The sequence below is a fragment of the Schistocerca gregaria genome, chromosome 7, assembly GCF_023897955.1.
Source record: "Schistocerca gregaria isolate iqSchGreg1 chromosome 7, iqSchGreg1.2, whole genome shotgun sequence".
NCBI lineage: Eukaryota > Metazoa > Arthropoda > Insecta > Orthoptera > Acrididae > Schistocerca > Schistocerca gregaria.
In genome coordinates, this window is record NC_064926.1 from 343542667 (window position 1) to 343614755 (window position 72089).

At 40.3% G+C, this 72089-nt stretch overlaps 1 protein-coding gene across 1 annotated transcript; it reads left to right on the forward strand.

Moving 5' to 3' along the window:
* Positions 1–19424: 19424 nt before the first annotated feature.
* Positions 19425–56106, forward strand: LOC126281357 (cytochrome P450 4C1-like). The gene is made up of 12 exons (XM_049980266.1): positions 19425–19646; positions 29681–29787; positions 30949–31039; positions 35439–35624; positions 40268–40337; positions 40611–40737; positions 41987–42059; positions 42135–42244; positions 43617–43685; positions 48884–49055; positions 51220–51399; positions 55832–56106. Exons 1-12 carry the CDS (start codon positions 19484–19486, stop codon positions 55987–55989), a joined length of 1506 nt encoding a protein of 501 aa, XP_049836223.1. The 5' UTR covers positions 19425–19483; the 3' UTR covers positions 55990–56106.
* The last annotated feature ends 15983 nt before the right edge of the window (positions 56107–72089 follow it).

Consider the following 72089-nt stretch of genomic DNA (forward strand, 5'->3'; position numbering starts at 1 on the left):
CATGTGTAACTTCTTTTACACCAAACAATTTAGTTACAACACTAGGGCCAAATGTGTTTTGGTGAAAAATCCGAGACCTATAATTAGACCTGAGTGTTATACGTAACTAGTGTGTGTTTTGTAATTGAAATCTTATCTATTTTGATAATTTAATTTGATGCATGGGTCTTATTTTAAAGATAACGAATTTTCTCTGCGATTACATCTTATATACTTAGCACTGTGAAGTTACATTTGTGTTTTACGAAAATATGTAGTCCAGCCTATGTAAGAAATAAATATCTCATCAAAAACGCCGTCTTCCCCTCCTCCTCTCACCTTCCCAAAAAATTTGTTCTTTGTCATTTTTTTGTCTTTCGCTATGTTTATCTACATATATATTCCGCTAGCCACCAAGTGGTGTGTGGCGGAGGGCACAATTCACGCCAAAGTCATTTCCTCCTCCCCCTCTGTTCCACTCGTGGATCGCGCGAGGGAAAAACGACTGTCTGGACGACTCAGTACGAGCTGTTATTTCCCTTACCTCTGAATGGTGATCATTTTGCGATTTGAAAGTTGATGGTAATAACATATGCTCTACGTCCTCGGTGAAGATCGGATTTCGGAATTTAGTGAGCAGCCTCTTCTGTTTAGCGCATCGTCTATCTGCAAGAGTGTTTCACTTCAAACTTTCTATGAGTTTTGTAACGCTCCCGCGATGGCTAAATGTACCAGTCACGATTCTTGCTGCTCTTCTTTGGACCTTCTCAATCTCTTGAACCAGACCCACCTGGAAAGGGTCCCACACAGACGAACAACACTCCAAGACTGGACGAACTAATGTAATGTAAGCTAATTCCTTTGTTGAAGGACTGTATCGCTTCAGGATTCTACCAGTAAACCGCAATCTAGATTTCACCTTACCCGTTACTTGTGTAATCTGATAATTCCATTTAAGATCATTTCGAATAGTCACACCTACGTACTTGGCGGACGTTACCGCTTCCAAAGAATGAGCATTTATTTTGTACTCTTACATTAATGGGGATTTTCATCTTGTTATACACACTAGGTTACACTTACTAATATTGAGAGATAACTGTAAGTCACGTAGCACAATTCAGGCGTTGTCTTAGGTTTTTTGCCTAGAAGCTTAACCTGAAGTAACAACGGACCTCAGTTCACATCAGATGAATATGAAACTGGACTGTTGTGTGTTCTTACATCTTGTGTTTTAGAGCGTTACTGGTAGATTTTGATATTGCTTGGTACTTGATTATAGAAAGGAAAGATAATTCAGTCTATGATTTAAGAGAGCCGTGCACTTTTTGGTAAATGTCACAGCCCTCCTCAAAAGTTTGTTTTGTATGCAACCTCAGGTGGGCCCAGATTACATGTATTAAATAGCATCATTGATTTTATTTTTATAACACAAAAAAATTTATGGATTATCTGTATCCACAAAACGCAGCCTCCCTAAATTGGTCCTTGGTGAAGTGGTGTATAATTAAAAGTTATATAAATAATAAAGTGACTCATTTTTTAACCAGGAGTAACCATGGTCTCAAGGAAGCACACAATTTATGCACCAGTACTAAATATCTCGTCAAAATGTATCTTTTTTTGTACTGTTTGTTGAGTTACAGTGTTGGAAAAGGTACTGTTGATGTTTAGAGCACCAGTGGAACGTAACCACGTGTAGATCCCAAATGAAATTATTATTAATTAGGGCCATACTTGCAAGCCTGCCACTTTCTTGTTGAAGATTGTGATGCATTGTCTTCTTCGCTTTTAAAAGGGTACTTGTTCTGCTCCCTTTTCGTTTATACTCCCTTTTAGGCATAGGGTGACACTTCAGTTGCCTTCGTAGCAAGCTACCTATGTCTTTTACAGTTGTAGGACTATTTGGACGTGAAATTAACATTTTTGCTGTTAATCTGAGGTTCAGTCGCGCTTTAGGTGCCTAATGTACTATAAATTATACATTAATTGCATTATTCCAGTTACTGATAGTTATTCAGACAGCCTGTTTGTCTGTGTGCTTGACTGATGATCATAGCATCTCCGTCAAACTGTGTCTTGTGCATTTATACGGTTGGTCAAGTGCGTTTCTGTACCCAGCCTCATTTATGTCTAAAAATGAAATGTCAGAAGGGTAGTTCTTTTGTTATCTTCTAGTCACATGTGGTTTTACAACAATTTAGTCGTGTAAGTGGTACAGGGGTGCTTAATTTGAGACTCCGCAGTTATGTTTTGGAGGATATACTCGCGCGTGCGTGCGTGTGTTTGTGTGTGTGTGTGTGTGTGTGTGTGTGTGTGTGTGTGTGTGTGTGTGTCTGTATCTGTGAGTAATATTGTGACACTAGACAAAAATATCGCTTTTTTGTGATTATGACATATTTTTGCAGACATTTTAGAGTAGAAATAAGGCAATAACAGTTGACAAACATCGTATGTTTCACCGAACGTTAAGGTGAGGAATTATTTAATTTGAGTGCGTATACCGCGTTACACCAAGTGTAATACAGATATCAGTAACTTCGCAGCATAAACATTGGGTATATATATGTGTGTGTGAATTTACTTTATGGCGCCAGTATATGAAATTCAATTGAATTTTAATAACTTTCAGATGTCATGACCACACTTTTTATTATTTCCAAATTCGCCTTACGTGTTTAGACAATCCGTCATTTTTTAAGGCTGTAAGACACAACACAAAACTGGTTTCAAAAGGTATGAAAGTACGTTACGTTTCACCATTCATTAGAAAATTTATAATTAGTAGAATATGGCTCTCTAGCTTACAAATTCCGCCAATGGGGACGCATGGGCCTCACCTGTTCTTCGTTAGAGTATGCTATATGCCCTAGCTGCTATTTCTATACTTTGTAAATTCTTATAAAATGATAATTATGAACTTTTACTGATGGTAGTAATTTATATTCAGTAAGTTGTCAAATACTGTTAACAGAGAGTTGGCCTCATGTGCCCTAGCGCTACTCAGCGGCCTACTCCAGTTTATTATTCTCGACCATGGAAAAGACCTGTTACGTACTGTTTTGTAAAGAAATTGCCTTTATTAAAAAAACGCCGTGAAGTTTGCTAATAAATTGTTTACCGATGAAATTGCTTTATGCTATTGAAAGTTGAAAATTTAGTTTTAAACAAACAAATGCTTTGTGTACCATGTATCCAGTGCCGCCTAGTGGTTTCGTTCACTTGGTTTCCCCCTTTTCCCTTTGTAACAGATTACACTTGTCTCGTAGTTGACGATGTAGACGAGATACAATGTATGTACTGGACAATTTTGTCTGACTGACACAACAATGGTAAGTTAGAAAGCCATATTCCATTTATACTAAGTCTCTAATCAATGATAAAATATAACATATCTTCATATCTTCTGGCACCATTTTTGTGTTGTATTTTATACCCTTCGAAAATGACGATGTCGAAAGGGGTAAGGCGATTTTGGAAACAACATAAAAGTGTGGTCAAGACATCTGAGAGCTATTAAAATGCGTCCAAATGTTTGCTTCACTTCATAGCATTTCATGCAAATTGCAATTCAGGGTAATCTTTCAGTTTTTTTTCTAATGGTGTGTGCGGTTATGTGAAATAATATTTAATGACTATCAGGAATTTTAGGAACAACATATGACATAAAGATTTTTGGAAGGTAATACAGAAGTGAAAAAAGAGTATTGTCACATTTTTTGACATAGCACAAAACATCCAGGAACCTTTCGCCATGGAAGCTATATAGTGATTGACTTTTTCCTCTGAATGGTCAGTAAATATTGGTCTGTTATTAGCTGTTTCGCTTTAATGACAGGTAAATGATAGAATCTGGCAGGAGGAGAGGGGCAGCGGTGAGAGCTGCGGGGAGGAGAGTTTGGCGGGAGGGGGGAGGAGGGGCTTAGGGAGTTCAGCGACATGATTATGTCATAGAAACGGACCGTCCTTTGAAATGAAATGGCACTATAAGAGGACAACCTCCATCTTCGGTACCTTTTGTGACTGATTCAAATAACTGTGTGGCAGATAATACGCGGTGCTAATGTGTAACTGCTGATATATTTATAATCTCTCTCTCGAGATAACTTGTCGGTGGAATATTACATGATGAAGCTCCGTTTTGTATCTCACTGTGCGTAAGAGGAAGGCAAAGGTCAGGTGCGCAGACTGTTGACAGACTGACCAGTACAAGCAATTCTGGCAGGCAGTGGCTGGAGTTTCACTTGGGACGCCCGAGACGAGCCTCAAAGGTAATCCATCAGATGTGGCTTACTTTGCTACAGGCGGTGGCCGTCGTGGTCACCCTTACTCTGGCACTCAACCTGAATAACCGGCGTCTGTTGCGTGCTACAGAGAAGTAGCCGCGTCCCTTCTTTCTTCCATTCATAGGGATCACCTATTTATATCACTTGCGATCGCTAGAAGCTAAAATACTGTTATCGATAGAGTATTTACTTTACATAAATGACGCAAGCCACACAGCTGCAAAGTTAAAACGAGTCTCACACCATTCGATGACTTTCCTCAGTTGTTCTTATGCAAAGAGTCAACTTTCTAGTTGTTTAACCGCAATCCTGACACCTCATAGTACCAACATCCCGACGATGACCTACATCCCATATACCTAAATCTGTATCTACATCACTACTCTGCATTCACTCTAAAGTGTTTGGCATTGGTTTCATCTAATCACCTTCAGATTATTCCTGTAACTCAATACTGGAAAACGAAGGCAGAAATTTTTCCGTGCGAGCGTTGATTTCTCCTATTTTATTAGGCTAATCGTTCCTCTCTTTTTGTAACTGGGCATCAGAAAAATATTTGCACAATCGTAGAAGAAAAATTACGATTGAAATTTCTAGTAAAGTTCTCATTGCATCTAGAAACGCCTTCGTTTTCATGGTTGCTACCCCCAACATCCATTAAGTCCTCTCCCCTATTTTCTGATAATACAAAATGGACTGCCTTTCTCTGAACTTCGTCGATGCAATCTGTCAGTCATACCTGGTAAGGATCCAATACTGTGCAACAGTATTCCAGGAGAGGGCGGGCGAACATAGTGTAGGTAGTGTCTTTAGTAGATCTGTTGTACCTTCTAAGCGTTCTGCCAATAAAACTCAGTCTCTGGCTCGCCTTCCGCAGATCTTCTATGAAATAGTTTCCGATTACCTTGTACGTGAAATCATTGCTTATTTAGGTGAACTGATATCCTATACAATCGTGTGATTTATCGCGCAACCGAAATTTAACGGATACCTTGTCTAGAGTAAATTACCACTTATCGCACCATACATGTATCTTGTCCACATTATTTTGTATTCTCAGAAGGCAATAGAAACCACGGCATTAAAGACACGTTAAGTGTATCCACGGGATATGGGGCCTGTAACTGAAGAAGTGTCATGATGATCTCTCCATTGGCAAGAGATTCCGGAATAGTCCCCCTTTCGGATCTCCGGGAGGGGATTGCTAAGGGGGAGATGACCATGAGAAGAAGATTGAAAACACCATGAAAGAAAAACGAATCGGAGGGGTGGAAAGTAAGAAGCTTGAACGTAGTAGGGAGGCTAGGAAATCTGAATACGGAATTGCAAGAGCTTAATATAGACAAAGCAGGGGACAGTGAAGTGAAATCGAAATTAGGTAAGGATTCCTGGTCAGATGAGTATAGGGTAATGTCAGCAGCAGCAGAAAATAGTATAAAGGGAGTAGGATTGGTTATGAAAAGGAAGGTAAGGCACAGAGTGTGTTACTGTGAACAGTGAACTGATAGGGTTTTTGTTATCAGAATTAACAGCAAACCAACACCGACAACGATAGTTCAGGTGTACATTCCGGCGTCGCAAACTGGAGACCAAGAGATAGACAGAGTATATGACGATATTGAAAGAGGAATATAGTACGTAAAATGAGATGAAAATCTAATAGTCACGGTGGACTGAAATGCCGTTGAAGGCTAAGGAGTAGAAGAAAAGGTTACAGGATAACATGGGATTGTGACAAGGAATGAGAGAGGAAGAAGGCTAACTGAGTTCTGTAATAAGTTTCCACTAGAAACAGCAAATACTCAGTTCCAGAATCACAAGAGGAGGAGGTACGCTTGAAAAAAGCCGGGTGATGCGGGAAGATTTCACGTAGGTTACATCATAGACAGAGATTCCGAAATCAGATACTGGATTATAAGGTGTGCCCAAGAGCAGACATTGACTCAGATCACAATATTGTAGTGATGACGATAAGCTGGAAGAGATTACTCAGGAAGAATCAATACACAAACAAAAGGCATCCGGAAGTACTAAGAAATGACGAGATACCCTTGAAGTTCTCTAACACTATAGACACAGCAATAAGGAATAGCCCTCTAGGCAGTATAGCTGATTCGTCTGATGTGATAGTAGAAGAAACAGGAGTCGATTTAGAAGAGATAGTGGATCCAGTATTAGAATTTAAGAGAGGTTTGGAGGACTTAAGAACAAATAAGACTGAAAAGGTAGACAATATTCCATTGTAATTTCTAAAATCATTAGGGAGGAGTGGCAAGGAAACTACTATCCACGTTAATGTGTAGAATGTATGAGTCTGGCGACATACCATCTGACTTTCGGAAAAATATCATTCACACGTTTCCGAAGACTGCATGAGCTGACAAATGCGACAACTATCGCCCAATCAGCTTAACAGCTCATGCTTCAAAGTTGCTGACAAGAATAATATACAGCAGAAAATTGAGGATTTATTAGATGATCATTTTGGCTTTAGGAAGGGTAAAGGTAATGCAAAGATAATTTTGACGTTGCGGTAGATAATAGAAGCAAGACCAAAGAAAAACCAAGACACGTTCATAGGATTTGTCGATTTGGAAAAAGGCTTCTGGAGTTAAAATGGTGAAAGATGTTCGAAAATCTAAGAAAAATTTGGAGTAAGCTATAGGGAGAGACCGGTACTATACAATACGTACAAGAGTCAAGAGGGGACAATAAGAGTGGACGACCAAGAACGTAGTGCTCGGATTAAAAAGGGTGTAAGACAGGTGTGTAGTCTTTCGCCTTTTATTGTTCAATCTGTGCAACGAAGAAGCAATGATGGAAATAAAACAAAGGTTCGGGAGTGCAATTAAAATGCAAGGTGAAAGGATATCAATGATACGATTCGCTGATGACATTGCTACCCTGCGTGAGTGTGTAGAAGAATTGCATGATTTGTTGAATCAAATGAACAATCTAACCATTAAAGAATACGGACTGATAGTAAATCGAAGAAAGACAAAAGTAATGAGAAGTAGCAAAAATGAGAGGAACGAGAAACTTAACGCCAGAATTGATGGCCACGAAGTAGATGAAGTTAATTAATTCTGCTACCTAGGCAGCAAAATAACCAAGGACGGAGCAAGGAGGATCAAAAGCCGACTAGCAATGGCGAAAAGGACACATCTGGTCAAGAGAAGTCTATTTCATGTTTCTGAGATACAGCACCAGGCTTAGAGATTTCAAGTCCTTTTTAATATAGCATGCTTTTTCGTTGCTTCTGCAACAGTGTTCAGAACTGTTTTGTGTGCTGTTATGGATTTCTTATGTCTCTTATTAATTTAGTCTGTGTTACTCTCTCAACTGCCATCATACTGTTTCTTTGTTGCATTTAAGCCACATATCATCTACGCTTATATAGTTTGGAAGGAACAAAGACTGTCTTAGGAAGGCGAAAAGGAAATTTTTATCTGCCATTTTAAATAGAGGTGTACTTCGTTTAATTTTGGTTGATTTGGATGTTTCGGTATTTAGTCTCAACAGGACGACTTTATGATAACTAACCACTGTATCAGTCATAACACTCTGTATCTGCGCAGAATTATTTGTTGCTAAGAGGTCGAGTATGGTATCGCAACTGTTTACACTTCGAGGGGACTCCTGAAACAATTGCTCAGAACAATTTTTGGAGAAAGCCTTTAGTACAGTTTAAGACGATGTTTTATGTCTACGGCCGTCTTTCAACACGTGTATTGGACAACATATCAAGGGTAAATCGAAATCACCAGCAATCATAATTTAATGAGGAGGGTAAAAGGAACCAATTATTAATTTATTCCAGTAGTCAAGTATAACCTCTACCCACTCTAACTAATTAATTATCTTCTTCAGCTTCACTACCACATAAACTACTTCAGACAACACGAACACGAAACTACCAACTATACTCGAGCCTTTCTGTACACCGTTTGGTTCTTTGTAGAAGCTCAGGCTGTCTTACCTCCAGCTTTAGCTATATTTCAGTACCTATAACGATTTGACTGCAAGTGATTTTTACTAGCGGTTGGAGCTATAGTTCTTTCCCAACACGTCTATGGTAGACTAAACTATAATACTTATAGTTTCTATGTGTACTATCCTCCTATTTCTGACCTGCAGCATTTGGTGTTGAAGCCCCTTTTGTAATTTCCCAGGAACGTCTAGCCTACAAAATCTACAAGTCCACCCACAGAGCCCCTGCTAACCGTACAGCAGTCTGCTGTGTGTAATGGTCCCATGACCTATCAAGTGGAACGTGATACCTCTTCTCCCTAAAGCGGCAGTGAAGGATCTGCAGATTACATGGTCCAGAAGCGTCTGACCCTCCAATTGGTTCTGTAACCATGGCCCTGTCAAACATGCCATGTATGGTGAGTTCCGCCTTTAAGTTTCAAGCATGGCCCTTACTCTACCATTTCAGATACCCACCGGACACCAGAGAGAATCTCGTCCAATCTGAAGTGACACACCACCATGTCCTACCATTGGTGGACTGAGTACTTTGAGGTGGGGAAAGGGACCTCGGGGCACAAGCACAAGCCACCATCTGGCAACATCCATCTTGTTGTTGCAGAAAAACAGCAGAAACCCCAGGATTCGAGTCGTCGATTTGATCCACGAAGGAGACTCAAAAGCTGGAATGACCAAACTGGTGGATTACTAAGGGCTGCCTTAATGGATTCAAAGGCAGTCTGCTAACTCTCTCCCCACTCAAAATTTCTCCCTTCTTCGGCACGTTAATCAGTGAGGCGGCAAACTGGGCAAAATTAGGCCCAAATTTCCTAACGAAGTTTGCCATCCCCGTGACTCCCTTCTTATTCTTGTTGGGGTAATTTTCTTTCTTGGTCTATTCGAATACCCTCAGCTGAAATCATACGCCACAAAAAGGAAATTTGTTCTGTTGCAATAAATCTTGGATGGTTTAACCGTCAAGTCGGCCTCACGGAAGCGGATCAGGACCTGTTCAAGATGTTTGATATGCTCTTGGAAGTTATACACAGTTACATCAGCCGAGTAATTGTACAGGGTTTGAACTTTATGTCACCCAGTACCACGTCTAAGAATCGCTACAATATTGTCGCCCCGTTGGATAGCCCAAAAGGAACTTCCAGCGTACCTTAAACCACAGAAGGGGAAAAAAATACGGTACTAACATGACTATAGCAGATGTTGAAAGTGACCACCAATTACCTCTCGCCACTTTTGGGCTATAGTATGCAAGTTGCTAAGGGCTGATCGAAGCTGCACTGCTGGATTTGCCGCAGTCTCATCCGAAATGTTCTGTTGTAGTTCTTGAAGACTATGAAGGTTCTTTCGATACACCTTATACTTGAGGCCTCCCCAAATAAGGTAATCACACATTGACAGATCAGATAACCAGGGTCACACTGACAGCTTAGGTGACCTAGGTGGCCAGCTAGGACCGCGACCAGACTGCTGGTCCAGGTGGAGCATTCGCCCGCATGATCAACTTGTCAGTCAGTTGCGACAGGCATCGGTATGATTTGGTAGAATTCTGAAGCATTTTCTGCTGAGCTGCAATCCTATTTTCTGGTGCGCGGGCACGTTTCGGAATGTTTTTCGTCTTGTTCAAAACAGGTCTGAAACCATTTTCGGACCAAGCGCTGCATGGTACTCTTTGTTGGCACTTTGGCACCATTAGACTACTGAGCAAAACAACTGACCATAACGTTTCCACTACTTTGTTGTCAAATAACTTTCCGCAACGAATGCCTGCAACTCCACTGTGAGTACCATCGTCCATTTTGCACTACTCCACTCATGCTGACACAGCCTGCACTATGCTTTGAACCGGTGTGCGACACTTGGCGGGCGTACACGTGGTGAGTGGGCACATGGTGTGGTTATGTGCATACATTCACGTCCACCCGCATCCCTTTGCCCCGCCTATACAATGATTTCCCAAATAAATATAAATGTACCCATCTTTCATAAACAGTATCGAATGGTAATTTATAAGAAGCTATTGTCGAGAGCCTTTTTGGTCCATTTTTATTTTCTTAGTATTGCCGAAATAGAACCTGACATATTTTGTGAAAGAAGTCTTATTGCCTTTCAAATTAAATTACATTTCATAGATTATTAATTTGGAATCACTGTGTCTGCAATTTAAAAACGATTCGATACCAAACAAATGATGAGCCTTGCTATGAATATGAATATGAATATTCATTAACAAGAATTTACAGTAACTAGAACCTTTATGAAAATAATTAAAAGCATTTAAAAGTCATTGCACATCGGCTTGTAGCAAAAGCAGAGGGGAACATTATTTTTTTTATCTGTTGTTGGCTAACCACCTCAACTTTCCAATTAGAAAAGGGTGGAAACTGTTACACAGATTTTGTAGTATACCATCCCAACAGTAGAGTGGCAACCATGACAGGACTTATTACGTCTTATACAAAACGTAACTTACTGCTTTTTAGTATTGTGTACCTGTAATTTGTGTTTTCTTTTCCATTTACAACTGTCACAAGAGAGAGAGTGTAAGTACAGATAAAGAACGAAAATGGAGGCAAAATCGGAGAAACCAATTAAAAAGAAAGGAACATTTCCATAAGATTTGAAGACAATGAATGACTTGCTGCTGTGATGCCGTAAGTAACGAAAGGTAAGGATATCAAGGTTTTCACTTACCTGTGCGTGTGTTGTTAGGATAGGGAGTGATGAATCGTGTCCCTTATCAGCGTCGATTAATTCTTCTGAATGTTTGGAACAGATTAAATCAAGATACATCATAAATAGTACTTTAACAGGACCGATAAAGCATCACTAAATATTCGATTTCAGTAAAAGCTATTTGTTTAACTAAAACTCGGAAACATAGGAGAACGAAAAGAAACAGCTACCACCCACAGTACGAGGTGGAATCGGAAATTGATGAGCCAGAAATAATTGGCACATCAATCGAAAATTCAGATTCTGTCGTAGCGGAAAAGAGAAGCCGGCAGGATCTCAGCAAACCACTCATTCGGCATCCGGATCGTTCACTGACTTTCGTAAACTTTTTGAAGAGACCCCTATAAACCAAGCAAAGCAACTGAACCGAAACTTTGAAGGTATGGCATGTGAATTATATACTAAAGTAAATGCACAGCTAAGTTCAGATATAAATACGAACTTTGAACGTGTGGCATCTGAATTATATATTAAAGAAGTTTCACAGTTAAGTTCAGATATGAAGAGGAATTTTGAACTAGAAACTAGAATTAATTCTCAGTTATAACAAAACTTTCAGAGTATTCGGATGGACTTTATCGAACTAAATTATACAAAGATTTTCCGGCGACTGTGCACAATTTGTCTCGGCAGGTCGAAAAAGACCAACGCTGCACAGGGAACGATAGAAGACACTCTTCAGTAGCTTGTTGGAAAAGTACCAAAAAGAAAAAAAAAACAAAAGAAACTGATACAACAAAAATTTGAAAAAAAAAATAAAGACTATTATCCCTGACTTTTCCCCCTCGTTGAACCAGAAGGACGATCAGTTGAGGAAGTGCTTGCAAAAGGAGGTACCGGTGATAGTACAAAAAGTACAACAAACTACTAAAGAGGCTTTGTTGTTTGTTAGCACGTAATGGGTATAAGTATATAAGTATATAACAGAATGTCGCAATGGCACGATCAAGTAATTAAAGAAGTGGAGAAAATCGAAAAGGAACTTTCAGCATGTGATGTGGGTAAAGGTACCAGGCCTGTTACGAACAGCACTGGCGAAACACACACTGTTTCGCTGCGCACACCGGAGGCAAGCAGCTGTGAGTGCTAGTCCATCTACCAGTAACGTAGCCTGTGAAGTGGTGTCAGCAAACAGTCTACCATCCATACTTGTTGAGGGGAATCCACTAAAGTATAGACAGCTCTAGACATTAACTCCTGGCAGAAAAGAGCAGCAGTCAGTTATTTTTATAAAATGTTTTCCGAATGTAATGCTATAAACGTTGGCCGACATGGAAAAAATTAAAATTAAATTCCTGTTCACACGTGTCTTATGAGATGGTGCACTATGGGCAAATGACACAGCAAACATACGCACGGTTCTAAAGAGCATTTCCGTATAAATATGGGTCAAATAAAGTTGAAGAACGACTTAGACGGGTGGTGTACGACTCTGAACCGTACAATAGGAAACGAAATCCACCGGGATATTTTGAAAAATATATTAATAATAGCCGGCATTGGGCTGAGCCCGTGTCGCAACAAGAAGTAATATTGCTGTTAAAATCCATATTGCCAATACATCGTAAACAGACATTAATTCATATATTTGACTCAGACGTAGATCTCTTTATGTCACCTCTTAACTAACCAATTACACTGTATGATCAAAAGTATCTGGAAACCTGGCTGAAAATCACTTACAAGTTCATGGAGCCTTCCATCGCTAATGCTGGAATTCAATATGGTGTTGGCCTTGATGACAGCTTCTGCTCTCGCAGGCATACATTCAGTCTCGTGCTGGAAGGTTTCTTGCGGAGTGACATCCCATTCTTCACGGAGTGCTGCTGTGAGGAGAGGTATCGATGTCGGATGGTGAGGCCTGGCACGAAGTCAGCTTTCCAAAACATCCCAAAGGTGTTCTATAGGATTCAGGTCAGGACTCCGTGCAGGCCAGTCCATTACAGGGATGTTATTGTCGTATAACCACTCCGTCACAGGCCATGCATTATGAACAGGTGCTCGATCGTGTTGAAAGATTCAATCGCCACATGCTCTTCAACAGTGGGAAGCAAGAAGGTGCTTAAAACATCATTGTAGGCCTGCGCTGTGATAATTCCATGCCCTCTCCATGAAAAACACGACCACACCATAACACCACCGCCTCCGAATTTTACTGTTGGCACTACACCCGCTGGCAGATGGTGTTCACCGGGCATTCGCCATACCCACACTCTGCCATCGGATCTCCACATAGTGTACCGTGATTCGTCACTTTGCACAACGATTTCCCCCTGTTCCGGCGTCCAGAGTTTACGCTCCTTACGCGAAGCGAGGCGTTGTTTGGCATTTACCGGCGTTATATGTGGCTTACGAGCAACCGCTCGACCATGAAATCCAAGTTTTCTCACCTCCCGCCTAACTGTCATAGTACTTGCAGTGGATCCTGATGCAGTTTGGAGTTCCTGTGTCTTGGATTGTTTAGATGTCTACCTATTACACATTACGACCCTCGCCAATTATTGGCGATCTCTGTCAGTCAATAGACGAGGTCTGCCTGTACGCTTTTGTGCTGTAGTGTTCTTTCACGTTTCCACTTCACTATCACATCGGAAACAGTGGAGCTAGAAATGTTTAGGGATGCGGAAATCTCGCGTAGAGACGTATGACACACCTGACAGTCAATCACCTGACCACGTTCGAAGTCTGTGATTTCCGCCGAGCGTCACATTCTCCTCTGTCACGATGTCGAATGAATACTAGGGTCGCTGATATGGAGTACTTGGGAGTAGGTGGTAGTACAAGTCACCTATATGAGAAACGTATGTGTTTGGGGGTGTCCGGATACATTTGATCACATAGTGTACATGAAGAAAGTAAACTGTATACTAGTAATAGCAGTGGTGAGCAGTTTAAAACTATGGAAAATGGAAATGTGCGTCTGGCGTCATTGACCGCGAGGCCCCTTACAGGGCAGGTCCGGCAGCCGTGCTGCAGGTCTTATTACATTCGACGCCACATTGGGCCACCTGCTCTTCGAATGAGGATGAAATGATGAACACATCACAACACTCGGTCCCTGAGCGGAGAAAATTTCCGAACCAGCCGGGAATCAAACTCGGGGCCGTAGGACGGCAATCCGTCACGCTGACCAGTCAGCTATCGGGGCGGACAACAACCACTATAATACTTACAGTCGTAATGGCAATGGAAGAATCAATAATGCATCACCACAGCATCATAATGGTCCAGGTAACAGACTAGGAGATGGTGCAAATTCGTCACCTTTTAGTAAACGCAAGCAACAGGATATTAGATACAATCTTTGCTATTTCCAGTACGGAAATATTCATGGAAACCAACGCAAAATAGTCAGTGTAAGTAACTGGTGTATGGAATACACTCACGTCAGATGGCAACGACAACGCGCAGCAAAACGCGCCTGCATACAATGATACATGGGAGCAGAACTGGTGACAACACGTGTCCACCATAGTGATCGAAGGATAACAGACACCGTCCCTCAGGTGCGACGAACTTAACTGCCATCACATTGTACCCCGAATTACTGTCACGGGAGGAGTTTGGGGACGAGCCCGTGAGCCAGTAATCTTAATGAAAAAAGATGACCCACTTTATCACATCTTAATCTATGTAAGGGCTTTTAAAATCATTAGTATGGAAACTGGATTATTACTACCAAGTACACAATATTTATAAAAGAACATAGTTCATTACATCTCTCATGTGTGTATGCTCTAAACGAACATCAATATTTTAATATTCTTTGCAAAGTATTACTTTACATAAATACTTCCAATTGCTTTAAATTACATCAGGGGAGTACTGTATTCAGGAAAAACTGTTTGAAATATTGACGTGGAAAGTACGGTTGCTTTACTAAGTACTAAAGGAAATTAATTTCTTTCAACATCAGTCTTTGGCTAAAAGATGTAACACATTTTCTTTCATACCGCATTAGTCATACCACAAATACAGGCACGAAAACAAACAAATACTAAACATACAAACAAAAATGTTTTTCAGAATAACCAACATATTTGTCACCGAATATATATATTTTTTTTGTATCCTGATGAGGATATAAATCTTTAATACGGTTCGACTCGGGATATCCATGTAGATAACTACATTCATAAGGGATTCTTATAATCTTGTAGGATCCAGTAAATACTATCTGCCATCTCAAATTTTTCTTTTTCATCAAGGAAGGTTTTGGGTGCATTCGAAGTAGGACATTTTCGCTAAACTTGTAGCTTTGCGTCGTATGGAATTTTATGTCATAATGTTTCTTTCTTAGTTGGTCAAGATGTGTAAGCGACACAATAGTTTGCTTAATTTTTTCTGATAATCGACTATCAATTGGACCTGTCAATCGGCCGTGTAGTTCATCGATGCAGCTAAAGTGAGGACGACGTACTCGTTCCGAGCATAGAAAAGCCCAATGTCCGTGCGCTTTACCTGTGATGTGCGGGCCCGACGGGAAGGGGGTCCCTGTAAGGAAGCTTTGACGGAATCACGTCCAGTGGACGTGGCCGCGCCTCGGCAGTCGATATTGGGCGGTTGTTTTGATGTACCGACGAGCGGCGAAAGCGGGTCAATCAGGTGCCAGTGTTCGACTGAGCGTGCTCCACGAGTGTTTCAGTTGTTACTGCCGTATACTTCGATCCACCACATTAACTCCATGCTGAAAATTTTGTTTACTCATCTTCTGAGAAGTATGGGAAATCCTGTCTTTCATGCTGCGGTGTGGATTAACGTTCCTTTCGAAATGTCTTGTACAAGCAGGAAGGCTTGCATGGAAGCAACTTAACTTCCTGAGTGTGGTGCTTCCTTAACGTTATCAGCAGATGGCTTGTGTATACCGTTGGCCCGTTTCTATACTGACAGCAAAACGCGCTGCTAAAAAGTGTGCAACGGAATCGGTATTGTAATTTCGATTCCCGAGTGCTAAAAAGGTGGCTGTCACCCCATTGTAGTGTAAGTTATCACGTTTTCTTGTTTCATCAGTTCCGTGAGTTACAGTTTTGGTTGTTCTCTTGGATGTCAAGTACAACCATAATCACGCCGCAGGAAGGAGCAAAAACGGAAAGCTGAAAAAGCATAAACACCGTTCGCTGCTTAGATTCACGTTCACCATTTTGCACGGTCCCCGGTTGTTTCACTATTTATGCAAGAGCAAATATTGCTGTCGTACTGCACTTCGAAGCGATGAGATCACGTTTAGTGGTGTTGCAGCCACACTGCATCCTTACAGAAGTTGCGAATATTCCGTTGGGTGTAGGAAATGTCAAAGGTTGTCCACAACACAAAAAAATATTGTTCAAATGGTTCTTAGTACTATGGGACTTAACATCTGAGGTCATCAGTCCCTTAGAACCTAGAACTACTTAAACCTAACTAACCCAAGGACATCACACACATCCATGTCCGAGGCAGGATTGGAACCTGCGACCGTAGCGGGCGCGCAGTTCCAGACTAAAGCGCCTAGAACCTCTCGGCCACACCGGCCGGCTCCACAACAGCGTTCTGATGCATATAGCAGAGCAAACTGTCGTTTTTGACCTTGAAACATGTGTAAATGAATGCCCCAAAGAAAGGAGTAGTTTCGTTGATGCCCTTCATGCCACTTCCAGACAGTTTTTTATGTTGATTCTGAGCGTCAGTGCGTCTGAAAGTGTTCTCACCAGCCATACGTAAGACAACCGTTTGATTACCACGCTGGATATCGTGGTTCCGACACACAGCCCAAAGAGATGTTGTTAAGGGGAGTTGTATCAACGTTCCCATCGTGTGACACGTCTACCGTAGATTTGGGAAGAAATGTGGTGAAATTTGGTGCCAGCGTTCCATCATTAACCTATCTTATACGTCACATGAACTAATGAGATCCGGTCATTTCCTCGCATGTTTTGACACATTGCTGTTTGACGTGTCGCCGAGCCTGAGCGCGACGTTTCAGGGCGCCACGCTTTTGCACCGCTACAGAAGAAGGTTGTAGGCACGTTTGCGCCAAATTCGCACTTGTGCTTTGCAGTGGGGGAAATGACATGGCTTCAAGAACGACACGGTTTAATTTCTTTTTCACAGTGTATTTTACTAACTACATGTCTCGCCCATCTCCATTTCATGTCCGCTACATTCCTACCAACGACTTCCACCTCATTTGCTAGTTTTCCCGTTTCTCTGAGTCTCACTTAACAAGTATCTCTCATTGTCCCACTGAATATCCGTCCATTTATGAGCAGTATTCGCTTCACATTCTATGTCTGACTACCGTAAACTGAAACTGATTCTATGCCTTTTTTTTCAGAAACATCGAAATACTATTTAGAAGTCACCAAAAGTAATCATCGACTGGTTCTATGACTTTATTTTTAAATTTTAGTTTCGTTTCAGTATGTCTACTGTAAATTATTATAATCCTATTGTAATTGACTTACAAACCTGCTTTCGAAGACTGATTAATACTAAGATCTACCAGAATTGGTTAGGGTCGTTTTCCATAGGATGCATGAGAGTGAATTCAAACCATTGCTGCTAGATAATGGCGTAAGCTTCCAAATATGCTTCACTTTCACGATTTTGTAATGTAGTAGGAGAATCTAATTATCATACTATACGGATTTTCGGAGAGCGCATAGCCCATGATGAGGGTTGGACATGAAGTCCAGTAGTGACTGTATGATCAAAGTCATTCTCATGTCACAGAAGTAACTGAAATTGAGCATAACTGAAATTGAGTAGAGTTCTTAAAGTAAGCTGTTCTATCGATGTATCAGAGACAACAAGTAATGTGCAGAAACATCGTGTGAACCTGTTACTATTAATAACGATGAAAAACGCGTTTAAAACTCGACTTTTTAAGGAGAGTTCAATATTAAAATTCCTTTTACAGAAGGCTTACTACTGTACATTACTACTATGAATGAAAGTATAAATCAAAGTAATCGATGATAAAAAAAGAAAGAAAAAGAATAACATTTTTGATAGCTGTGAGGATTTACGCACACTAATTAACCGAGTGTTTATGGCATGTGTTTCTTGATTTACTCTGTAGAAGACAAATCTGCTTCATGACGAATTTATGAACAATAATGTAGGATACTAGTGATTATTAATGGAATGGAATATCAGAGTAAATGTGCAGATATAGCGTTGTGTCCAGCTAATGAGCACGCCGTCGATGTGAGTTATACTCTAAATTTTCCAGGTTTTTGAGTACACGATCATGGTGATATTGGACAGTGTGGTGACTGTTGGAAAAAGTAAACTGAAATTGTGAGTGGATACAGACTGTGGAAAAAAGGATGTAACACTGTTCTACGTTTATACTGGGTGTAATGGATGTAAGTCCACATATTTCTATAAGTAACTGAGGACAGTTTATTCAACAATATTACATCAGTAGCTATCTCATATGCAGACTAATAACTACTATTAGGAGAAGTATCTTTTAGATTGGTTAGTACCTCTGAGTACATTGCAAAGAGCAAGCCATTACTCCTTATTTTTTCCTGGGCAGCAGGTCAGGTGTTAAAGTGTGAACACATGGACGCAAAATGATGAGTTTATACTGCAGGCGTAATCCAGTTACCGTTGCAGTTACGACTGTGCAGAAAACATGAGGCAGTATATTACGCTATGTGTTTGTGGAAAGGCTGTTAGAGGCGGAAAAAACACCACACACCGATGTGTTTACTTATTAAGGGATCACATATAAAAATAACTATCTTATTCCCGTTACACCTTGCATAAGTCTTTGAAGGGATTAATATCAGCTGTAACGAAGGTAAACAGCCAACTACCAAACTCCTAATAAATAAAACAGCACTACAACGATAACAACGATTTCCTCTACCTTCGGTATATTGTATTTGTTGTGTGAAGTATGAGTGAAGAAATTTACTTTCTGTATAAGCAGTGGAAGCACATTTATTGCGACCGCTACGGTCGCAGGTTCGAATCCTGCCTCGGGCATGGGTGTGTGATGTCCTTAGGTTAGTTAGGTTTAAGTAGTTCAAAGTTCTAGGGGAATGATGACCTCAGCTGTTAAGTCCCATAGTGCTCAGAGTCATTTGAACCATTTTTTACATTTATTGCAAAACTAAAACTAAAGGTTTTAGTAAATTTAATGAAGAGGGAAACGCGGATTCTTCTTCAGACTAAGTTGCCTTTTATTGAAAGAGAGGCCTCAGTATCATTTCCCATCTGCAAGTTTCGAACTACTCACTCTGGATGAACTGTCGACGTTGTCATGCAATCGATTAACTACGCAGTAGATTATAATCGACGCTCATATTTATATATCTGGAGATAACTCATAGGTAAAAGATTACATGAGGCCCCTCTGTTTTTTATCTCTCTGTGCGTAAGAGGGAGGCAAAGGTCGGCGGCGCAAACTATTGATAAACCGACAAGCAAACGTTTTACTGGCAGACAGTCGACGGAGCTCTTACTTGTGAATACCGAACTCGTCGCTCCGGACACATCACCAGATGGCTTTGGCCGTGCTCGTACTGGTGGCCTTCGTGGTCGCCGTTTCTGTGGCCTTCGTCCTCAAGAACTGGCGTCTAGTACGCTCCATAGAGAAGCTGCCGGGACCGTTGTTTCTTCCATTCGTGGGAACAACCTACTTAATGGCGTTTCGACCGCGAGAAGGTAAGATTTCGCTATAGGCAACGTAAGTACTGTATTTACATTATCTCTGTGGTACAGTTCGCACAGTTGAAAAGGTAGGAGTGAATCGTCTTGAGTCCTTTATCCCACAATCACTTATTTCTCCCATGTACACTCTGTCTCCTTTTAATATCACATATTCTCCACTACACAAGCGTTATTTATTTTATGCCCTAATTTTTCGTTTTGGCCAATCAACCAGTCTGGCACGCTGCCTGTCGTACCAACAAAAACTTAGAATTAACACAGTTCGTAACTCTTAAGCACAGCTGAAGTAATTGACGAAATTAAAACTGAAATGACAGCAACAATTAAAGCCAATCACTGAGGTACATACGTAACTGGAAACACAGTAAAAGACTTCTTTCTCGCTCTCTTAGGTTTCACATGTCATTTGCACCTGTATTTGACTTTCTCATTTAATTATATCTAAAATTTAATCATCTATGAAAAAAGCTGAGTCATGTAAACAGATACTGATATGTGCACTGCCACGATAGCACTGCAGCGATTTCAAGCATTAATGGAAACTCCAAAGAAAAAGAGTATCCTGCTGTCCTCTAGAATTCAGTCCTGGTTTACCACAAAGCACTAAGGGCACTTCATTATAAAATTTGGTAATTTTAATACAAAAATTGGAACATAAAATAAATAACTGCACTCTAATGGGGAAGATTAGAAGTATTAACAGAAGTGGCAGCTGTTTACGTTGGAAGAGTCTGCCGAAAACAACAACAAATTTTTCATTGACACAATTTTTAGAGCACTATATACATACAGAGGACTAATGTTCATATAATGGACTTCGCAAAAACCAAATGGAACTAAAATTGAATAGGGTTTTTTCATCTAAAGCTAAATATATTTTAATTGTCCTAAATCACTTTTGAATGATAGGTTATTATAGACTCATGACACATGGCGTGAATACGAATACAAAACTGGAATGAAACAGAACCGTCGAATAGGACACCACAGATGCGGGCTATGTAGGTATACCCGTGAACAGGAAACGATTCCGTTTAAATTCTGCGATATGTTAAGCATTCTACAAAGTCAAGGCTACGAAAGAGCGATTTCTTAACAAAGATACTTACTGTAAAGAAACAACGTAATGTAGAAAGTGAAAGAAAACAACCATTCAAATGTACAAAATAGCTATGAAATCGAATTGTAAGTCGGTAATGATAGACGTTGGTGAATAAAATGAAACTGTTTAGAATTGTCTTCTAATTGAAGTGAGAAGTTACAAGAAAACTTTGGTGAGAGCAAGTACTGAAAACAGTGAGTCTTCGTTTACTGCTTTGGCACATTTCAGCGAGAGAATTCTTGTAGTATACACGATGACAGATGTGTTTACCCATTTTCTGCAAAGATGGTAACGGTTCAGATATCATTACACTCGCATGTACCATTAATAACTTCACACTCGTCAGTGGAGGCGCTGTATTTGTTGACTCACGTATCATGACACCTCTGCAGAAGAGGACTGCAGGTACAATCTGTTTCAAAATATTGACTCTGTAGAAATATAGGCGGTCATGCCCCACCTCATTAACCAAAGAAACGTAAATGTGTGAACTAACTATTTGTTTATTTATTTTGCCTCCGGCAGCTAACGCCTGTTTAGCCAGCTAAACGTTGAATAACAGACATTTAGTACAATCCATACGCTGATGACAAAACAATGATACAAATACCACAACATACATTATTATTGTGGAACCGCATAACTGTGATGGAAACTAACAAGCAAAAACGTAATAATTAAAATCTATACGTTCGCTTCTGTATATTATTAACATTTGTTGAGATTTGAGTACCTAGATCCCTATTCTCAGTTTTGTGCATTTGTTTATAACATTCTTTGTCTCAGACATGAGAAATAGAGGCTACAGTGTCATATTTTTTAAGAAATTTGGGGTCGAATGAAAAGAACCATAAAATAACTTGCAAAGCAAAGAAAGATCGGAGACACTTTACTACTTATTTCAGATAATAAATCATAATTCCACTTTATGATAAGTGAGCCCGTTGTTAATTTTTCAGTGTTTCAAGTTTTCACGTATTTTAACGCCTTCCTCTCTCGCTTTTCAACATTACCATGTTTTTTGTTACTGCTTATCACAGAATATTTCTTTCTGAAATTAGGTTTAATTTCAACTTGTAACCTTTCTGTGATTTTCTTTGAAAGTTACACATCGTCTTTATTCATTTCTATGCCAGTTCTCAAACTAGATTTCTATCATGTTGTCCTAGATAGAGGCACGGAAAATACTACTGCATATTATCTAATTTCATTCATTCATCTTCCTATATATATGCTTGCGGCAGTATTTTTTTGTCTCTTGGAATTCGGCATGTAACTTCATTCATCACCTTCTATCTGTAAGCCTCGCTACACGTCCATCACATCTCCAATTGCACTTTCATTGGAATACTGTTAGTAATTTCTAATACATATCTCTCCATTCCGTGTCAAATTATCCTCAGATTTTGATCTGTTTACTGTTTTAGTGCCCGTATTCATTGTCATAAATTAATGCTGGTGGTACACACAGATGTACGCCTTTATTTTCACACACATCTGAAGCTCCTCATGAAAATTTCTCTTAGCTCACCAATAGTGCTCTACTTCTCTGTTCATTTCAGTTCTATGAATTCAGTCACTTTGTGCAACTAACATATATTCAGATGTTCGTTAACTGGATCTATGACTTCATTTAGCGTTATTTTAACTGTGTTTCATAAACATTTTAAAACTTGTTGTATTAATTTTCTCTGTTCGTCGTTCTATCTATATTAAAAACAAATGCTACAAACTCATGACCACGCATTACCCATATATTAAATTGTGAGATCTTCCCAAATTGTCTGTTTCGTTGGTTCCTAGGACGGAAGAAGTTAACGTGAGATCGGGCTACGCAATGCAAATGTTCAAAATAGCCTTTACTTTCCTGAACATTTTACTGTAATAAGAAAACGTAAGAATGGTTGTTTATTGTGTATCGATGGGCATCTAGCCGCACAATCAATTCCAGTGCTGACTTAGTAATTGGAATCGTGTAGTAGAGAGGTCTCACAGAAAGCTCTTCTCCTGCTGAAGATAACAGAATACATCACCGAACAGTTTGAAGAACCTGTTACTATAGAAATGCTTCAGTATTTTACAGAGGGATTTGCGGTTCTAATACCTTTTTAAGACGACTTACAGCTGTTTCATAAGCAATAAATATCATGAATCAAAGTGTGAAACACCGGCTGCCGAAGACTAGGAAAATGTTGAAGGGTAAAGGAAGATAAGGAATACTGGTTTCATTGTGATTGTCTACCTAAGCAAATTATACGAAGGTGTTTACTCTCTGCATCCCTTGATTTCTATAGTAAAGAGAAGACTGAGTCGTGACGATTTTCTAAAGGATGACCCAGAATTATGATGATTACTTTCCAAAGAGAAAAGCCTGTAACAATGACCAGATACAAAGTTATGCCAACTTAGGAACACACCTTAGTCGTGTATTAGACTCTTACTCATTTGAGTTCACAACCATGAAATTAAATACGTCTGACGAATCTTGGATAAAGAAGACTGAATTTGCCTCTTTTCGTTGCATAAAAGTAGATAAAGACTGTGAGAATGATGTGGTACTATGTGGGTTTACATAACACTCTGGCAATATTAATGCCAGCTGTATGAACAATAAACAGCAGACCAGGCAATTCATCAATGAAAATTCATTACGAGGGAACTACAATTATCTCCATTGTCCGTTCATTACACCGTAACATTAATATATTGTACCGATTGATGTAACCAACTTACAGTACAGATTGAAAATAATTCACATTTAGACACCAAGAAATGTGTTTATCGTAGGGCAGAAAAGAAAACAGAAGTAAACTTATAGAAGAGGAAAGCATAGTTAACTCATCAATCTCGATCATCGCTTAGGCTTAAGTCTCATAAATTAACTCATAGGATTTTCTCCGCCAACCATCTTCGAACAATTCACTGCAGCTGAACCTTCGTTTTTGCCAAGTAACCCGTTAACTACGCGGAAGATTACACGTTATGATGTTACTAAAGCGCTTCCCAATCTGAAGAGTTGAGACGTTCTTCAGATAACTCGTCAGTGAAAATGACATATTGAAGCTTATTTTTTATCTCCCTAAGCGTAAGATGAAGGCGAAGGTCAGCAACCCGAACTGTATATAATGTGACCAGCACACGATTTGCTGGCAGACACTGACCGGAGCCCCACTTTCGAGGGCCGAACTGAGCGTGACTGAGAAATCACCAAACATTGGTCATGTTGCTGGTGGTGGTGGTGACGTACATTGTTGCCGTTTATGTGGCCAGCACCCTGAGGGCCCGGTACCTGACAAGGGCCATCGAAAAGTTGCTTAGACCCTTCCCTCTTCCATTCATTCGTAGCAACCACCAATGTTTTTAACTTGCGACCACGGCAAGGTAAGATGCCGCTATTAATAACACTATGCCTTCCTGACGCATGCTGCTACGCTGCCACAAAATCAAATTGCTCTGAGCGCTATGGGACTTAACATCTGAGGTCATCAGTCCCCTAGAACTTTTAACTACTTAAACATAACTAACCTACGGACATCACACACACCATGCCCGAGGCAGGATTAAAACCTGCGACCGTAGCAGGCGCGTGGTTCCGGGCTGGAGCACCTAGAACCGCACGGCCAGCGCGGCCGGCACGCTGACACAGTGGGACTCCTAGAATGTAATTTAATTTAATTTAAAAATGCTTTTTATTCCAGTCTTTGATCACGGTATCAATTCTTTTGACGATGGCCGGTTTCAGTCCCTAATGACCATCCTCCGATCTTTTCTACACCATGTCCAAAGGTGATAAGGCCACAATGGAATCTTCAAAACATATAATCAGTACAACATCAGACTGGAATAAAAACATTTGACAGTATTGGATCACTGTTCGTATACGCGACTATGTCACAGATGGTGAATTTAATTCATATACACTTGATAGATTTTAATAAAGTGACGTTAGAGCAAAAGAGAAACAACTCTAATAACACTATGATCATTGTAATGTAATTTAATTTAACCCGAAGCTGATCAGCAATCAGCAAACTAACTCAGTACTCAGGGTGGTTACAGGATTATATAATTAATTGTCACTCTCTTGAATTATCACAGATATTGCACTTTCGTTAAAACTCATGTACTCATAGCATTAGATAATGCTTCGTAGATCCGTTCAATGTGAAATAATAAAACCCGGAACTCCAGATCGTGGTTTCGTCTTGAATACCAATGTAAGATAAGAAGCATAATCTTCTGCAGATGAAATCTTATACTAGAACTTTGTGACCAGGCCTTACTGCCTGGGATGTTATCTCACAACCGTCAGAAAATCTGAAAGTGAAATATATTAAATTACATCTTCCTTAACACTGAACTTGGTATGTTTCGTGTTTAACATGGACTTACGTGTGCTGTGCTATGGTATTAATAAAGGCAAATTATCAGACACATTCATACAGTTTCAGTTAACTCTATGTCCGCCCCCGGCTGGGTCGGAGATTTTCTCCGGTCAGGGACTGGGTGTTGTGTTGTCCTAATCATCATCATTTTATCCCCATTGACGCGCAAGTTGCGGAAGTGGAGTCAAATCGAAAGACTTGCACCGGGCGAACGGTCTACCCGAGGGGAGGCCCTAGTCACACGACATTGTTATTTTTAGTTAACGTTATTACCATCAGTTTTCCAAAATTAAAAATTTTACGAAATTACACCTTTCGTTCTCTCGACGTTCTGGAAAAGTACTGCAGATACACGCCTGGAACATGTTTTACAAGATTCACCAGACCAATAGCAACGAAATAAACGGAAATCGTGCTATACTTTAACCTCGTGCTGTTTTGCGATGGCTTCGTATTAGGAAGTTGCTAAATTTTAGGCAAAATCATTTATTAGCCTAACTCCGTAACTAAAAATTTGCAGACCTATGGTTATATAAACTTTTTTTTTTTTTAGTTTTACTCGTAGAAGCCGGCCGCGGTGGTCTCGCGGTTCTAGGCGCGCAGTCCGGAACCGTGCGACTGCTACAGTCGCAGGTTCGAATCCTGCCTCGGGCATGGATGTGTGTGATGTCCTTAGGTTAGTTAGGTTTAAGTAGTTCTAAGTTCTAGGGGACTGATGACCACAGCAGTTGAGTCCCATAGTGCTCAGAGCCATTTGAACCATTTTTTACTCGTAGAATAATACATCAAAATATTTGCATATCTTCTTGAATCACCCTGTATATTGGTACATCACGCAATTATTGTGGTAGTACTGAATATAACAATGGAGACAGGAAATTTTATGGTAGAGCTTAACTAAAAGGAGGGATCGGTTCACAGGACACATTCTGAGACGTCAAGGGATCACGAATTTAGTCCTGGTGAAAAGGGTGCGTGATAAAAATTGTAGAGGGGACCAAGAGATGGATACAATTAGCAGATGCAGAAAGATGTAGGTTCTTCGGAGTTGAAGAGGCTTGCAGAAGCTTGCACAGGGTGGAATAGCACTGAGAGCTGCAGAAAACCAGTCTTTGGACTGAATACCTTAACTCCAATATTGCGCAGAAAAAAATCACAGCTCCACCATCACCTTTTGCATTTTATCAGTGTATTGTTATCACAAGATGTAGATTTGTATTCATTTTAATGTCCGCCTCCATAGCCGAGATGTCAGTGCCGCTGAGTGCCTGGCGGGGAATCCGGATTCGATTCCCGGTACTGCCACGTAGGCCTGCTTTTGTTTTGGTTGGAGGACTGGGACAGAGTGCACTCAGTCTTGTGAGGCCAGCTGAGGAGCGACTGAGCCATGTTGAAGCGTTTCAAATGTCAAGGACTGGGAGGGCCATGTGCTGACCACATGCCCGGCCATACTGCACCCAACGACGTTATTGGTTGGGAGTGACTCGGCGGTCGATCGGGTCAGGTTGGCTCGTCCAGGACCCGAGCGACAACTTTGTCTTACTTTTAATTCATTTAACTGGCAAGGGATGCCTAAAGAACCGTATTTTGGCCTCTCCATTTGATAGAAGAAATTTATTTAACGAATAAGTGGGGAAGAGGTATTACCCGTTGGTTTTCGTCTTGGGATCTTGGGCCGACGTTTATTTAGTAAATTTCTCACATTTATCCAGCGCAAGAGATAGATATTGTTGAAGATGAACACTCTTTTGCTGGTGGTAGACTAAATGGAATGGATTGTGAACCCTTGACATTGCCGCCATTGATGTTGGCGAAACATCGCGAAGATCAAGTAGAATAGGCTGGACGAAGATTCCGATTCAAAAACAAAGAGGAGAAACGTCAAATAGTGACCATGGAAACCTGAACAAATCTGTAATTAGAAAGAGATGGGTGACCGTTAGTTGCATTGCTACAAGCACTGGTCAAGGTGGTGCCTTTTTCAAACTTCATTTAAAGCTCTAGAAATGGATTGACATCACATCGTGGACTTACATCAGTCCTTGTAAACTATAGTGTTTTGTACAGTGGTTTTGATAGCATTCAGTGAAATGAACAGAAAGAAACTCATGTAAGCAAACAGACTGCTTGCCTACAATCACCGAGGGCGGTCGAGGGTAAAATCCTTATCAGATCTACTGATCACCATCAACACTGGGAGGTATTACTAGGAAGTTATCAACTTACCCTAAGTTATTGCCACTAGTGACGAGTGTTCACGAATTTTATGTCACAACTATTCCTGCCTGTCTCAGCCAAATATGAAGCTAATTTAATTTCTCCCGTCATTGGACTTGTAATCATTCAGCTCTGTGTCACCACTAACTCACCACAGTAAAGGATGGTCGACAACATGGACGAGCTATGAAATCTTGTATAGCTGTGCAGGAAGGTGACGTAAAACTAGCCGAAATTCGACCTAATTTTGGCTGTTTGTATGTCTGGGGAAAAACCATTATAATTTAAGCCTTACTGAAAGCCGTTTTTTTAAGTAATCACTCTTCTGACTGCTTTGATACGGCCCACCACGATTCCTCTCCTGTCCAAACATCTACATCTCAGAGTATCACTTGCGACCTACTTTCGCAGTTACTCGCTGGACGTATACGCATCTTTGTTTTCTTCTACCCTCTACTGATCTCTCTAATACCGTGTAAGTTATTCGTGGATGTCATAACAGATCTCCTACCATATTGTCCCTTCTTCTGACAGTATTTCCCATACACTCCTTTTCTAGCCAATTCTCCACAGACTCTCCTCATTCCTTACCTTGCCAGTCCACCAAATTTTCAACAATGTATTGCAGGACCACATCTCAAATGATTCGATTTGCCTCTTTTCCAGTTTTCCTAAGTCCTTGTTTTACTACAATGCAATGCTATGCTCAAAACATACATTCTCAAAAATTTCTTCCACAGATTAAGATCCATATTTTATACCAGTGGACTTCTCTTTGCCAGACATGACTTTATTGCCAGTGCAGTGGCAGACACATGCTCTAGGGGTACTGTCTTTGATTAGTAACCAAACGTTCTCGGTACCACATTCGATGGCAAACCGCCCTGGAGGCGGACGAATCAGCAATCATAAACGGCATGAGGATGCAGAAGGCAATGGAAGCCACTGCATTACAGACACATAATGTGTGAGAACAGGACATGGAGACAGTATTTGAAAAAAGTGAAATGATGATCTCTCCAATGGCGAAAGATTCCGAACTAGTCCCCGTTTCGGGTCTACAGGAGAAGACTGCGAAGGGGGAGGTGATCAACACAAAAAGAATGAATAGCCAAGGAAAGGATAACGTTCTACGATTCGGGGCATGGAGTGCCAGCAGTCTGAATGCGATAGGGAAGGAAGAAAATATAAGAAAGCCAATACTGAGGCTCAATCTAGGTGTATGGGGATCAGTGAAGTGTCCTAAATAAAAGAACCTTACGTATGTACCGTTATTTTCAACCTCTGCCGTTATGAATGGTTCTGAATACGTAGTGTAATGTTTTCTAGATGCTTTTACAGTTGTAAAATAAAAACAGTAAGAGCTGAAAGCTAGGGTGACCTCATTTAAGTAATCGTATGTTAATTAATTATATCTGCACTGCCGTAACAGTACTGCAACACAGCCATATATTAATGAGATAAGAAAAATATTTTCATGACTTTATGCAATGCACTTAGACGAATTTTTTTCCAGTGCTTTTCCGTAAAAACGTACTTCCTGTACTGATCTTAAGATTTCATTATCAGGTGACAAATAGCAAATTTTAACACAAAATTAAGACTTAAAGTAAGGAGCAGTACTTTAGTTTGCATCTTTGGGAGTGATAATAAAATTAGCAACAACTTACATTAATAGAATTGGTCGTAAGCGTCAGTAGGTCTGCCCTTCACACGTCATTATATCAGAAGAAACCAAGCATAGAATGGACTTGGCAAGGAGTAAAGACACCGAAAATTTAATTACATAATTTTTATCAAAAAATAGGGAGACTGTACTAAGGTTAACGGCGTTGAGCAACTTTTGAATTGGTGGCGACCATAGACTCATAAGATAAACATGAAAACAGACACACGTTTGGAAAGACTCATAGAACGGTAAGGTATGCTGATTACTACAATACATTTGAGAACAGGAGGGAATAACAGATCAAATAAAGCAATACGTTTATGGCCTTAAAAAATAAAAACGTTTCAGCTACCGATGAGAACAGTAATTAGTTAACAAAGGAACTTCTGAAAACAGCAAAATGAACGAAAACAGTCAAACAGTGGAATTCGTCAAGTACAACAAATCAGTTAGTAAAGCACTATTGTAACACGAAGACTTCTAGGACCAGCTTATTGACAGTGGACCATTTCCAAATAATAACTGACATTATAGGCCGAAGAAATGAGAGTGCATTATCATTTAACCTGGGATTCACTGATTTTGAGAACAACTTACTCAGCTCCTGCATTATCTTAAATGATGCTGTGCAACGTAACTGTCTTGTCTGTTGCAGAACTGATGAACGTGTTCGACCGCATGAGTAAACAGTACTGGCCGATGTTTCGTACTTGGCTTGGCCACACCCCCGAAGTTCACCTCATGAAGGCAGAATATGTTGAGGTAGGTACTTTAGCAATCCCGCCATTATTGTGAACATGGAATTCCAACATGTTGTTGTTGTTTTTGTGGACTTCATCTCAGAGACGGGTTTAATACAGATCTCCATGGTACTCTATCCTGTGCAAGCCTCTTCATCGCCAAATAACTACTGCAACCTGTATCCTTCTGAATGTGCTTAGCGTATTCCTCTCTTGCTCTCCCTCTACGATTTTTACTCTTCACGCTTCCCTCCAGTACTAAATTGGTGACCTCTTGATGCCTCAGAAAATATCCTGCCAACCGATCCCTTCTTCTAGTCAAGTTTTACCACAAATTCCTCTTCTCCCCAATTCTATTCGGAACCTCCTCATTAGTTACGTGATCTACCCATCTAATCTTCAGCATTCCTCTGTAGCACCCCATTTCGAAAGATTCTATTCTCTTCTTGTCTAAACTGTTTAGCGCCCATGTTTCACTTTCATACATGGCTACACTCCACACAAATACTTTCAGAAACGACCTCCTGACTCTTCAGTCTATACTCGATGTTAACAAATTTGTTTTCTTCAGAGAGGCTTTCCTTGCTATAGCCAGTCTACATTTTATATTCTCTCTACCTCGACCATCATCAGTCATTGTGCTCCCCAAATAGCAAAATTAATTTACTACTTTAAGAATTTCATTTCCTAGTCTAATACACTCATCATCACTTGATTTAATTAGACTACATTCCATTATCCTCGTTTTGCTTTTGATGTTCACCTTATATCCTCCTTTCAAGAGGCTGTCAATCCCTTTCAGCTGCTCTTCAAGGCACTTTGCTCCTGCTTATATTGACCAAATGGGATTAATACACTGGATTCATATCTGAAAAGGCCAAATGCTGAATGGATTAGACAAATCCAGAGTATTGTATTATATGTATGACGAGTATCCCGCTCACTTCAGATAATGCATCTATACGACGTGCATGTCAAAGACGGCAAAAAACAGAAGGTCCGTCCAGCAAAGCTTGAGCAGCAACAGACTTGACTGGTATACGGTTTTTCTTGTCTCCAGATGTTGTAGCAAATCATCATCAGCGGTTTTGTAGACTGTCTGCCTGGAACGACGACGTGGGATGCACCGTCGGGCTTGGTTAGCATTGTGCTGAGATTTACATTTATTGTATTCCTGTTTCAGAAAATAATGACGAGCAGCGAACTGATCACGAAGGCCCCTATTTACACGTTTCTGCAGCCCTGGCTTGGCGACGGGCTACTCACGAGCACTGGTAAGTAGCGCTGGCAGTTAAATGAACGACTACCTACCAGTTTTTTAGATTTTGTTATTAATATTAGTTACTATTAACTAACACATCTGGTTGGGGAGATAACTCCAAAAGAAAATCCTTGGCGTGCTAGGAAGGGTAGTGAGCACATGGCTGGTAACAAACATTCGGAAAACACGCACTACTCCTAATACCCCAAGGAGCTTCGAAAAAAGGACAGTTTCAAAGGTAAATGACAAAACTATGAAAAGAGGCAAACGAAAATGGACCACCGGGTATATCAAAGTAGTAATCTAGAACGTTAGAGGTAGAAATTAAAATGTACTAAAAGACTTAACAATCGATGATGTAGCAATCACAGAAATAAAAATGAAAATGGGATGTAATAAACAGGTAGAAGATTACGTTATGTTGAACCTAATGAAAGAGCAAGCAAGCGTGTAGCATTACTAGCCGGCCGCAGTGGTCTCGCGGTTCTAGGCGCTTTCCGAAACCGTGAGACTGCTACGGTCGCAGGTTCCAATCCTGCCTCGGGCATGGATGTGTGTGATGTCCTTAGGTTAGTTAGGTTTAAGTAGTTCTAAGTTCTAGGGGACTGATGACCTCATCTGTTAAGTCCCATAGTGCTCAGAGCCATTTAAACCATTTTTTGTTGCATTACTCCTGCAGAAGATATGGGCAACATAGATCAAAGATGACACATACATAAACGAATGAATACAAACTGAAAAGAGGCAACGTCACCGTTAGAAGCACATATCCACCAGAAGAAGCAAAAAGAATGAGACTATAATATTTTACGAAGAACTACAAAAGACTATGAATATTTACGATACTACTGATCGAATAGCAATGATGAGTGATTTCAATGTCAGAACAGAAAGTATTTCAGTAACGAATATTATGGCGCCTTTTGCCACTTTCAGTAACATAAAAATAATTAGAAATAATATAAAAATAATAATCTCCCTTTTTATGGAAAGATAAGTATAGCATATGTATAGCTGAGCGAATAGAGAACACAGATCAATAATTCGCTACATTTTGGTAAATTGTGAGCTTGTAAAAGAGAAGATGTAGATTAATATACTTTTTTAGTAATTTCTAGAATATTGCGCAATGGAAGAAAATGACAAAACAAATGAGTAGCCAATAAGATCGAAGTATTTATGAAGTGGGTTTGTTTGAAGGGGCGAGCAAGAAACAACTTCTTGAAAGCAGATAAAATAAAGAGCTAGGAAACTTGCAAACTAAAGAAAATATAGAACAAAAATGGCAAAATCTAAGTAATGTGGTTTGTAGAGTATCAGGAGAAGCTCTCAGCGAAAAGAAAACAATAAGGCAGAGAAAGGGCTTATAAACTGGGAATCATGATAAAATGAAAGCTGTTAAGGAAAAACAGGATGCATGCCAAAGTACTTACACAATCCCACAGCTGAGAAGAAGCAATACGATAAGGGTAGAAGAAATATCGTAAAATGCAGTAAAAATAACACACAAACACACACACGAGCAACAATGGAACAGATTTATTTCTAATATCGACAGTTATGTTCACGGGAGACAGCAAATCGCCCATAAGTTTTTAAAAACTTGAAACACAATAGAAAATGACAAGGTACAAATAATCAATATTGACGAAAAACAATGAGTAAATGATTACATAGGATTATGATACAGTGGTACAACACAAGAAACTGAAACTGAACATTAGTTGCGAAGGGATTAGATGAAATAGAGGCTGACATAATAACATCTACCCCGACGTCATTTATGAACAGAAAACCAACAATGAGAATTCTTATTACGGTGAATTGTTAAAACACGAAGGAATGCTACGTATAAGACTGCCACATCTGTTAAACGGATGTTGGAAGAACGATAGTATCCCCAAAGACTAGAAGACTGCTAAAGTGCTGTAAGTTAAAAAAATAGGTATAAGCCTATGCGACAACTGCATAGGTATAAAAGTTTACTGGACTCAGCACACACGATATATGCCAAGATTTTAAACACAAGCCTTAAAAACAGAACGGAAGTAGCACTGCATGAGGAACAAATGGGCTTTAGTTAAGGATGCTTAATGATTGACGCAGTTTTTATTTTACAGCTGTACAAACACATAAAAGTCTAAAATGCGTTAAAGAAACACACACTGCTTTTATCGAGTTTTAAAAACGCTTTTGAATACGTCAGTACACAGAAGCTTTGGAAGATAAAGACAAATCGCGAATAACTGGAACATTTAATAAACATAACTTTATATCAGATCACGACTATCATTCTAGATCTCGACAGAAAAACGAGTAATGAGGTACCAACAAACAAAGGAGTACAACAAGGCTGCTGTATCTCTCAACCTTGTTCAACATCTACGTACATGAATCACAGAAAACAGAATTTCCAAAAGATATATACCTAAACAAAAGAACTCGTTTAAATAACTTGCTATATGTTGACGATACAGTGATCCTAGCAGATCAAGAAGATTACGTTCTGCACAGAATTTACTTACTGAAACGGATAACTGTTTAATGTAACATGTAGATCTCAACAGAAAACACTAAGATAATAACTTTGACTGACGAAGGACACATTAGAACAGAAGTAGTGAGGAATCAGAAAATCTTAGGATGAGTAAACCATTCCAATTAGCTTGGATGTGAGGAGACAAGTAGCTACAGCAAAGTTTTGACAATTAAGCTTATTACACTCATTTACCAGAAACCTAAAAGACGTTGTAATTTAATTCTTCTGGGTGATAAGCAAAAATCAATAAAGCACAAGAAATGAAATTTCTATGAAGCGATAAAGGCTGCACAATGAAAGATTGACTAAAAAATAAAGATAATAGAGAAAATAGTCTAATTTAGAAAAAAATTAGGTTGTAGAAGAAAATCGAACGGACACATACAAAGAATGGAGATTGAAAGACTCCCTTAAAGGCTAGAAATTACATGCGCAAAGAAAGAAGAGGTGGAGGAAGAACGTAGCAAAGATGGGTACATAACAGGCTAATTTGCTTAATACCTGAAGGGAAGGAGAATAGGAATAAGAAGAAAATTAACTGTACTGTATAATAACTGCTTCAGAGGCATGATTTTTGTGTATTCATATTTATAATATCCATTTTTTGCAGTCTTTAATATTGGTGTCATATGTTCAGTCTTTGTGTAAGACACCTGAATTTTTTTTTCTGCAGTTATTTTTGAAACTCTGATGTTCCACTGCCTTATCTCCAGACTATGTTGCAAGGATGTCAACTAAACCCGAATACCGAATACTAGTAATCTACTGTTTTCAGCCCAGTTCCATTTCGTTATTCAGTTCACTATTTCGTAGCTCTTGTGCAACCTCTTGGATGACTTTCTCAAGGACATAATCGAATAAGATGGGGAATTATCATGTGCCTGATTGACACCCGTTGGCACGTGAGTGCTTCTGTAAAACTTCAGTAATTGCGTAATTACTCACAGCAAACTATTCCAGTTTTATAAGTTCAGAAGTAATTTCAGCACAGTCCACGTCTTTTTCAAGTAGACAGACACTTAAGCGCGGAATAAAATAATTAGTATTACGTCTTGGATTGTGAGCTTGACACTTAGGATGTGCTCCTGACAAGACTTTTAGTTCCAAAATTCCTCTTAATACTCCCTATTCCTGCCATCTACGCTTTTCTATAGTTTACTAAGTAGTCCTTTAGAAAGTGTCTTATATATAAATGCTAAAGCCGAGACCTCATTGTAGTATTCGGCGTCACTTTCATCACCTCCCTAATGTAGACAATGAGTTAATGTGTACTTAGAATCTTCTGAAATCTCTTCCGTCATTCACATGTTTTGGAGCATTGGCCATAATGTACGGAACAGATTTTCATCAATGAATTTATGCGCCTCCGTGACAATTCCGTTCTCACCCCTTCTTCGTTGTTTTTCATATTTTAAATCGTTAATACAACTTTGATTATGGATAGTTCTCTTCAATAATTGAGGCGAAAGGATACTCTATAGGTTCGTGAGTGTTTAATAATGTCTAATGTAGCAGCAGCAGTTGGCTGAGGATTAGAAGTGACTGGAGGTTGTGCGGACGCAAATACATTTTAGTAGTCACACAATTTTATTATCAAACTATTTTGTACTACATCATAATACATCAGGTAAAGGATTGTCAAACAAAAATTATGTCAAAATAATCAGTTAGTTTTTTGAAAATTATTTCCAGTTTGATAAAGCTGGTGACCACAATTTTAATTAACATAATTACTACTGTTAAAACAGACTCGTTGATGACCAATATTGAATGCCATTCACGAATTTTACTAATGTTTCCGTTTTTTTTTGTTTTACTTGTATATATCAGTTGTGGCTGTACCAAAACTAACGAATTTACTTTTGTGTGACAGGAGCAAAATGGCACTCACGGCGGAAGATGATCACGCCTGCTTTCCATTTCAAAATTCTCGACAACTTCATTGATGTCTTTGCAGAGAAGTCGGAAATACTGATAGACATACTGAAGACCAAAGCCGATGGAAAGCCATTCGATATCTATCCATATATCACCCGTTGTGCTCTGGATATAATCTGTGGTAAGTTATGATCCGTTGAAAGACTGTAAACGTTCCACAATAAACCGATAGCAAAAATATGCCATTAGTAATACACATAAGAGATGACTAAATCATGTACCCTTAACTACAGGAAATAATTTTATAAACTTAGATATATAATATCGATAATAATAATAATAATAATAATAATAATAATAATTGTCACCATGCAGCTCAAAAAATTTTTTTATTTCTTTCAATCGCAAGTCGTGAGAGCAGGGAGGGCTGTTTTAGAACTTCGTTCTTTTCAGCCAAATATCATGTAAGGGTGGGAGAGAACAGAGAAAAGCCCAATTGGGAATATGTGGGAGGCTATCAGCAGTTCCAATATTCGCCTGGTGACCAAGAGGAACTTACCGAATATCTTGGTCAGACTGTGGGATCAGAATTATTTTACTTTATTTCTGGAACAATGTAGTCCTTTGCCCCAGACAAAAATGAAAATTTTATATATATAGGGTGAGTCACTAACTATTGCCCCCTAGAATAACTCCGAAAGTATGACAGTAGCAGAAACGTTTGTGGGACAAATGTTGAATGGGATAACGGGGGTCGTTTTATGACGTTGTTGTTAGGTGGAATCCCGTCAGTGATAGAAATGTCAACTTCTTCATTTTTTTTAATGTGTTGCTATATTTTGGTACTTATTTTTTGACAGCGGCTATTGAGACGAATCTAATTATGTATAACAGTAAAGTCTTTGTAGGTCCAATAAGGTCAAAAAGGTGGCATGAACGTCCATTTTCAGAATATGTTCGAAGTGATGACCATTGGTATCAATGCAGTGCTGTGTAAAACAGTGCGAAACGGGAGGGACATAAAGAAGTGGTTCTGTAGGTAGTAATTTCATCTGGAACAGTTCAAAGAATCGTTCCCCTCAACGCTGATGATGATGATTTCAATGGAATGAAATTCTCGTTGAGATATCTTCAAACATCTGTTTGGACTTAAAAATTTAGGTAATGGATATTTTCCGTAAATCACTCAATAAGTGTATTGTGCCTCACTTTCTTTTCACACCAGAAATCGGGACGTTACACTTCTTGGACAACCGCTTTCAACCAGGCGAAAAGTTACAGTAGTTTGTAGAAGACTGACCTGAATGTACTCGTAAACTTCGTAACAACTATACTAATAAGACTATTTAGTAACATCTGACAGTAAACTGCAGAGGGAGATGGCTTTCCCCACAAAACGTGTGGCGAGTTGAATCGCTAGCCAAATGGATGATTTATATGAAAGAGTCGAGTGGAACACCTCGTAAACACTGATCGAGTCCTTAGCTTGAAGTGTTCCTGCTGTTTAGAGATACAGCTCGAGAGCACAAGTATGACAAGACAGTCTTAAAATGAAACTGCGAACAACCTTTTTGTACTTGTATGTGGGAGACGGACCATGTGTTTTTCATACATGACTGTCTGCAGCAATTTGTGAGCAAACTGCCAAAGGGCTGACTTCATCAGAGAGTTCTCACAGAAAACCCATCAAGCAAATGTGCTGAATAGCACGACCGGCCTTATGAGATATAACCATAGGTTTGTTTCAACTAGTCCCACCCCCCTCCCCGTACGAGAGGGTTCAGTTACCGGCACTGCCAGGGCTTTGCCCTTGATAGGAGGACTCGAAAGGTGTGAGGAGTTAGCTGAATGAGAAGTAACGGCTCCAACTGAAAAGCCGACAAGGGCTGACCCCACGCATCATCCAAATGTAGCCATTGGCTGAGAAAGACACAGCGCTCTGTGAGTGCCGAATGACCGTCTCTGGTCAGAGCAGCGGAGATTAACTTAACGTTTCACCTTTCGTCTACGGTCAGCGTCCCTAAACTCTGACGTTGTCCAGTATGAAAGAAAACTACATCGACAACCTCTGATGGGTTGTAGCGAGATGACATGGGTTGAAACTGTACGTCATGTGTTATCCGGTGTCGACGTTATAGGATTCAGTGCCTGCCTCTAGACCGTCCTTCTGTAGTAAACGTGAAACACAATGTTGACGTAACAACTGCAGTTAGTGCTCTCTACAGCACTGCTGTGGCGGGCATGAACGCTTTCGAAGTTGTCTTAGGTTCTGAATACTGTCGGTCTCATTGTAAAATTACTCTTGCAGTCCGACAGTGGAGAAACGCAATTTTACTAACGAAATGTTGGAATAGCGGCAAGCGTTCGCCTCTGTATCATCGACGCCATGTGGAGTTGTCGGATGACATTGTCGGCCATTGGTTCCTATTTCCAATTTGTTTCTGAAGGCATTGTCTATAACCTCTCGAAGTTAATCGTTATTCTTTTGTTCAAAACTATACATAAAGCAACCTTCAATTCTAATTGAAGTAACAATTTACGTCCATATTTACAGATATTTTAGTAACACTTTTTCTCGCCTGTATATGTTTGTTTTGCCTTACCACCGAAGAGGAACAACATGGATGAGAATATTTGCAGGTAAAAGGTGTCCGGGATAGAGATATACAGAAACAGATCCTTATAACGAAAGAACTGGATCTTTTATGTTATTGCGTAGATACGGATTGGTACGGAGACTCTTCAAGATTTGGTCCTGACCGTTCCATGAACATCACTGAGTTGCATGGCGAATGGGCACGAATGACAGGGCACATTTATCTCAACATGCCAGTGAACTATGCAGATCCACAGATGCATCCCGAGTCATTTCCAAGTAGTATGGTGCCCTCCGACACACTATTATTCGATGTCACCATATTTCTCCATGAGACGTTTCCAGTGCTAGCGCGGAAAGGGGGATCCCATTTCCTGGTCCCCTCTGTCATCCGATCTCACTCCACTGGATTTCAGTGCATGGGAGCTTATTAAGGATATTGTTTTTAGCAAAACTGTTCGAGATCTGGCAGAGACAACGGATCTACGATGCAGTAGAGGCAATAACACCTGTCACGCTTATGAACATGTGCTCGAAATGGAGTACCGTTTCGATACCTGTCGAGCTCCAGACGGTGGCCACGCTGAAGTGTACATACATGCGTAAAAATGTTTGAGGTCCTGCGTGCAATGTTAGAGAAATATAGTTACAAACCTCAACAGGTTCTGAAATATAGACAGAAGTTTTTTAATGATGCCACTGCCATTTGACTGTAATAATTTTTATTTTATTATTATACGATCCCGTTTTCAGTCTTAGGCAAGTACAAAAACAATAGAAGTACAAATCACAAAAATAAGAAACAGGGTAACCATGAAAAATTCTATAAAAATACCATTATTCTTTATCTCATTTATATTTCGAAATACGTCAGACAGATATGAATCACAAGTTCTTGTAGATAAAGCGTACCTGCTCATAGGCTCGATCTATAATTAGTAAAAGTGAGAACAAGCCTAAAATGCCTGAATGCATTGCAGATCTTCATTTCTGGACCATGAAGAGTAGCTGTTACATGAACTGCTAACCAGTGAACAAGTATGCGCCACAGTATTCTGGGTGGAAAATAAGTGACATGGGCATAGATGAAGTGATGTTCCAAAGATCGTCTGAGAGATATCGCAGTGTGCCCAATGTGATATGTGGTGTGCTAGGGATCAAGGCAGCTGAACTTTTTATTTCGCGTGATGGTTACGTTATCTCTGTATTTATCGGTACTTAACAGTGTTTACATGGAGGTCAATTATTAGAGTTCACATGTTAACATCGTCAAGAGTCGTGTCATGATATATGTGTAACAAACATGGAATTTCAACCTTATAATACAGTTAATTGTGTAAATCATGATGCGCTGTATGGGCGGGTAGTAATATGTATCGATGCAAACAGCTACACAGTACGCAGACGCCCCCAAATGTCCCTCTCAGTAGCACCAGTCCACCAAGAGAACCACAACACAGTGGTGACGGAATGGTGGGAAGGGGGAAGGAATATGTATGCAGCTGTGGAGTCAACAGAAAGTGAGAAGTAATTCAAACCAGATAGACGTGACACTGGAAGGGAGGGACAGGGAATAGAGGGGGAAGGGGTAGTCTGAAGAAGTGGGTCCCCAAAGGATGGGAACCAAAATTCACGAGATTATTGGACTCAGATCCATACTATCTGACGAAGAAATAAAACTTCTGTAGAGTCCATGTTATAAAACTTATTGAAGTACTAATAAAATTAGTGTACTCTCATCCATAACACGCATTGTGAAATAGCTTGAGAAAGTTCTTCGTCAACATCTGCGCTGCAATTAGCATGCGGTTAATAAAATTGTAAGATTTCGTAATAAAATAAATGCACACTATAAAGTATTTTCTCAAGTATAAAACAATAGTTGTTCGGTCACTCTGATAATAGTATCTAAAAATTCAGTGGTTAAATCAGTAGGTTATTCATTCAACTTTCAACGTATGAGACAAGCTAAATGATCGAGTAATACCAGGCAATTTCTACCGATGGTATAATAATAAAACAAAAATTATTATAGCCAAACGGCGGAAGCATCATTCAAAAAATTTACGATTACTATGGCTCCAGCCGAAATAAAAATTATCAAATGTTTTTGTATACCTCTGTATAATGACTACCACTATAAGCTACCCATTCAGCTGTTCCCATTTTTTTTAAGATCTTGGAGTGGTAATGTTAACTGTACAGCTGATTCGTCTTTTTTTTTCTAGAAACGGCGATGGGAACTTCTGTAGACGCCCAGAGAGGCTCTCAGTCTGCGTACGTGTCTGCCGTCTACAGGTAAGCTTTCGCAGCTTTCTGCTTGCGTCTAGGAATTAATTTATACTTTCCTCTTAACACCCCATGCACCTTGCAAATCGGTAAGAGATGGAACTTGGACGTAACTTGCATCTAATCATACGTCAAGATTCAGCACCCGGAAACTTCATTTATAAGACTAAGCAAGTCCTTTAATGATCTGATTCTAGATATGCCAGTAGTATCAGAAATATTTACCGGAGCAACCATAAACTGATCATAGTTTTAAAAGAGGGAAATTTTGCTTCTTTTCAGTGCCAGTGAGATGACTATTAAGCGAGGTCTGTCGCCGTGGCTACACAGCGATTTTATCTACAAGAAGACTGCTACGGGAAAACAGTTCTTTAAGAATGTGGAAATCCTACAAGGGTTCACTAAAAAGGTAGTTTCATACTATAACGCCACAAGTAAGAAGAGCATGTCCGAATGTACAGCTTAATGTAAATACTCAGAATTCATACAGCAAGCTGAATTAATGCGACGTGTTTAAAGAACGCAAGAAACCATGGACTGTGTTTATAATGATAACAAAAATCATGTGTGGGTAGCAAAAACTTCTCAAACCCTGCAGAGCAACAGGTCGAACTGAGCTTGAAATATAGATTTTAGTATGTCAGTCAATCGTGTTGCAGCTCAGTACGAAATATCATCTGCTGTGTGACAGGGGAGTGGTGACGCACCAATCTCTAGGCACCCTACGAGCAAATATTTTCAGTGATACATTAGAGAGTAAAATATTGCTCTACTTACAAAATTATAAGCCGCACTGTCACTAAGTTATGGTCACAGCTCCGCAGAAAGAGCAACGTTTCTCTTTTACACCGGTATCATTCTAACTAAATATTCCTTTCATTTAGTACGTCTTACATAGAATTCGTTCTCTAAAGTTAAAACCTTCCACATCTCATTTCCTCAAGTGTTCACCACATAAAATCAGAGAAGCAAACTGACCGGAGCACAAAAATTCTCATCCTAGTCTCTGAATTTCAGAACCTTTGGTGTCGTGGTGTCTGCCAGTGTTTGGACCCAATTTTCCTTTCTGATGCATGTAAAATAAAGAAAGAAAGTTTCGTCGTAGAACAGTAGGAGTAATTTTTGTAAGTTAGATAATTTGGAACGAAGAATTATATTAGCCGTAGCGAAAGTGGATAGAACTCTTGTATTCGTGAATGTTGCGGTGCATCCGTAAAGTTAACAGCATGCAAGACACTACTGCGAGATATCATGGAGTCTCGGTAAAGTCTTTGGAACTTAATTCGGCCAGGAATCACAGAAGACATCGGATGAATTCAGAGCACTCTAACAAGATCGTAACACTTCCGTCAGTATAGGCCGGAATAAAGCCCAACGGAAATGTTCAATGAACTTAAACGGTTGAGGGGCTGCATTCTTTGCACGAAACACTGACGAGTAAAGTTAGAGCACCGGTACCCGAGATAGGTTGTGCTTCACTTTTGTTTAGTCCATCATACATCTCGTACAGGCTCAAAGAGAATTACTTAAGAAAGATTTATTTTTCCAATGAGTTACATGGAGTTTTAGAGTCATAGGTTATTTTTCAATTTCCTGCGCTCATAAACGTCCATTGTTTCACACTAAATTGCTAAATCACTTTTTTCTCTCATTTTCAGGTAATTAATGAAAGGAGGTTGTCAAGGCAATCAAATAAGCAGAAGACAACATCAGACAGTGTTGACGAATTTGGTAAGTCGACTTCCGTTGGTGTCTTATAAGCGAAATTACGTGAAGTTCTCCGACGAATGATATCCTGTTTTACAGGGAGGAAGCGGCGAGTGGCGTTTCTGGACATGCTGCTGGAAGCTTCTGAGGGATCACAGAAACTCACTGATGAGGCCATACAAGAGGAAGTCGACACGTTCATGTTTGAGGTCAGCGAACAATACTTGTTTCTACCAATACTAAATGAAATTAAGAGAGTAATTTTTTATGAAATCTAACGGTGACCATCGCTGAGAGGAAGATTATCCTTTTTTTGTCTGTTAACGTACAGGACTGCCTAAGACGCTCACCAGATACAGACAGGATTATATGAAATGAAACTTAATTCGAAATTCACGTTGACCCTGGCTCGCCATTCTGATACGACTAAGTTATTTAAGAAGGCTTGTTTAAATATCTTGAACACTATTGAACTCAATGAGATATTAATTAGATTCTCATATCACTATCGTTAATCTCTCAGTTACTCGTAGACCCTTAGTTAAGCAGGTCGCCCACCACAGTTCAGGCACAAAGTTCACTCGCTGGATCTGCAAAGATACAACAGCTCAAACTAAATAAGTTCATACTTTTCCTTTGGCCTGCGGGGCGAATTTAATGATATCGTTTAAGTGAGGATTAAGTGTTGCCAGCCGTATATTTAAGCGATACGGACATTAAATCAAGAAAATATCGATTATTATGTTACGTGTGTCGAGTTCCAAGCACCACTTTATTGCCCAGAAGACTGAGATGCAGTTATCTTTTCGCACTATTCCGTGGTACACAAGAAATATAAATAACAGCCATGCTTCATCTGCAAGTAAAAATTAATCTTTATTTTTCTGCATTTACCTTTGCTCGAAGAAAAGGCTATTATTTAGTAATGTCACACTGGCATTTAATCTTTACCCTAAGAACGGGAAGGCTGGTACTAAAATAGAGCGTGCAAAATCTGCGGTTAGAATGCTTTGGACTTTCACTTTACCCTCGAAAAAAAGGAGTGGGCTCTCCTGCAGGATATAAATGAGTAAAGTTCTAAAAACACACAAAAAGAAAAATATACACAACTAAAACCAGTTTGGCTCGTTATAACGTTGTGTTAATAAACGCTACACCATTACGCCAAGAGACCGTTAACATTTTGAGAAGCGTGTGGTAACGACAGACAGCGTCTTTCACTCGAACTCATCCAAAATTATTCAGTAGGTTTCAGGCCGATGTACCCACGATGTCATACAATAGGATTGCATCTGCCTATACTTTATGCGAGAACAGCAACACTGTTCACGCCGTAAGTCCATATCTTAAATGATGCAGCACACGTGGGCGTCAATGATTATCGATTGTAGTTCCTCCAGGAGTTAGCTAAGTCGTTTCCGAGAGGATGAGGTATCTGTTTTAATTGATCTTGTGATTTTCATTCGTATGCGGTAGAAAACATTTTCGCGTCTGATTTACCATTACATAGACAATTATTACAGTTTTACCTCATGAATGAGGTGGAGTCGCCGACTGTAACACAGTGTTTTTGTTTTCCAGGGCCATGACACTACGTCGGTCGGAATGGCTTGGGCGCTTTTTCTGCTGGGCCATCATCCAGATGTTCAGGTGAGCAAATTAGTGGTGACATGGAAAATACATGAGTACATTTCCTTAGTAATTTACTTCCCTTTTTCGTAGGTGTCACAGACACGTGAATAGTTTCTGTTATCATAAATGTGACGTCTTACAGACTACTAATATATGACATTTTGGGTTACAGAGTAGCACGATTCTTGAATATTTAATAACAACCAATATATAAGTCCTCGTCTTAACCCATGTTAAAAATGAAAAACTATTTTCTGTTGCACTAAAGATGCTTCCATTGCCTAAGAAAATATTTATCTGTTGAACCAAAGGAACTATTCAGAAAAAATGAATTAAAATATGATTCAAAACTTTGTTTGCTACCCATCGCAAAGTTTATTTTATTTGGCTAATGATTGAAGATTAGTATTAAACTCCATCCTTAGTCACTGAGAACTTAGTTATGGAAACTGAATTTCAGTTTTACCCCAGGTGTTGTATCTGTGGATATTAACACTCCTCTCAAAATCTGATAGATTACATGTTCGCTTCCATGTCCATGTTCCGCAGCAGTTGATATAATCAACTATTAATTGTTTTCCCGTCTTAAGCTTAGTTCAGTAAAAGGGTATTTTACACCAGATGCGTTACGTTTTTACTTATAAAGCATCTTCTGCAGTCATTCTTCAAATACGGACAGATAATGTGTTGGTACATTTTTGTATTAAAAGCTTAATTTCCGCATAAAATTTGTGTTTAGCCTGCTTACGGTGCTCATGCCTCTTGTTCACATATTCTTCAAACTACTGTTTTTTTCCTTCTTTGTTAGCGGAGGGTGAAGTCGACAGAAACTCAGTTACACATTAACCCCTGGCAGTTTTACGCATGTTTTGAAACCACGTTTGCTGACGATGCTTTGGTGTTATTGCCATTTCACCTCAGTTTTGTAAAACTTGCACATGTTCCACACTCAGCTCAGTGTTTATGTTTATACATTAGTTTTCCGTGTATGTTGTGAGTTAATGACGCTGTTTTTTCATCATAGTCTTCTATGTGTGTGTTTGTGTTTATGCGCGCGTGGAGAGAGAAGAGAATGAGAGGGAAAGATTAAACTGCGTGGTGGGGCAGTAGAGAGAAAAGACTTGTTTGTGGGGCGGTGAGGGAGTGGAGGTGTGATGAGTGCAAATATGTGAGTATGTCTGAGATGTTCAACAGAGAAGTGGATGTCATGATTTTTGTCACAATCATGTGTGTGTGTGTGTGTGTGTGTGTGTGTGTGTGTGTGTGTGTGTGTGTACGGGGGAGAGGGTGAATTGTGTTTGTGAGCGTAAATTAGTGAATATGTCATATAAGTTCATCAGAAATGTGAGTGAAGTGGGAAGCGAGAGTAGTAGTTCGAATTTGCGTCTGGGAAAATGATTATAGGGAGGAAAACGGGAAGAAGATGGTAGTGCTGAAAGGGAACTGAGTGGGAGGGTTGGGGCGATAGTCTGTGGGTGACATATGTAGAGATGTAATGATATACCTGCATTTTATATTATATTTCAGTGAGAATGATATGAAATATTTTCAGATACCAAAAGCTTGAATATAGCTCATAAAAAGTGGGATTCATTTCTAAAATTCTTTCCAAAATCAACAGAAAATCAGGTCTGTACCATAAATCACGACTACACCAACTGAAATGTAATGTGTGATGGAAAATGTATAGGTCAAATAAGGAGAAAATTTGACATAAATTACAAAGAACATGTAAGAGAACGGAAGTACAGGACAAATCACACTTTCAGCATTACCAACATAAAATTACAACCAGAAACACAAGGATAAACAACAAACAAAAAGCTTGTCGCCCAACAAAGTACTACCAAAATATTCACACAATTGTAACAGAAAAGAAAGAACTCATAAACGATGAGACCAACCTATCTAGCCATTACTTTTTAAACTAATAGACCAATTAGTATAACATTGAATTTAGCCATATGAGCAAATCTCTATAAGTGTCATCCACCAACCATCACCAACGCCACACTTCTCTTCCCTCTCACCTCTACTATCTCCTCGTAGTTTCTTTCCCATAATCACCTTCCGACCTTCTATAATCGAACCTAAAAGTGTTGTCCCACCGACATCGCTCACATCTCTGCTGGACATCTAAGACATTCTCATTGATCTACACTCGCCCGCAACTACCCAAACACATACACACACGCACACACACACACACTTTTCTCTCTATCCCCCTTTTGCCACAATCTAATCTCTTTGTTTCTTTCTCTTCTCTCTCTCTCTTTCTCTCTCTCTCTCTCCCCCTCTGTCAACAGACACACGCCGCTATTAACTGATAATTTATTCGCGACCAATTTCTTTACTCTTAAACAGCCTATTTATGTGATTAGTGGTGTTACATATATTAGAACATTCACAGACGTGGGAGATCTGACCACAGTCCAAAGGAAGATATTATTCCGCAAAAATGCCGAATATTTCGCGAACAACATGGTTCTTCCAAATAGAGCTATCCAGACGTCATACTACTACTATATACGCACCCGGTTGTGTCATGGCAGTTACTCTTCACATCTTTATAAGATAAAAGTCCAGCCATCTCCAAATTGCAAAGTCCACACAACTGAGATTACAGACCTCAACCATGCGACAGTAGGGTGTTCACGCTATGATAGATAACGGCACAAGTTTCATAAGGCCTTGATCAGAGCCTTAATTCCCAAACCTACATCTGTGACAGATCTGTTTCGGCAGCTGACCACAACGGACTATTTCAGTTTCTGCAAGAAGCGGATATCACATTTATAAGTCAGACACAAAAGTTACAGAGTAAGAAGTTGTGATATATGAACTGTACTGAATGCGTCAACGTACAAAGTGTACCTTGAAGTTTACCTGGAATTAATTTCCAATGCCCACTTAGCATATATCACACTGTATACCAAATCTGTAGCTACTCAGTTCTCTGGCTAAATAGTTAATTCCAAAGGCCAATAAATACGAGTATAGATGCTCCCAAAGTTCGTAGTCACAGACTCAATCGCCAGAGAGCGTCTCCGGAAGCTAATCTACGTCACACTACTAATCGCCTGACGTTGGAGTTGTAATTTTATTCAGGTTCCTTCTATCACAGTCACAAGTTGTCAACCTACGAAGAGAACAAGCAAATAAAAATAAATATTGTGAAGCGTGCGGAACACGTGAAACTACAGGAGTCTTGTGAAGTATTCAAAAGTGAGACGAAGTGAAGGTAACATAAACACTGGGTGAGAAACGCGAAAAATTATGAAGTTTTTTCGATTTAAGGATAAAAAAGAAGGAAAAAGCAGTGGCTTTCAGAATAGGTAAAGAAGAGCCAAGAATGCCATAAGTGAAATGTACGCATGTTTGATAAGGAAGCACTGCTTTTAATCTAAAACACCAGAACACGGAAAAAAGATCCCAACACGAAGAAAGAGTTTAGTGACACAAACGAAAGTCGGTAGGCTTGTTTTTACATCTGATAAATAATGTAAATTCAAATTTAGCAACTGTCGCACAAATGTGGCGCTAGTGCCGCCATTATGAGGATGTAAATCAGGTTTACTTATGTTTAGAGGATGTAGATAAGGTTTACACGTTGTAATGGTCGTAAGCATTATTTACCGTGTAGATGACTGTGGGCAGCGGTGGTTGCGGAAAGGCACGGTCACGAGAAGATCTGGTTCCGGACAGCCACGTGGCGCTACCGAGAGGTGTATGGCAGGGATTCGAGCACTGGTTGGAACCACAGTGACACAACTGATTGAAATGGTTCAAATGGCTCTGAGCACTATGGGACCTAACATCTAAGGTCATCGGTCCCCTAGAATTTAGAAATACTTAAACCAAAGGACATCACACACATCCTTTCCCGAAGCAGGACTCGAACCTGCGTCCGTAGGGATCGCGCGGTTCCGACGCAACTGATACTGTTACAAATCGGTTATTTCAAGTGCAGCTCCAAGTTTGACGCCCTGTAACATGCATTTCACTGATCCCAAACAACTACCATTTCCAACTTTAGTGGAGTCTAGCGGGACCTCATTATAGGGAATAGTGGAGGTCTGCTGTGTTTTTTGATAAAATCTGGTTCTCCCGCGCTGGCAGTGATGGCCATGTGTTGGTTAGTAAGAGGCCAGGTGAGCATGTGCAACCAGTCGGCGTCCTAGTCACACTGGAAGTGCACTTGGAGTTATGAATTGGGGTGTGATGTCGTAAAACAGCAGAAGCCCTCTCGTGGTTATCCTACAAACCCTGACCGCAAATTTGTACGTCAGCCTGCTGATTCAATCTACTGTACTGCCTTCATGAACAGAATTCCAGTGGGTGTTTCCCAACAGGATAACGCTCGCTGACATACCGCTATTGTATCCCAACAAGCTGTGCAGATTGTTGACGTGTTGCCTTGGTCTACTCGACCACCAGATATGTCTCCAATACAACATGTGCGGGACATAATGAGACGACAAATCCAGCGCCATCCACAATCGGCATTAACCATTCCTATCTTGACGGACGAAATGCAACAAGCATGGAACTCCATCCACCTGGTCCCGGCGGAGCTTCGAGTCCTCCCTCGGGCATGGGTGTGTGTGTGTTTGTCCTTAGCATAATTTAGGTTAAGTAGTGTGTAAGCTTAGGGACTGATGACCCTAGCAGTTAAGTCCCATCAGATTTCATACATATTTGAACATTCGGAACTCAATCCCAGAAACTGTCCTCGGCCACCTGTACAGCAAAACGCATCCACGCTTGCAGGCTTGCATTCAATATTTTGGTCGTCATATCAGTTATTCATGTCCCAGCATTTCAGACTTACAATGGCTTAGTTCGCGCTTCCAGTAACCTAGCATGTCAATCGCTTAAACACATTACCTAGAGAAATGAATCCCTGAAATTTCTATACTCTACATTATTTCTCAGTGCTAGGATTTTTTTGCCGACAATGTATTATGTACCCACACCTTCAAAGTGATCAAACCAGAAACTTTATAAATAAAATGTAACAGGTTTGAGGAAACCATATTCCTTAGTTGTAGGAAAAACCATTAATAATTCATACGACAGGCTATATAGTACCTTGCAGAGGAGCTTACGACATAACCACGGACGAATATTGCATATTACAGCAACTGTTCGCTTTTGCGTAATCATTACTGACTTCTCTAACTATCTGATCCGTACAACTGCAATAATGATTGCAGGAGAAGGTCTACGCAGAGCTAAACGATGTCTTTGGAGGGGATGCCCGGCGGAATCCTTCGATGCAGGATCTCAACAACTTGAAGTATCTGGAGATGGTGATCAAGGAGTCGCTCAGGCTGTATCCCAGCGTGCCTTTCGTAGGCCGAAAGGTTACCCAGGACGTAGAAGTAGGTATGTAAAACACTTTGTTTAATATTTCATCTGTCGACTCTTCACCAATGACCGTACCACTTGTGGAAAGTACCGTTTCGTTTACGATTACGTTCTCTGAGTCATGTTGCTTATTTGTAACGGAGACTTTCTAGTGACGTATTTAATTATTCCGCAAACCAACAGCTTCCGGAGAAGGAATGGACTTACTCATTCATTTATTTATTGATACACATCCTTTCCGGAGTTTGTGTTCGCTTTTGTAGTCGTCACTGAATGAAAATGAGTATATTGTAAGCCTCAACGCTTGCGTGGGTAATCACAGAGGGTGAGCAGAGTAGACCCATCGCTAATCTTAATTTAGCAAGGTTAGCAAGGAATGAATGCTGGGAGATGAGTCTAAGATATATGTCAGGTTACTTATTTGTGGTGCGATGATTGGTCAGGCCGAACGCGTCCTTTTCTCCCTCCACTCTTTAGAAAGTGGAGCCGTTTCTCTGCATCAGTGATACCAGGGATTTTGGCTTCGGCGTGGTAAGGTAACGGACATTCTCTGTAGGGCTGTCTCGTCCAAGTACTGGTTGCAGGTATCTTTCAGCGTCATTTTCGCTATAGGAGTGCTTTTAGGTACATTAATTTTGCTCCTTTCAGTAAAGTTCCCGGCAAGAGTGTAGTGTGAGCTATTGACTTCGTGTGAGACTGAACCACTGATATTTCAAGCGTTAATCAATAAGGATTTGTAGTTAATTAGTACTTTGTCCATAGATGCTCACGTATAAATTTGGATGAAATTTATCCCAGTTTGCGTCCAGTATGGAGACCATTATTCGCCATCAACCCGAAGTGCTCATGATTTTACAGCTACCAAAACATAAAATGTAGCATTGTGTTGTACATTAAATTACACGTAGAATGACTGCCTATACCCCACATGCATTATTAATTGGTGATTATTCTTCTGAATATTCGACATTTTTGTTGGCAGTAATATATGTAATATATAGGCTTCACCCACAACGCATTGTGTTTCCTAGTTGGTTTGGTTCACATGTAAAAAAAAAAAAAAGTACGGTTTGAAACTCTTAAAAAGATCATTGCGTTGTGTTTATGATTTCACGGATAAGATAAAATAAAAAATGAAAAAATTCAGTAGTGAGAAGCATTATTCAGAAAGTTATCAGACAGTAAACTTCAGTCATTTCTTCATCTTGTGTTTGCATCACCATATTTTACGAATTTCATCCAGTACACCTGCCATGCATCACAATACGCCGAACAACGCTATGACCATTTCTTAATCAATTACAGTCTTGCCTAACTAAAGCTAGGAATGACTGTGAAGTATCTGTACGCATTAATTTTTTCTTTTGTCAATTGTGCCTGATGTAAGGAAAATGTTTATTTCCTGATCTAACAGACACCTCGTGTGTTTGTAACAACTACATATAATAATCAAGGAGCTGTTTCATTGTTAGTAAAATGAAAAATTATTCAAAAATTATCATAATAACTGTGGTACAGAAATTGTTATAAAATATTTAATGTCAACAATTTCAAGTTCTCGTTGGTGGGAGATGCCTGTAACATCCAAAATTCCCTTCATTTAATTGTCCATATTAATTGCTATTTTTAGAAAAAATCGATGATCTGAGACAGTTCTGGTATGGTTTAAGTGCTTAAAATTCGTCTGTGTATACTTTTGACTTGACTCTACGCTGCGCTGCGTACGCTTCTCACGGCTGGATCTGCTTATTCGCCGATTCACGCACTAGGTAGGAAGCGCTCCACAAATCGCTGTCATAAGTGGTTCTTCGTGCAGCAGAAATGAGTAAATTGAATACTACAGTGCGCCTTAGCAGATAAATTTTTGACAAAGTATTTTTTTCTGTGTATCCTTCCTGTGTAAAAAATTTCAGTGTTGTTTTTGATATGTAGTGTAAAGCCTATTTTTACATTCGATGACAAGGACTTTTTGTTGTATGTGTTTTAGGTGAGCTGGAATGTCAGTTTACCTTTACTTGTTCTGGACTCCATTGACTTTTTCTCGAGGGCATTCCAGCTGATCCAGTCTCCAAGATATTTGAATTCCTTGTCCATCTCAATTTTTTCAACATACAGCGGTTTCATTTCAACATGGTGATGTATGGTGATGATAAGCCTCATGTCTGATTTGTCCATCTGGCAGGTGGTTACCACCTTCCGAAGGGAACAATGATACTTTTGCACATCCGCAAAGTCCACCGCGATCCTGAACACTGGCCGAACCCGGACCGCTTCAACCCTGACAACTTCCTGCCAGAGAACGCCCAGGGAAGGCACCCTTACGCCTACGTGCCCTTCAGCGCCGGGCTTCGCAACTGCATAGGTAAGCAGTCGGAACGACAATGCTGCTGCATTCTGCGCCACAAAGAATCTCTATATTAAAATATTATGGTAGTATCTGAATACATATTGTTGCAAAGCATCTCCATCTACTGAAAACAAATGACATGATAAAGCTTTAAATCCTCTACGTTACGTCATGAAACCAAGAAAATAGTTAAGTAGTTAGCAGACGAAGTAGTGTCAAATTTCTTGTTTGCTTGTTTATTGAGACAGCGTCTGATGCATATCTTAAGAGGTATAGTTTGTAATCTGCCACAAACTTGTAACATCAGTGATGAAGATAACAATTATTTCTCTACGATACCTCATTTTGAAACATTTATATTACATCATGTTATATACTATCTTAAATGTGTTACGCTAATATCTTCATCTCTGCTGATTTTAGTCCATATTTTCTGCTGTTTCTTTGTGTGACGAGGTCTTAGCTCATCTCCCCGACGTCTTCCACAAATACGAGATACGTTAAACATTGTAATAATTAGTCCTATGTTTGGCATCTACGTATGTAGTACACTCCTTTACGAAACTTAAGGATTTAATATGTTTTCCACCTTAAAAGGCTAACTTAAAATAATGATATTTATGGATCTTTAACTCAGTACCTAAATGTGACATTTTTGATCAATAATAGTATTAGGTACATCAGTTGGAAGGATGTAATTTAAGTAAAATACAACCATTTCATACTTATAAAATATATCTACGTTTACCGTGGCGAAACTGATGGAAAGTACACACTAAACAATGACTTACTTATTTTGAATCCAAAATAAGCGGCACCTTACCATGATACACCATAACTAATATGTGATTAATAACACTGTTTTTCTAGTAAAATTAATCATAAGGTCACTTTACTCTTGAGTACATCATCCAAAACATATTTCCATAATACACTAAAACTGGAGATAAAACAATAATATGTGCATCCTAGTAAAACTTATCAAAGTGTGACTTTACTAAGGTCACTTTACTCTTGAGTACATCATCCAAAACATATTTCCATAATACACTAAAATTGGAGATAAAACAATAATATGTTCATCCTAGTAAAACTTATCAAAGTGTGACTTTTTTAGTTGTTACTATTACTTTCAGACAACCAGAACTTTGGCAGGGTGACTTGTACTCTGGTAAATCAACTTATTCTAATTTTTTTCGCAATTAGGGTCTTTCTGCTCTATCAAGGCATTCCTGTAATCAATAAACTTTAACTGTGTTTCTGGTCAAATTACCTATATTTTTCAACAGTTTCCAATGGTTTTATTTTTATAAATATTTTATCATTGCATAAATTTTCCTAAAGGCTGATTGTTCTTACAACGAACAATATATACATTTAACCAAAACACTGTTTCACTACATCTGTAAATAAAACAATGACAATGGCTTTCACAGGGAAGAATCCAGCCAGATCAAAAATGAGAAAATGTTAGAACACTTCAGTTATCTAGGATGTGATACTGACTTCAACGATGACAAAGACATTTAGAAGAAGGTTAATAAATTTTAAGCTGTCTTTTCTATAAAATTACGGCTATACATTCTCTTGCATATGGTTCCGAATCATGAACACTAACGAAAAAAGAACAATCACGCATATAGACAGCAGGAGTGAAGCTCACGAGATATCTGAGGAATTATAATGAAATGGTTAAAAAAAGAATGAAACAATAAGATTAGATTTAAAAACCGTTTCAGTTACTGACAAGATAGCAGAAAATAGAAATAAGGGGAAGGATCATGTTGATAGAATGACAGAAATTAGATTGCCAAAGAAAGTAACGGCCGATCATAAAGCGATAACAAGACGAACATCTTAAGAGGTGGATGGATGACAGAGCCTGGAACATGAGACTATAATATCTAACTCTTGGAAGGAGATGATGGCTACAATGAAAGCATTAATGTATTTCACCACAAGTTGGCGATATGTGCGGCTCTGAAAAAACTATGGTTTTCATACTATGTAAATAGAACAGCATCTGCTCCAGGAGCCAGTTGTGCTGGCACGTGTTGCACCCTAACTAGTCAAGGCTAGAACAGTAATAGCAATGTTGCCGATCGAACCTTGCATCCAGAACCAGTGCCTGGACCGACCTTCAGGCAGACATTGAAATGGTTCGTGGTAGTTTCCTCGGCTTAGCTACTGGATACTAGCATCCGGTAGCAAACCCGAGGAGACCATTAAGAATTATTACGGCGGGAAATTCAACGCAATCGCAGTAAACTGCTTCAAGTTGGGTTTGGTAGCGAAGTGTCCCCTACGCTGTTGCTCGACAATATATCCTAAAGGCATATGATTTGTCTGATTGACCTGTTCAGAGCCTTCATTTAGGCGTTTGAATTACGTGTTGGTCAGCTCCTTCTGAAAAAGAAAAAAAGAAAATTTCTGTCTAGAAGCTTTTCAGATAATTACATTGTTTGCAAGTACCTCTCCTTGAATCTGCAAGTTTCCCTCGTTTGTGGAAACACAAACCTCCCAGTCGTTGGACTCGTATTCTGTGTAACAGGTCCCTTCTGTAACTACAAAGCTGCACTAGGAGGCTTCCTCAGGAGAATATTTTCTGGCGACATGCTTTGTTGACAGTCTCTCTCACCTTTCTTCATACTCTCTCTTCATTTCGGCACTTAAGGGCATTCGTCCCAGAACCGACGGCTTTTTTAAAATTCTCTTACCCCTCACAGTAATACTGATCTGAAATGCACAAGCAGCTCAAATTATGTAAAAATAATTGCCGATATTCGGCAAAGTATTTTTGAGAAAATCATTTGCATGTGTATTCTATTATGGTGTTGACAAAAAATAGCAAAAGGTTAAAAAACCGAACACTATTTCACTGACGTTCCAATTCCTTTACTGCCACTAACTCGACAGCTTAGGAAAACAGTCAAGCTACATACAACATTCAGGGAAGTATGTTATACATCCAGATAAACCTTCTGAGGCTAATATGTGAAAAATAACAAAATTTATTTTACTACGGGAAGTATATATACAAATAAGAATTTATAAACACACGCATTAATCACCATATTTTAGAAGTTTCAGAAAACAGTAGGCAGGGGAGATGTATAAGGTCCTTCTAATTATACGTGACAAGTTTGGTGAGTTTATTCATTTAAGAGGACAGTGTACCAGAATGATAAAAATTCAGGTTTCCGATAAATCGCAAAAGAGGATCTACAAACTTCTTAGCTTAGCACTATGCTGTTTTAGAACATTCAAGTTGCATGTTCCTGTTAGTCATCTGTTTCTTTTCCTCCACGCTCTTTCTCTTTTCCTTCATTTATCCTTGCTTCCTTGGTAACAGCTTCTGCAGCTGTCTTGGCTTCGGTTACTCTCAGCTCATCAGTAACAGAGTTTTCAGTATCCACTTCCCTATGCAGCTACTTTAGTTAGGATTAATAGACTCCATAACAGCAAGGAATGCTTGTGAATGTATTGTATGCCGGTACAACGAATTTCTGTAGGTGGCTGTTGAACCAAATGATGAGCTTTATCGATGCTGCCTTGAGCTGGCTGGCTCGAAACATCCGTTCGAAATGAAATTTCTAACACAGAAAACCCATTCACTGTGTTTCATATTCCTAAAGCAAGAAGTAAACAAATATGTCATAAGATCTTTGCTTCCAAATACGCCACAGGTTTCTAGATACTCCTATACTTAGGTTCCGATAGTCAGAGTCTTCTAGAATACGTCTGTGATTACGATCCATATTTAAAAGCTGAAAAAGTAAAGAAAAGAAGAAGGCATCGAGGATACGGTTGCATTTTAAAATGACGGAGGGACGCAGAACCTGTGCAACATTACGTTCAAATTAACTATACGAACAAATGGTTAATGAAAATGTTTATAAAATATACAGTTTTTGTACCTGACATGAAATGCACTTTTCTATAGAGCGTACGTATTTTGCCAAATTGTTGGTCATTTTTCACGCGCAGTTTCTCCTAACTTTTAACGTCCTTCTTCACCACAGAGCCCGCATCTCGCGGTCGTGCGGTAGCGTTTTCGCTTCCCACACCCGGGTTCCCGGGTTCGATTCCCGGCGGGGTCAGGGATTTTCTCTGCCTCTTGATGGCTGGGTGTTGTGTGATGTCCTTAGGTTAGTTAGGTTTAAGTAGTTCTAAGTTCTAGGGGACTGATGACCTAAGATGTTAAGTCCCATAGTGCTCAAAGCCATTTTGCACCACAGATACTAGAGTTTCCAGTTTTATTTTCTCCAAATCTCTCACGGTGTGCGTGTCACATTCAAACAAAACATGTTAGTTTCGATGGTGGTGAACAGACTCTTGTGCTATCTGGTACTCCTAAATTACACATACCAAACGCTAAATTTTTTAAAGTAAGGTTAAGTAATATCAATCAATACCATTTTGGCCTATGATAATGGGATTTTTGCAGGTCAGAGGTTCGCCATCCTGGAAGAGAAGACAGTGCTGTCATACATCTTACGCAATTTCCGCATAGAGACGGTGGAGAAACTGGAAGACCTGAGGGTGGTGGGCGAGCTGGTTCTGAGGCCAATCAACGGCGTCTACGTCCGCCTGACGCCGCGGTAGAGCGGAAGACACTGGACCACAAGTCTTACGCACCAAGTTTCTAGTCCTTAGTTTTAAGTTTTGTAAAGTAAGTGCTGTAACCTATAGCAATAAATAAACTCTTTTATATTTACAATATTTTCTGGCCAACAAATATTAATACAATTGTGATTTGAATAGTTTGGTAAATTTCCTTGAAAGAATGGAACCTTTTTGCTGTACCTTCGTAGTTGGTAAGGTTACTTATTCCAAGAATCGTATGAAAAACTAAATACAAAAGCAAAGGGGGTAATACAGGGGTAGATTTAAGAATAAGAAAAACAATAGGAACGCGAATAAGCTACAATGAACAGTATAGTGAACGCATTATTATAGCGAAGACAGATACGAAGCCCACACCCACCACAGCAGTGCAAGTTCATATGGCAACCAGCTCCGCCGATGAAAGAAGGTTGTATACGTGGGAGAGACCTGCAGACACAGGACGATTTCAGATTGACTACATCTTGGTTAGACAGAGATTTAAGAAGCCTATTTAAATACTAAGACCTTTCCAGATGCAGATGTGGACTCTGACTATAATGTATTGGTTATGAACTGCAGTTTAAAACTGGAAGGTAGCAATTTAAGGATATGGGACCTGGGTAATCTGAAAGAAACAGAGGTTGTAGAGGGTTTCAGAGGAAGCATTAGGGAACGATTGACAAAAACAGGGGAAAGGAAAACAGTAGATGAAGAATGGGTAGCGTTGAGAAATGAAATATCGACGACAGAAAAGGATCAAGTAGGTAAAAAGAGGAGACCCAGTAGAAATCCTTGGGTAACACAAGAGATATTGATTTTAATCGATGAAAGGATAAAATATAAAGAAACAGTAAATGAATCAGGCGAAAGAGAACACAAACATCAAAAAAGTGGAAACGACACGAAGTGCGAAATGGATGAGCAAGAACGGAGAGGACAAATACAAGGATGCAGAGGCATATATCACTAGGGTAACATATATACTGCCTACAGCAAAATTAAACAGACCTTTAGAGAAAGGAGAACCATCTGTATGAATATCAAAGACTCAGGTGGAAAACCAGTGCTATGCAAAGAAGGAAAAACAGGAAGGTGAAAGGAGTATATAGAGTGTCTATACAAGGGAAATGTACTTTACGGCAATATTATGCAAATGGAAGAGGACGTAGAGAAAGATGAGAGGGATACATGATACTGCGTGAAGAATTTGACAAAGTACTTAAAAACGTAGGTCGAAACAAGGCCCTCGAAGTAGACCACATTTCGTTAGAGCTACTAATAGCCATGGGAGAGCCAGCCATGACAAAATCTCTTCCATCTGGTGGGCAAGATGTATGAGACAGGCGAAATACCCCCAGACTTCAAGAAGAATTTAATAATCCCAATTCCAAGACAGCAGGTGCTGACAGGTGTGAAAATTACAGAACCATCAGTTTAATAAGTCACGGCTGCCATGTACTAATATCAGCCCTTTACAAGAGAATGGAAAAACTAGTAGAAGTCGACATTGGGGAAATTAAGTTTTGATTCCCAAGACATGTAGGAACACGCTATACAATATTGAGTCTATGACTCCACATAGAAGATAGGTTAACGAAAGGCAAATCTACCTCTATAGCAATTATGGACTTAGTGAAATCCTTTGACAATTATGACTAGAACACTCTTTTTCAAATTCTAAGGTGGCAGAGGTAAAACACAGGGACCGAAAGGCAATTCACAAGTTGTACAGAAATCAGACGGCAGTTATAACAGTCGAGGGGCACCAAGGGAAGCAGTGGTTGGGAAGGGAGTAAGGCAGCGTTGTAGCTTTTGGCAGAAGTTATTCAATCTGTATATTGAGCAAGCAGTAAAGGAAACAAAAGAAAAATTAAGAGAAGGTTTGCCGATGACATTGTAAGTCTGTCAAAGACAGAAAACAACTTAGAAGAGCAGTTGAACAGAATAAACAGTATCCTGAAAGGAGAATATGAGACGAACATCAGTAAAGGCAAAACGAAGATAATGGACTGTAGTTGAATTAAATCAGCTGATACTGAGAGTATTAGATTAGGAAATGAGACACTTAAAGTAGTTAATGGGTTTTGCTATTTGGGGAGCAAAATAGCTGAAGACGTTCGGAGCAGGGAGGATATAAAATGTGTAGTGGTTATGGCAAGAAAAGCGTGTCTGAGGAAGAGAAATTTGCTAACGTCGAGTGTAGATAAAAGTGTCCAGAAGTCCTTTCTAAAAGTATAAAATGGAAAGCAGCCATGTGTAGAGATGAATAGGAAGTTCTAAATGTGGTGTTACGGAAGAATGCTGAAGATTAGATGGGTATATCACGTATCTAATGAGGAAGTACCAAATAGAAATGGGGAGAAGAGAAATCTGTGATCAACCTGACCAAAAGATGGGATCAGTTGGTAGGACGTATTCTGAGGCATCAACGGATTACCAACTTAGTACTGGAGGGAATTATGGAGGGCGGTGTGGAGGGAGGGGGGGGGGGGGGTTCGGAAGGATGAAATCGTAGAGTCAGACCAAGAGATAAATACAGCAAGAAGATCCAGAGGGATGTAGGTTGCAGTACCTACTCGGAGATGAAGTGGCTTGCAGAGGATAGAGTAACATGGAGAGATGCATCAAATCAGGCTTTGGACTGTAGAGCACAACAACAACGTTAAATGTTTTCATTTGAAGTGTCGGGCTGCCGTACAGATGAAAACAGAAGTGAGTGAAGTTCACCCCAGCTCTGCACCTACTTAAGACCATTTATGTTTGTATTAATGAATTTAAACCTGTTTGGACAAGCAATGAAGAAGAATCACGCTCTAGCCGTCCAACTGAGGTCACCACAAAGGAAACCATTGACGGAATCGATGATATTTTTATTCAAGACCGCCGAATAAAAATTCGCGACATTGCTGGCGCTGTAGGCTTCTCAACTGAGCGAGTGCGTGATTTTCAGCATGGGAAATTGGCTGTCTAGGAACTGTGTCCGAAGTGAGGGACGGGATTGATCAGCGACTAAATCGATCCGGCGTAACATTTCAACAATGTGTTTGACAATGTTGAATCGCAGTCTGTAAGACATTTTGCGTCGACCTGTGCCTTTTGATGAAATCTGGATCCATCATTACAGACCAGAGAAAAATAGCAGTCAAAACAATGGACAAAGTCTGATGAAAGAGCACCAAAGAAAACAAAGTCCGTGTTGTCAGCTGGTATCGTGATGAGACTGTTTTTTTGGTGCTCACAAGAAATAATCCTTATAGATCACTTGGAAAAAGGCAGAACCCTATTATGCTTCGTTGTTGGAATGTTTGAAAGTTCTGTTGGCTGAAAAAAGACCGAGGTTGACACGCAAAAGTGCTCTTTCATCAGGGTAAGGCACCAGCTCACACATAAGTTATTGCAAAGGCGAAAGTGCATGAACTGGATTTTGAATTATTTCCTCATTCATATTCGCCAAATGTAGCCCCAAAAGACTTCTTCCTGTTTTCTATCCTCAAACTCGGTTTGGTGAGAAGGAACTGTCTTCAAATGAGGAAAATCACAGTTGTAGTCAACGAGTATTTTGCAAAATTTGACACTTGAAGTTCCAGACCTTCAGAGTTTATTACAGTATGCAGTTGGTGACACCTGTTAATAGCACGAGGCAGTTCATAGTGTTCCACACGTCGTAGGCTTTTGTAACACAGCGAACTGGAGGACTTTTTTCCTAGTCTGTAATCTGCAGTCAAAGACTGCTGACAGAATACCAAGTCCCGGCAACAGTACAGAAGGCTGAACAACGAATTCGGCGAGTACAGCAGAATGGAGCGATCTCTTATTCAGAGGCCAGTGGCAATGGCTGTTACAGTGAGAAGGCTTTGCGTTGAAGGCAATGATCTACTTGAGGTGGCTGTCCCAGGAGCAGTGACTTCTGACAGATTTGCGAACACATTCGTAGTTCCCCAGGCGACTGGCAGTTTTGCCGGCGGTCACCTGGTGTAGTTGCCGTCGCTTGAAGCATATCTTCTGAACATACAATGCCACGGTCTCCCCTAAGGATAAGTCTTCGGTCATCGTTATAAAAGATGTATGAGAAAGTGGCAATAAGAAATAGAAAAAAGTAAAGCATGTAAACACGCACACTCATAACTATCACCGACGCCTACATCCACACTTATACCCTGGAAATCAATGTACTGTGCATGAACAGGCGCTACTTCATATTTAATATTATACACACTTGATCCTCTTCCATTTGCGAATGTAGGAATCCGCAAGTACTCTAATCTCTCTGCTCTCAGTTTCACTGACCTGACGTGAAGTATATGATGAAGGGACCAGAACTATGAATTGTGTTTTTCGAATCCGGATTCTATTAACTTCTCCAACAAGTTTGCGAGATTGAAGCCACGTAATCGTGAAACATTGACATGAAATTCCTCTGGGCAGTGATGTATCTCTGAATTTTTTCGACATCTGCTGCCGTCTCTGGCTTATAAGACTCCAAACTCTACAGCTGTACTATAGCAGAAACAGTCTCTATAGTGCTATTTTGTCAAAAACTGACATTTTGAGCCCGTGGCTGTGTACAGAATGTAGGTTAACTCTTCCAAAGAAGATTACAGCAATCAGACACTTTTTACAACGCTATTGAAACAGTTCCGTTACCGGTTTCAAACCGACAGGTTCATCTTCAGTCGGCTAGTTCACGTTTTACATTAGATTTCGTGTTTTGTTTCCCAACCTGACAGAACTTCCTTGGGGTGGTGATTTCCTACAAGCAGAACAAGATACGAGACAACCTCTTTTTAATTCTTATTGTGCCTTACGATGATTTTATGCGATGTAACCAAATTATTGTTATTAAATGGAGGATGTTTCGTTTACTTACAATGAAGAATCCGCACCATTACGTTCCAGTGCTGCAAGACGATAATCAACCTGCAGTGGAACGTAATAGCGCGGATTCTTCATTGTAAGTAACTGAAACAGCTTCCATTTAATAATAATAGTTATTTGTTTACAACACTTAGAATCGTCGTGAAGCACAATTACAAGTGTAAAGACACTGTCCCACATCTTATTTTGGTTGTAGGGCATCACCACCCGAAGAACGTTTGGTCAGGTGCGGGAACAAAACACGAAATCCATTGTAAAACATGATCTAGTCATCTGAAGATGAACCTACCGGCCCTAAACCGGTAACGGCCCTGTTAAAAATAAATAAATAAATAGCATTGTAAAAAGTGTCTGATTGCTGTGATCTTCTGCGTAAGAGTCAACCTGTAATCCCTATAGTGTCGAAACCATGATTTCATTTACAGACGCATGACACTTCCTATAAAAATGCCGTTGTACTCCTCTCAAACTGAATTCACCTGTTCATACAGTTTCATGCCATTTTTTAGTTTAACATCTAAATATACACTACTGGAAATTGAAATAAGAACACCGTGAATTCATTGTCCCAGGAAGGGGAAACTTTATTGACACATTCCTGGGGTCAGATACATCACATGATCACACTGACAGAACCACAGGCACATAGACACAGGCCACAGAGCATGCACAATGTCGGCACTAGTACAGTGTATATCCACCTTTCGCAGCAATGCAGGCTGCTATTCTCCCATGGAGACGATCGTAGAGATGCTGGACGTAGTCCTGTGGAACGGCTTGCAATGCCATTTCCACCTGGCGCCTTAGTTGGACCAGCGTTCGTGATGGACGTGCAGACCGCGTGAGACGACGCTTCATCCAGTCCCAAACATGCTCAATGGGGGACAGATCAAGAGATCTTGCTGGACAGGGTAGTTGAATTACACCTTCTAGAGCACGTTGAGTTGCACGGGATACATGAGGACGTGCATTGTCCTGTTGGAACAGCAAGTTCCCTTGCCCGTCTAGGAATGGTAGAACGATGGGTTCGATGACGGTTTGGATGTACCGTGCACTATTCAGTGTCCCCTCGACGATCACCAGAGGTGTACGGCCAGTGTAGGAGATCGCTTCCCACGCCATGATGCTGGGTGTTGGCCCTGTGTGCCTCGGTCGTATGCAGTCCTGATTGTGGCGCTCACCTGCACGGCACCAAACACGCATACGGCCATCATTGGCACCAAGGCAGAAGCGACTCTCATCGCTGAAGACGACACGTCTCCACTCGTCCCTCCATTCACGCCTGTCGCGACACCACTGGAGGCGGGTTGCAAGATGTTGGGGCGTGAGCGGAAGACGGCCTAACGGTGTGCGGGACCGTAGCCCAGCTTCATGGAGACGGTTGCGAATGGTCTTCGCCGATACCCCAGGAGCAACAGTGTCCCTAATTTGCTGGGAAGTGGCGGTGCGGTCCCCTACGGCACTGCGTGGGATCATACGGTCTTGGCGTGCATCCGTGCGTCGCTGCGGTCCGGTCCCAGGTCGACGGGCACGTGCACCGCGGTTCCTGGTGTGTCCGCTGTGCCGTGCGTGTGATCATTGCTTGTACAGCCCTCTCGCAGTGTCCGGAGCAAGTATGGTGGGTCTGACACACCGGTGTCAATGTGTTCTTTTTTCCATTTCCAGGAGTGTATATGCGGTGTGACGGGCTCCAGGAGTGTATAGCTAAGCATTCAGCTGAATAGCATTGAATTCACTCTGTTCTTGGTGGGCATTATCTAGCGTTTAATCCCACCCCGAGTGACCGTGAATGTCACGCAAAACACTCAGCACAAACATTAGACAGTAATATTATCAGCAGAAACTTTTAGCGATCTGCTAATCCTATCTGACATTTCATATCGTAATAATCTTTCGCCGTCTCATCGATTTCAACGAAACAGTCACTACTGTCGGAGTACATTACGGAGGACATGTTGTCATTCGCTGTTCTCTGGATTTTTAAGGAAACTCGCGTTTATTGAAGTCTGGGCCGCATTGTCCTACCTGTGTGAAAACTGTATGAGCCAAAAATGATGTGGCTACATGTAAAAAGACATTCATCATTTTAGTAGTTGCCAGATCGTGAAGAAATATATTAAGAGTTGCACCCTAGATTCAAAGATTCCGAAGGTCACTCTCTCTCTCTCTCTCTCTCTCTCTCTCTCTCTCTCTCTGTGTGTGTGTGTGTGTGTGTGTGTGTGTGTGTGTGTGTGTGTGTGTTTGTGTGTGTGCGAGCATTTTAATAATTATTAAATTTAAATTCGAATGGTGATTGTATAATGCAATGTTTTCGATTTTCATGTATTAAAACATGGATGTTGGGATGATGCCTCAAAGCTATAAATAAAAAACTGGAAAAATAGATAAGCAAATTTTTCAGTTTTCTTATGATTCTATCCCGTACAGTTGATGTTACCTTCGTTACTTGTCAATATTCTGCAGGCATTGTAGTAGGAGATTCGGTGGTGGAAAGTGGAGAGCAACATGTAATTAAACGAATGAGGCTTTGAAACAGAAAAACTCGGAAAGTTAGTGGAACAGCCAGTGAAGAACAGAATTTGTGTAGAATGTAGCATTACTAATAATTTCTTACTCATTCATTTAAACGAAGAAAGAATTATATGAAGAGAATGGAATGCTACAAAGACGCTACGATTTTGAATTGCCGGCCGCGGTGACCGTACGGTTCTAGGCGCTGCAGCTCGGAACCGCGGGACTGCTACGGTTGCTGGTTCGAATCCTGCCTCGGGCATGGATCTGTGTGATGTCCTTAGGTTAGTTAGGTTTAATTAGTTCTAAGTTCTGGGGGACTGATGACCTAAGATGTTACTCACAGACTTTCCAATATGGCAGCTCTTGACTGCGCCGTTACACTCAACACTTTACAACACCGTTATCACTTTCAACACTCGTTAGAGGTACTGCCCACGACACGTAGCTTTCACTGATAATTAATACCGTTAACTTTTACTTCGTATCTTTTTTATCACTTCTATATTTGCGGTCAGTGGTGAATTTTTCTACTGCCACTGCCTACTTGCGACCGTCCTTTTGGAACCGCCTCCTGCCTTCCTTCTCTGGCTTCTTTATTACAAACCTGGTGTCCTGTCGCTTTGGTTGTCCCTCGTCGCAGTAGTAGCGCTCAGGCGCCAGGTTCAATGTAGGTTTGTGCTCCTGCTGAAATGGGGTGTGTCGGGATGCCGGCTGTTAAAGGCTAACAACGATTTGTAATACAATCGTTTTAATGAAGGAGACTGTAAAATACGCGTCACAGACTTTCCAATATGGCAGCTCTTGGCTGCGCCGTTACACTCAACACTTTACAACACCGTTATCACTTTCAACACTCGTTAGAGATACTGCCCACGACACGTAGCTTTCACTGATAATTAATACCGTTAACTTTTACTCCGCATCTTGTTTATCACTTCTATATTTGCGGTCAGTGGCGAATTTTTCTACTGCCACTGCCTACTTGCGACTGTCCTTTTGGAACCGCCTCCTGTTACTCGACCGTGCGTTTTCAATGGCGCCTAGCTACTAACTTCGCACCGTCTTCAAAAATGGTTCAAATGGCAAAGAGCACTATGGGACTTAACATCTATGGTCATCAGTCTCCTAGAACTTAGAACTACTTAAACCTAACTAACCTAAGGACATCACACAACACCCAGCCATCACGAGGCAGAGAAAATCTCTGACCCCGCCGGGAATCGAACCCGGGAGCTCGGGCGTGGGAAGCGTGAACGCTACCGTACGACCACGAGATGCGGGCGCACCGTCTTTCCGGCGCCCGACGCACCCCACCTTTCTCCCTCAGCCAATAGCGACATTCCACTCGTCTCCTACGCATATAGATATCAAAACTCTCGGCTAATGGGCGTTCAGATCGCTATTGCCAGGCGGATCTGACGTCACGTTAGAGGCGGTGTGTCGGAAGTTTGTCTCGGAACACATTCTCGGATTGTAAGATCCTACTCCCGAATTGTCGGATCTTGTCCCTACTTAGGCTGCACAACATTGCGTCTTATGATGTTGTCGTTAATGCTCCTTGCTGACGTTGAATTGTCTGATGGACATGTATCCTGGCTGCTACAGAGCATTCCCGAGCGTTTATATCTCGCAAAGTTTCATAAATGTGCGTAATAATTAGCACAAACACGTGAAGGGAATGCACGTATGCATTACAACGCGTAAACAAACACATAGTCGATCCCAAAACTCCAGATACCAAAGTAAATAGCGCGGTATCCAGGCGTGTTTGCAGTAGGTTCGCAAATCGATTTAATGTGATACCTTGGCAACGGTTGTTTTGCCGACCCATGTTTGTTGGATTTTTTTAGGCAGTTTTGGCCTGTAATTTCCATACGTGAATTGTTGATCATCACTCTTGAAACATACTGTATATTCAGTGCAATATCTGTCCCCTTTTTATTAGTCTTGTGTGTAGGTCCATGTATTTATGCAATTGTTTCAATTTTCCATCATTACATTATCATTCATTAAACCTACGCTTTTTCGTCCTGAGACTACACTGCGCACATACTGCAACAGTCGTGCCGCAGGCGGCATTCGGTCCCTCACACTTCGCCTCTCACATCAGAAACGGTGTCCCGAGTGCGTGGAGGTCCTCTCGTTGACAGGCAAATAAAGCCGGCGAGCAGACAACATAGGTCGCTGCGTGACCGCCCGCCACAACTCTACGGGCCAGAGGAACACTCAGCGGCTGGTGGCTGGTCAGGCCAGCGAGCCGTTCCGTGAGAGGCCGGTGTCCGTCTCGCGGCAACCAGGCAGCGCCTCCTGCTGTCCGTTTACCTGAGGAAAGACCCAACCGCGATACACCGGCTGCCTCTTCGTTTGTGTGGCATCTGAATTACAGTAGAATAGCAGGCGACGCTAAGGGTCGTCAGCCTAAAATATACTGAAACTTACAGATATCTTAGGCGAACGATCAACACCATGAGGATGCAGTGGGCAATGGAAACCACTCCATTGAGGAGAGCTTATGGGACGCTGCAATATTTTGAGAAAACGTTATGAGACCAAAGTTCTCAAGGCAGTGTAACTAAATGTGGCCCAGTTGTTAAGGAATGTTACATGAATACATACATACGTCATCATGTTGTTGGAGTTTTATGTTTTTAATTGTAAACAATTGAAATTTTTTCTACAAGGTGAGTACAGATGTTCCATTTTTGGAAATTCTTTCAGAACGAAATTAATGTATGTTTGTACAAAGTCTGATGTACTATTATTACAAATATCTGTAGAATGCAATATTGGTATCTTCATTTGCTAGATTTTTACAGTTCTCCAAATATAATTTAAAATAATCTTTGGGCTTCTCTCTTCCTTGATTGCCTCACTATTGTAGTAAATGAAAATTCCGTCTATAGAATGTTACGTGGTTAGTGTTTAACGTCCCGTCGACAACGAGGTCATTAGAGACGGAGCGCAAGCTCGGGTTAGGGAAGGATTGGGACGGAAATCGTCCGTGCCCTTTCAAAGGAACCATCCCGGCATTTGCCTGAAACGATATTGGGAAATCACGGAAAACCTAAATCAGGATGGCTGGAGACGGGAGTTCACAATGGTATTGACTAATTGCATGCCGAATATAAATAGCATAATGTCAGTGGTTTGTGAGCAAAAGATACATAAGGTTGCCAAAATGTAAGTTATGGGAAACTTGAACCAAAGATATGACAGTGTTTGTATTAGGCCTTACCTTATCTGGGTGAAATGACGTAAACCATATGCATTCTTCTCTTCATCCTCAGTCAGTCTTAGCCTGTCTTCTTAGGTTATCCTGATTTTCAAACTGAGTAACAATAATGTCAGTTCTCCTGTTATTCATTTCCTCCATTACTGATCTCATTGTGTATCGACAGCCGGCCGCGGTGGTCTAGCGGTTCTAGGCGCGCAGTCCGGAACCGCGTGACTGCTACGGTCGCAGGTTCGAATCCTGCCTCGGGCATGGATGTGTGTGGTGTCCTTAGGTCAGTTAGATTTAAGTAGTTCTAAGTTCTAGGGGACTGATGACCACAGTAGTTAAGTCCCATAGTGCTCCGAGCCATTTGAACCATTTTTGTATCGACAGCCTGAAAGATTCTGTATCAAAACCTAGCCTCTGTAGAGTCCGTAGCCTGCCAATATAGGCACTGTTAAAAACTAAATTACTATCATTCGTTGCATCTTCATCAGTTGTGGAAACAAGTGTTGGCTTGGGGCATAGTTTTCCTATCAGAGAGTTGTAACTTTCATTGCTATTTCCAGTTTTTCCATGCACACCCATTTATAGAAATTCTGGATCTGCTAAAAACCGAAATATTCCTCACACTATGACTGCATAAAACTAGAAGAAAGCTCCAAATGAACAAATAATAGGAGGAGACATAGAACAACCAAGGGGAGTGGTCCTGTGCAGGCTTTTGTAAATTATTATTTTTATCACACTTAGCAGTGGAATTAGAAAGTAATATTCAGAAGTTTAAATAGACTGTCAATACTACGTAGTAAATGAGGATCCAGTAATTTTTTCACGATTTTCGTCGCTTGCGCGTACGTTCCCCTTAAACGTACATGACGCGTAACCACAGGACATGTGGCCAGTGATTGATAATCACTCATTGTAATCATTCCATTGGCAAAAAGAATCCGCGTTTTCCCCCTTTGGATCTCAGGAAAGAGACTGTCAAGAGAATGGTAACCTAGGGAGACGGGTGGAATAGCTAACGAAAAAGTAACAATCAACGAATCCGAGGGTAGAATGTCAGAAGTTTGAACGTGGTAAGGATGCTACTTAATCTAGATAAATTGGGGGTCACTGATGTGAACTGGACAGAAGGTAACGATTTCTATAGGGTAGTATGCACAGCAGCAGAAAATAGAGTAAAATGAGTAATATCCATTATGAATAGGAAGGTAGGGCAGAGAGTGAATGAGTGTCGACAGGTCAGTGACAGAATCAACAAAATTCCACGGTCTAGAACAAACAGATGAAGGAATAAGTGAAGAATGTGAGCAGACTGAGCAAGTAATTCAGTATGTAAACGAAAATTTAATAACCTTGGGGAACTGGAAAGCCAATATAGTGGAAGGAATGGAAGAAATAGAGGAGAATGTGTTCTTGGTGGTAGGAATGAGAAAGGGGAACGACCAACTGAGTTCTGCAGTAGGAGGAGGTGTAATTGGAAAAGATCCACTGACATCTGAAGATTCCAAGTGGATTACATCCTGATGAGAGACAGATTACAGTATCGCAGACTGGTTTGCAATGTGTGCCTAGAAGCAGGTATAGACTGTGATTACAATTTAATAAAGATGAAGAGTAGACAGTAAAATAGTAGAACCGTTCAGAAGGAATGAAAAGGAAAGAGGAAGGATTCTGAAGTACTGAGGAGTGATGAGAACGTTAATAGTGTTCGTAGGGCGTAGATAATGCAATAATGAATACCACAGCTGACAGTCCAGTTGAAGGAAAATGGGTATCGCAAGAAGGGAAGTCACATAAATTGGCTAAATATATATACAAGGGTGGTATGCCGTGTCGGGTGAGCTAGTCCTGTTGATAGGAAAAGCTAATCAATACAGTGACCCTTTTTCAGAATTTGACCGTGTGTTGTGTACAATGGATAAGTAAATCAGACTATTCAATTCCTTTCCTAGAATTTTACCCTGTGGTTAAATAGAAAAGCAGTATGAATAATATTACACTGACGCTAGGACAACTCAACTCCAAGTTCATGTAGTGGTTTAAAACCAATGTTAATGGTCACCAGCCTATTCAGGCAATGAAACAGTGAAGTATTGGAAAAGCAGAAGTATGAGTTCTTGCCTACTTTCTTCTTATTGTGTAATGAGGTTCCTCAAATTAATGTAATTTCAAGTAAACAATATTACTGCAGACACTGAACTTTCTTTTTGACTACTGTACCCTTGTACCCCCCCCCCCCCCCCCCCTTGAACTATGGACCTTGCCGTTGGTGGGGAGGCTTGTGTGTCTCTGTGATACAGATAGCCGTACCATAGGTGCAACCACAACGGAGGGGTATCTGTTGAGAGGCCAGACAAACGTGTGGTTCCTGAAGAGGGGCAGCAGCCTTTTCAGTAGTTGCAAGGGCAACAGTCTGGATGATTGACTGATCTGGCCTTGTAACAATAACCAAAACGGCCTTGCTGTGCTGGTACTGCGAACGGCTAAAAGCAAGGGGAAACTACGGCCGTAATTTTTCCCGAGGGCATGCAGCTTTACTGTATGATTAAATGATGATGGCGTCCTCTTGGGTAAAATATTCCGGAGGTAAAATAATCCCCCATTCGGATCTCCGGGCGGGGATTACTCAAGAGGATGTCGTTATCAGGAGAAAGAAAACTGGCGTTCTACGGATCGGAGCGTGGAATGTCAGATCCCTTAATCGGGCAGGTAGGTTAGAAAATTTAAAAAGGGAAATGGATAGGTTAAAGTTAGATATAGTGGGAATTAGTGAAGTTCGGTGGCAGGAGGAAGAAGACTTTTGGTCAGGTGACTACAGGGTTATAAACACAAAATCAATAGGGGTAATGCAGGAGTAGGTTTAATAATGAATAGGAAAATAGGAATGCGGGTAAGCTACTACAAACAGCATAATGAACTCATTATTGTGGCCAAGATAGATACGAAACCCACAACTACTACAGTAGTACAAGTTTATATGCCAACTAGCTCTGCAGATGACGAAGAAATTGAAGAAATGTATGATGAAATAAAAGAAATTATTCAGATAGTGAAGGGAGATGAATATTTAATAGTCATGGGTGACTGGAATTCGAGTGTAGGAAAAGGGAGAGAAGGAAACGTAGTAGGTGGATATGGATTGGGGCTAAGAAATGAAAGAGGAAACCGCTTGGTATAATTTTGCACAAAGCACAACTTAATCATAGCTAACACTTGGTTTAAGAATCATGAAAGAAGGTTGTATACATGGAAGAACCCTGGAGATACTAAAAGGTATCAGATAGAATATATAATGGTAAGACAGAGATTTAGGAATCAGGTTTTAAACTGTAAGACATTTCCAGGGGCAGATGTGGACTCTGACCACACTCTATTAGTTATGACCTGTAGATTAAAATAGAAGAAACTGCAGAAAGGTGGGGATAAACTGAAAGAACCAGAGGTTGTACAGAGTTTCAGGGAGAGCATAAGGGAACAATTGACAGGAATGGGGGAAAGAAATGCAGTAGAAGAAGAATGGGTAGCTTTGAGGGATGAAGTAGTGAAGGCAGCAGAGGATCAAGTAGGTAAAAAGACGAGAGCTAGTAGAAATCCTTGGGTAACAGAAGAAATATTGAATTTAATTGATGAAAGGAGAAAATATAAAAATGCAGTAAATGAAGCAGGCAAAAAGGAATACAAACGTCTCAAAAATGAGATCGACAAGAAGTGCAAAATGGCTAAGCAGGAATGGTTAGAGGACAAATGTAAGGATGTAGAGGCTTATCTCACTAGGGGTAAGATAGATACAGTCTACAGGAAAATTAAAGAGACCTTTGGAGAGAAGAGAACCACTTGTATGAACATCAAGAGCTCAGAGGGAAACCCAGTTCTAAGCAAAGAAGGGAAAGCAGAAAGGTGGAAGGAGTATATAGAGGGTCTATACAAGGGCGATGTACTTGAGGACAATATTATGGAAATGGAAGAGGATGTAGATGAAGATGAAATGGGAGATAAGATCCTGCGTGAAGAGTTTGACAGAGCACTGAAAGACCTGTGTCGAAACAAGGCCCCCGGAGTAGACAACATTCCATTGGAACTACTGACGGCCTTGGGAGAGTCAGTCCTGACAAAACTGTACCATCTGGTGAGCAAGATGTATGAAACAGGCGAAATACCCTCAGACTTCAAGAAGAATATAATAATTCCAATTCCAAAGAAAGTAGGTGTTGACAGATGTGAAAATTACCGAACTATCGGTTTAATGAGCCACAGCTGCGAAATACTAACACGAATTATTTACAGACGAATGGAAAAACTAGTAGAAGCCGACCTCGGGGAAGATCAGTTTGGATTCCGTAGAAATAGTGGAACACGTGAGGCAATGCTGGTCTTACGACTTATCTTAGAAGAAAGATTAAGGAAAGGCAAACCTATGTTTCTAGTATTTGTAGACTTAGAGAAAGCTTTTGACAATGTTGATTGGAATGCTCTCTTTCAAATTCTAAAGGTGGCAGGGGTAAAATACAGGGATCGAAAGGCTATTTACAATTTTTACAGAAACCAGATGGCAGTTGTAAGAGTCGAGGGGCATGAAAGGGAAGCAGTGGTTGGGAAGGGAGTGAGACAGGGTTGTAGCCTCTCACCGATGTTATTCAATCTGTATATTGAGCAACCAATAAAGGAAACAAAAGAAAAATTCGGAGTAGGTATTAAAATCCATGGAGAAGAAATAAAAACTTTGAGGTTCGCCGATTACATTGTAATTCTGTCAGAGACAGCAAAGGACTTGGAAGAACAGTTGAATGGAATGGACAGTGTCTGGAAAGGATGATATATGATGAACATCAACAAAAGCAAAACGACGATAATGGAATGCAGTCTTATTAAGTCGGGTGATGCTGAGGGAATTACATTAGGAAATGAGATACTTAAAGTAGTAAAGGAGTTTTGCCATTTGGGGAGCAAAATAACTGATGATGGTCGAAGTAGAGAGGATATAAAATGTATACTGGCAATGGCAAGGAAAGCGTTTCTGAAGAAGAGAAATTTGTTAACATCGAGTATAGATTGAAGTGTCAGGAAGTCTTTTCTGAAAGTATTTGTATGGAGTGTAGCCATGTATGGAAGTGAAACATGGACGATAAATAGTTTGGACAAGAAGAGAATAGAAGCTTTCGAAATGTGGTGCTACAGAAGAATGCTGAAGATTAGATGGGTAGAGCGCATAACTAATGAGAAAGTATTGAATAGGATTGGGGAGAAGAGAAGTTTGTTGCACAACTTGACCAGAAGAAGGGATCGGTTGGTAGGACATGTTCTGAGGCTTCAAGGGATCACCAATTTAGTATTGGAGGGCAGCGTGGAGGGTTTCTTACTTAACGCGCTTGCTCTAGGTAGCGCTCCAATTCGCCCTTGCCACCTTTTTCGCTTCCTGGAGCCACTTCCTTTTTAAACTAAAGCACATTGGCTTTTAGTTAACGACTACTTCTTGTATTGTTGCTAG

Coding starts and splice junctions, on each gene's coding strand:
- LOC126281357 (XM_049980266.1), top strand. CDS start 19,484: ATGGCTTTGGCCGTGCTCGTACTGGTGGCCTTCGTGGTCGCCGTTTCT. Junction 42,245..43,616: donor TCGACACGTTCATGTTTGAG/GTCAGCGAACAA, acceptor TTTGTTTTCCAG/GGCCATGACACTACGTCGGT. Junction 51,400..55,831: donor CGGGCTTCGCAACTGCATAG/GTAAGCAGTCGG, acceptor GGATTTTTGCAG/GTCAGAGGTTCGCCATCCTG.